General features: G+C 41.8%; 1 protein-coding gene and 2 pseudogenes across 1 annotated transcript; all 3 read left to right on the top strand.

Annotated features, from left to right (window-relative positions):
• The first annotated feature begins 14020 nt into the window (after positions 1–14020).
• On the top strand, positions 14021–16621 carry LOC147424812 (3-dehydrosphinganine reductase TSC10A-like). The gene is made up of 4 exons (XM_086500156.1): positions 14021–14567; positions 15449–15712; positions 15876–16023; positions 16191–16621. The coding sequence occupies exons 1-4, from the start codon at positions 14283–14285 to the stop codon at positions 16499–16501; spliced, it is 1008 nt and encodes a 335-aa protein (XP_086356282.1). The 5' UTR covers positions 14021–14282; the 3' UTR covers positions 16502–16621.
• A 21992-nt stretch (positions 16622–38613) lies between these two features.
• On the top strand, positions 38614–39546 carry LOC147424811 (ATP-dependent Clp protease ATP-binding subunit ClpA homolog CD4A, chloroplastic-like; annotated as a pseudogene).
• A 683-nt stretch (positions 39547–40229) lies between these two features.
• LOC147424810 (syntaxin-52-like) lies at positions 40230–41158 on the top strand (annotated as a pseudogene).
• The last annotated feature ends 30931 nt before the right edge of the window (positions 41159–72089 follow it).

Below are 72089 nucleotides of genomic sequence, written 5' to 3'. Positions count from 1 at the left end.
CTAGGTCTTTATCTCTTTTGTTGGGCTCATCTACACGGTTGGTGCATCGGAAATTGAATGACCTACATGGATAACGCGTCGGGGATTTTGCCTTGGCTTTGCCTAAACACCTGGTGATGGGCATCAAAGAGGTGTGTCGCATAAACTGGCATGGTTGGTATTGATACTCTACCACCTATTGGTACTTGGGATCCTTTCAAAGCTCAGGTTCATGGAGGGAGGTGAAGCGTCCTCAGCTTATCTCTGGCTCAGGTAGGTTGGAGGTATTCTGGCTCGCTCTCGGCAAAGTGAAATTCTCTATGTCCGTAGTAGAGTGGATGTTGATGGGTGGACCTATCGATCCCTACATAGGTTCCTATGCTTTGCTAGTTATTTTGTCATAAACTTTTTGAGGTTATGGTATACCCAGATTTTGTCATTGTATTAATACATGGTATCTTGTTTCATTTAGACGGGGCATTTAAAGATTCTTTGTTGTCATTTTCTCATCTCTCTATGTACTTTATTTCACCCTCCACTAAATTCTCTCTCTTTCCCTTCTCGAAATGCAATGTACACATATACTCACCCTCCACAATGTTATATTTTTCTTGAGTACGCTTTTATTCATAACACCCATTCAGAGGTAGCACTAGTCGTTAGGTGCCTCCGGATGCAGTCCGGCTCATGGCCTAAACTCCATGCTTGGTCGAGTGCTGAGAGCGCCTCGCCTATGCAAATACTTTTGCAACTCTTATGTATATTGAAAATTCTATAAAGGTGTAAATTACATATTTTGTATATAGACCCCCGGGGGGGTATCTCTCACCTTGTATCAGAGCCTATGCTTAACACTAGGTTGGTAATGGGACACTTTTATGTCCTGTTAAGTGACCATTTTCCTTGAATTATGTCAATAGTTTCAAAATGGATTTTGAGGTGCTATCTGTCTGGAAAGTTGTCTCATGAGCTGAAAAAAGCTCGACATTTTTTTGGAATATCAATTCCATCTTTAACCTTGTCCTTGCACAGCATTTCACAACCTAAACTGTGTGAAAAAATGGGTCCTGTTTTTGGCTTTTTTCAACTTTTTGCAACTATACCACTCTAGAATTCATGTTTGTGAGGTCTATAATGATAGAGAACTATCTTTAGTAGTCCTCAACATGTCCTGATGCTTCTAGGGAGAAATAAATGTTAAAGTTGTAAGTTATGACCAAATTACAAAAATTGTCAAATCCTGTTTTTTAGCCAATTTTAGCTCTTCTATGATTTTTTTGGTGGCTTTCATGATATCCAAATGCAGTTTTGATTTTCTATGTCGCATATGGTAACATAAAGCTAATATTCCTTGAGTTTTGGGGCACCTAATACCCTATTTTGTATAGTAGACAACGATGGTTGATTTTTTCAATTATAGAAGAAAACAAAACATTTTAGTATATCAAGTATAGCTTTTTCAATATTGTTAGTTTCTTGTGACAACTACATGGATTGTAGGTAGTAACCATATCTAGTCATAAGGATCAAATTTGGCTAGATATTGAATAGTTTATATGGGATTCTACAACTCATAATGTTGAACCCAGTTTTTTCATGTTTGCTGCATTTAGCACTTCATCTTTGTCCCCAAGATTCCCCTTGGTAAGAGATGTATTATTCTTTTGACATGCTCCATGGCTCCTTATGAACCTAAAGGACAATAGGGAACTAAGAAAACATGCATATATTATTTGTATTGAGTGTGGCTATAGAAACTTTGATGATAGGTTTGCAGAAGGTAAAAATTCAACTTTTTTGTACCTATTTCTTTTGGAAAAACAAAAAATAGTGAGTGAGAAGCAATCATATGTTCTAATCACCAACCCATTGAAGTTAACTAGGGAATTTATCTCAAGTCCTACAAAAATCCCTAATCTTATTTTTATGCAACAAAACGTAAGAAATGACTATTTTGATGAAAATGTACTGGTCCATCAACTTTGGAGGCTTTGTGTGACCAAAAGATGAGAAATTTTACAAGTTTCTTATTTTTTCCATGTGTAGTAGGCCTTGAACTATAACCTCATGAAAGGATTTTACAAAATGAGTGGATCTACTATGGTTTTGGAGGTTTTTTTCAAAACCCTGAAAGGACACTTTTATGTCCTGTTAGGTTACCAACCTAGTGTTAAGGTTTTGGAGATAGCTTAAAGCCTAATACTAGTCAAGTTATTTATGGAGATAGCCTAAATCCTAATACTAGTCGGGTTAGTTATAGGGATAGCCTAAAGCCTAATACTAGTCGGTTAGTTATGCATCGTGCACGCATTCATGCATGCTGTTTGAGGAAGGATATTGTATTCATGATGCATCTATAAGTGACATTGGTTGGATGTACTTGTTTGACTTATCTTCTTGAGTGGAAGTGTTTGATTTGAGTTATGGTGAAGTGGTTGAAGTATTCAACAATGGTGTTGTAATTTCTTTGAATGTTTGTTTTGTAGTAACAAATGGCTCCCAGAGTGACGTCTGGATGCTTTGTATTTACCCAATAAAGCTTAACCCTAAGGAGAAGAAGATAAATTCACCTGAACTCGAATGGAGAACAGAATGTGATGATGTATTTCTCGAAGAACTTTCATATTAACACCTAACCGTGATGTTGATCATGCAATAGAGCTTACTCCAGGAGCTCAACCAAGTTGCCGGTAGACCCTACAAAATGTCATTACCTAAATCTGTGGAATTCAAAGAGCAACTAACTCAAATCCTTCAAGAAGGCTTCATTTGACCCACCATTTCTCCATGGAGTAATCCTATTTTTTTTAACCGGAAGAAGGATGGTAGCTCTACGTCTTTGTGTTTATTATCATGGATTGAACCAGGTAACAGTCAAGAATAATTATGTAGTGCCAGGGATTGATGAACTACTTGACCGATTACATGGAGATTCTATCTTCACAAAGATTGATCTTAAGTCAAGGTATTACCAAATCTAAATCAAGGAGGATGACATACCAAAGATAGGATTTAATACTTGTTTTGGACATTATGAATTTACAGTTATGTCTTTTGGACTTACCAATGATCCTGCAACTTTTAATCACCTTATGATCGACGTGTTTCAAGAGCATCTTGATGATTTTGTTCTTATCGTCTTTGATGATATCTTGGTTTACTCAAGAAACAGCGAAGAACGCGAACAACATGTGCGACGAGTACTTGAACTTCTCCGCAAAATCAACTTTATGCCAAACATAGCAAATGCACCGTCTTCACTAACAAGGTGAAATATTTGGGATTTATTGTATCCAAGGATGGTGTTTCTATTGATCCAAGTACAATTGAATCTCTTATATCTTGGCCTACATCAAAATCAATACGAGAAGTACGTGGATTTCTTGGTTTAACATGATGGTATCGTACTTGTATTCAAAGCTATACTAAGGTTGCATCTCAGTTGACTAATACGTTTAAGAAGGTTAGAATATTTACTTGGAATGAATGTGATCAAGCTAGTTTTGAGAAACTCAAAGAAGCTTTGGTGAATGCTCCAATGCTACACCTTCCAAACTTCTCAAAGACATTCAGTGTGCTCACTGATGCAAGTGGACAAGCAATCAGTGGCGTTCTGTCTCAAGAAGGAAAACCAGTAGCTTATGAATTTTGTAAGTTAGTATACATGAGTTAAGTTTTCCTTTACATGACTTGGAATCATTGGCCGTTGTGCATGCTCTTAAATTATGGCGACATTATCTTCTTGGAAGGAGATTTGAACTACATACCGACCATAAAAGCCTGAAGTGAATCTACACCCAACCTGACCTTAGTATGCAGCAACAAAGATGGATGGAGTTGTTATCCGAATATGATTTTGGAATTGAATATGAACCTGAGATGGAAAATCTTGTGGCCGATGCCTTAAGCAGGAAGAGTACTGTAGCACCTGTGACAACCTCTACTACTTCTTTATTTCACCTTATTCGAGAAGTTACGACTCGGGACCTGTATTACATAAAACTCCAGTACTTGATGAACTTAAATAATCACACAGAGAAGCAAGACAGGCAAATCAAAGGCTTCCATGTTGAAGAAGATAACCTTTACTTCACTAACCGTCTTTGTGTTCCAAATCAAGGTGGAATCAAGCTTCAGATATTATAGAAATCTCATGATATACATATAGTAGGACATCCAGGATACATTAAGACTTACTCTACTGTAAGAAAGAGTTTATTTTGGCCAAGACTAAAGTGTGATGTGTTGAACTCTATTACAAGATGCTTAACATGTCAATGTATTAAAGCTGAACGAATTCGATACCCTGGTAAGCTTCAACCTATTGATGCTCCACAAATGAAATGGGAATGCATATCCATGGATTTTATTACAGGATTTCCTACATCTCTGGGATATAAATTTCATTTTGTGGTTAACGTTGTTGATATGCTTACAAAAATGACCCATTTATTTCCAGTCAAGACAACATTTACGGCTAAGGATGTAGATCAAGTCTTCATGAAAGGTGTTTTATATCGCGGTTTATCTCGACGGATAATTTATGATCATGATGCGAAGTTCACCTCTAATTTTTGGAAAGCCTTATCCTCAGCTACAGGAACCCAGTTACTTTTTAGTAATGCTTATCAACCTCAAACTGATGGACATACAGAAAGAAAAAATAAAATCATTGAAGACATGTTAAGGTCTTACTATATGCATGAGCAGAGTAAATGGTCTAGATATTTGTATTTGGTTGAATTTGAGTATGATTCCTCATTCCAACGCTCAAATGGAATGTCTCCTTTTCAAGCATTGTATGGACAATAGTGTCTTACTCCACTCAAATGGACAGACCCTCTAATACAAGTTTAAGCTCCAAAGAAATATTGAAGGAAATACAACTACAAACCGATCTTATATGGCAGGATATTAAGACTGCTCAAGATAGACAAAAGAGTTATGCTGATCCAAAACGATCTGTCAGACTTTCTGAAGAGGGCGATATGGTATTTCTGAGAGTAAGGCCCAAACGTAGTTCTTTATCAATGGGTAAGTGTAAGAAGCTAAGTGTCAGCTATTGTGGACCTTTTGTAATCACAGAGCAGATTAATAATCAAGCTTACAGACTCTTGTTATCACCACACATAAAAGTACATGATGTTTTTCACGTCAGCTTACTCAAGAAGTATGTACCTGATCCGCAACATATTCTTGATGATTCTCTATTATCTATCTCTACTGATGGAACTTTTGAAGTATACCCCGAAGTGATACTTCAGAGAAGAAGTAAGCCTCTATGTAATCGGACCATTATTGAACACCTTGTTAAATGGTCAACATATCCTCAGGAAGATGTCACTTGGGAACGTGATGATGTAATGAGACTAAATTATCCAGATTTCATGTCGAGATGAGGACACCTTGAATTTTTCAAGTGTGGGAGGATGTAAGATCCCCAATTTTTGGGTCTCTTTTAAAAATAAGAAAAATAGCTTCTAATATCTATTTTGTCAAATTTTGATTTAAGATGCTTGATTGACAGTATTGAAAGATTTTAAAGTAAAAAGCAAAGTTGTTTCCATGTTCCAGTAGATTAGATGGACATTTGGTTCAGTTTACGTGCTTTTTTGAAAAAAGAAAGGTCGGTTCCTTAATCTACGTGTTCCGTGGAAGCTATCGTTCAATTTTGTAAAAATCTGTTCTTTGAGTGCTTTTCATACTATTTTTAAATTTTCAATGCTTTTTAGTAAAAAGCGAGTCCGCTTTCTTATTCCAATGGACTAGTGGAAACCGTGGTCAATTTTAGAAAATTTTACTTTTTTTTTGCTTTTTAAGCTATTTTTAGCTTTTCGTGCTTTTTGGCATTTTTGAAAAGCAATGTGCTTTTTAGGATGACCTAAACACAAGAGTATTAATTTTAGTCTCCGTCGAATTTAAAAATAATCACCTAGAGCAAAAATGGGACCAAACGAGATTTTTATTTTTATAAAAAGCGGTACCGTAAATATGTAGGGGCAATATGGGAAAGTCAAAATTATGTCGGGACATTACGGTGCCATATAGTCTACTTAAGGTTCCATTAGTTGGCCGGATACTGTTCAATTGGCCAATTTTAGTGTAAAAATTAAATGGTAAGTGGGAAAGTTAACCACCGAAAGCAAAGGCACGTTTTTAGCGAAGTTTCTGAAAGCAGGAAGCTATTCCTAGCTCAAATTCTAGTGCTACCTTCCGGCTTGGGCATCACTCTGACCTGCTGCACTTGCTTATAAATTACCAGTTAGTGCTCAGTTTTTAATGCCGTCTTTTGCGTCTACTATCGCAAGGCTATACGTATCCATTATACGGAGTGGTGCAAGCTCTTCATAAGCTCTTTGATCTTGGGAAGAAGAAGAAGAAGAAGAAGAAGAAGAAGAAGAAGAAGGATATACTCTCTCTACCTACTTACTATCTCCTCTCTCATTTCACGGTGTACACGCTCTCCGGTAGGTTTCGTGGCGGATACCTGTACGTATCTCTAATCACCGTTCTTTTGCGGCAAAGTAAGAAGCCTTTTGACAGCCCCAAATCGATTCTAAAGCACGGTGAGAAGCTCTAAACTCCATAGCTATCATCATCTCTCTCTCTCTCTCTATGTCATTTTTATGAGTAGTCATCCTGTTTGTTGATTTTTTTTTCGTATACGAGTGCATGTGTGGATTAACCGAGTATGTATGAAGTTTCCCCATGATTATTTAATCATGTTAAATACACTAATTTATGCACTTGATGTGTTTATGCTCATGTGCGTACATAAAAAGCGCTTTTTGTTTCACGTCATAGAGACAGTAGGAACACTGTTTTGATCATAACTCACAAACCGTTATGAATTAGTTTGAACCCTCTATACCAGAGATAAAACACATCATTTAGAACATTTTCTCTACCGGGTGTCATGTGAAAATCATGTATGAGCTAAGAGATGCGGTCAAAAGACAGCTTGCTGCCCATTGCACAACCAAATTTTTTGACTCTAGGCTCCTTGGAGAACCACTATATAGATTCACCCGATGGGGCAAACCCACTTAACTAATTGAAACACTTGATGAAACTTGATCATAAATGTATTTAGGTCTCCGTTATTACCTTGGGAATGCAAGTTATTAATCGTTCCATAACCAATTTTACTTACACGTGTAGGGGGGGTTTCTAATCACCGAGCAAAAAAGTTCAAGCAAAGAAAAATCCGAGCAAATTGATACAATAGCAACAATGGTGAAAGAAAATAATTATGCCATGCACATTACTTTTGCTACGACAAATTTGACACTCAATTGACAGAAAATGAGATTTTACAACCATTATGAAAATACGAGACACAAGCAATCTCTTCATACCTGAAACAAATATAATTCAATTCCATGTGGCATGCCTCCTCTCAAAATTTTGGCACTAGATTTTGCAAAAAAATCAAACACAACCTCCTAAGCCTATGATGCTATCCGAGAAAATCCTAAAGCTTGAAAAAACTCCTCTTTTGTAAGCAAAAACAAGCCCACTCTCTGTCTCCTCTCAGCTTCATAGTGCAACACCCTTGAGCTTCCCTCCCTTTCCTCTTGCTAGCTCAGCACTGGGTGGATGGTGGAGGAAATGAGAGCAACAAGCTGTGGATCTACCAGCTATAACTACATTGATGTCGTATACATTGGCGATAATGACTTAATGTGCCCAATGCATGATCAGATGAAGCATACCCAACTGCTTCATGGCCATCTCAACAATATTCTTGAGGTACAAATTTTCTATTACTTTTTACTATACTTGACTAACAGTTAATCCATGTTAAGTTTTGCTAAGAACACAAACAAAGGGCCCGTTTCTATGAGACTCATATGAAATAAATAGATTTTTATTAGTTGTTGCTTTTCTTAGTTGTTAAAAACGTTGATTCCTGAAGTCTCCTTAACTCAAATAGATTTACAGATAGCGACATTCTTTAATTTGGCCTTGTATGGATGGACAAGACCATGAAAGGAGTTGAATGGACAACTCTAGCCTACAAAATCAAAAAAATTAATGAAGGAAGCATAAAAGGTTGTCATTTCCTTTCAAAATGGTTGCATCACAATGAGAGTGGTCCTTTGGAAGTTAATACTTCTACTGAAGATAATTGGATATCTATGGAAAATCTAAGTAAAACGGAGTTGTTTCAAAGAATTTAGAGAAGCGAAGTCAGAGGATTTCACGGCAGCGGAAGGCTTGCAAGGCAGGCCGTTGATCTTGAGGGTGAGCTGGAGCTGCTGCAGCTCATCGAGGCTAAGGGCCACGTAGAAATCTTCCAAGGGATCCTCGTCAGCAGCACAAACAGTTGGAGGTAGGACTATTACTACTCCCCAAAGCCACCAATCATTGCGGACCACGAGACTACATCTTGATTATCAAGCTTGTCAAAGACAGATTGTGCTTTGGCTAGCCGACCACAGTTGGGCATACAAGCCTACCAAGGTGTTTCCAATTACTGGTTCCAACTCGAATAGGCCTTCTATCTCCATCTGTTCATGTATCTCTTCAACCTTATCTATGGCTCCTATGCTAGCATATGCCTTCAAACTGCGCACATATGGGGGCAGCATTTGGAGTAACACCCTCAAGTTGCATTTTTTCAAAGTAGTGATAGCTGCCTCTTCTTGGTCGTCTTCCACGTATCTTGCAATTAACATTGTCCCCATGAAATCACATCCTTGACACAAAGGCTATCAAAATCTTGGCGTGCTCGATCAAGGGACCCACACTTTGCGTACATATGAATTACCATGCTGCAAATGATAGGATTGGTCTACATCTTCTGCTTTCGTTTCAATTCAGCATGTATTTCTTGTCCCCTATCTACAGCTCCTAGCATTCAACAATCCTTCAGTATACAGATGTATGTGATTGCATTTGGAGAGACATTGCCCAATTGAATCCTTCAAAACTGTCCAATGCCTTGTCGCATTGACCATGCTCAACGTACCCAGCAATTAATGTTGTCCATGAGACCACGTCTTGAAATGAAGCTTGTCAAATACTATGATGTGCCAAATCAAGCATACCACACTTGGAATACATATCAACCACAACATTGCCAGCAGCAAGGTTATTTGCCAGCAAACCCTTTCTTTCAACCTCAGGGTGCATATGCTGAGCTTCCTCTCTGAGACTTACGATGCCACAAGCCTTCAAGCTACATATATAGGTAGCAGCATTCGGGGGGATGCCCATTGCCCTCATTTGTTCTAAACACTCCAATGCTTCCTCTCTATGACCATGATCAGCGCAGCCTCCAATCATTGAATTCCATGATACCACGTCTCGATATGGAAGTGTCACAAACATCTCCTTTGCTAAATCTAAGAGTCCGCACCTAGCATAAAAAACAATCAAGGAGTTCCCAAGAGAGAGATCACTTTGCAGTCCTCTTATTTCAATTTCGGCATGTATTTTCCTACCTAGCTCTATTGCAGGCCTGTGGCGCCACATGCTCTAGTAGCTCCCTGGTTTGCTGCTGCAACCAGTCCGCGCCGGCACGGACTAGTTGCAGTAGCAAACCAGTGGGGATGGAGTCATTTAAAAAAAATAAAATTTGCCCATATAGGCCCACGTAGTGGGGATGGAGTCATTTAAAAGAAATAAATTTGCCCTTCCCAATGCTTATCTCTCTCTCTCTCTCTCTCTCTCTCTCTCTCTCTCTCTCTCTCTCTCTCTCTCTCTCTCTCTCTCTCTCTTTGCAAGATGGCAATTTTACAACACATAACTGGACGTCAATGCCAAGTATAGTGAATGCTTTCACATTTAGTACAAAAATGATACACCCTTCCATAGCTTAATCACATCAATAAGGGGCCTTGATGTTTTCCACTCATAATTCAAAGAAGGGATCTGGCCAAATAGCTTTTATGCATAAACGGTGCAACAGAGTGGTCCAGAATCCGGAGTACACGGATCTCTCTCTCTCTCTCTCTCTCTCTCTCTCTCTCTCTCTCTCTCTCTCTCTCTGTGTGTGTGTGTGTGTGTGTGTGTGTGTGTGTGTGTGTGTGTGTGTGTGTGTGTGTGTGTGTGTGTTGGGGGGGGGGGGGGGGGGGGGGGGGGGGGGGGGGGGGGGGCTAAAGGCGAGAAGGTAGTGTGGTGGGAAGGGAGGAAAAGCATCACCAGAAAGAGGGTTTGGGGGGAGGGCGAGCATGGAAAGACGGGGAATGACCTAGCTAGTCCAAGGGGAAATCAATCTTTGAAGGCTTCTTTGAATAAATTGTTTTGTTTCATGAAGAGTATATAGTAGGTGGGTCAAGTTTTGAAAGCGTGGGATTAATAGGAATCTTGGGGTGAAGGACGAAAAGGTAGGGCAAACATGGGCCGTCGCATCGTGCAAGGTAGAAATGCAATCTAGAGACGATAGCTATCGGGCAAGGACGCACAGTAGTAGTCTTCGAGAAAAAATGTGTATTATCTTAATATAGTGTCATTTTCCAGTTTCAAAAATGCCAGCTGAGAGCAAGGGAAAAAGGAGAAATTCCACCTCAAAATAAAGAAAAATAGTGTAAAAACATGAAAAATAAATCTAATTTTTGAAAATTTCCTCTTATGCTAAATTCAAGAAAAGGAATTTTATATGTTTGGAAAAATAATTTTTCTCAAACAACGCAGGGTAGGGAGCCTAATAGAGGGGAGCTCACAAGAAAAATAGCAATGATGAGGACAATGAATTTTACTATGATGATGGCATCATGAGAACAATGCTCTGGGCTGCTCGAGGAGTTTCTTTCCATGGCTATGAGGTTGCAAAAGTGTCTTCCAAGATTTCAAAAAATGAGAGTGTAAAAACACCCATTAGGATAGATTGCCTTTAAGATATGCAGCATTGCCACGTGTCATGAATTTGGCCAGATCACTTCAGTTTTCAAGCTGAAGAAATCATATAACTTAAACTTCTTTAATCCAACTTGTCCGACAAGGAAAGCTGAATGCTAGGTACTCTTGCTAGTGCATGAACTCTCTCTCTCTCTCTCTCTCTCTCTCTCTCTCTCTCTCTCTCTCATGGAGAAGAGGGCTCAACAATTAGGCCCATGTCGTATAAATATTTGCTTAGATATTGGTTCGCTCGAAAAATGTCGCTCGGTGTATGGTAAGACTCCGTGTAGGGGTGCTACCTAGGGAGAGTACTATATGACTCGTGAGTTAACCGAGCTGTTTATGTATGATTTATGGTTTGTTTTGGTGAGTTTATTTCAGTTATTAGATGCCCATAAATTTATGTGTGGGTTTATGGTTAGGCAACCCGAACCGCATAGGGAGATATGATTAAAGTGGCTTTCTTTTTGGGTTACTGTTTGTCGTGTAAGTATCATATGGGTAAAGTGATGTGATGGAGTGCTAGTCTATATTATAGAGCTGAACTTCATTGCATTGGTTGAGATCAAATACTTTCATTTGCATGTTATGCATGCTCCCAAAAATGTCGAAGAGTTTTTTTTTGCATATGTGTGAAGTTATGGTTTATGGTTGACCTAAAGGTCGGAGCTCTTTTGCATCATGTTTATAGTGATGGATTGTTATCATATGATGCATGGGAACTTATGGATTGATATGGATGCCTCATATGCATGGTTATGATTTCTTTCCACCTTTCTAGGTCAAAACTAGCTCTATGTGCTAGGGAGATTGAGTGCAGATGTGATGCATCAACTTTGCATGGTTGAATGTTGTCAAAATTTTATTTTTATATCATGATTAATTGCTGGTCGGATACATTTTATGCATAAAAGAATCATGTCGTAAGAGTCATATGCATATGGACTCCGATTGACTGCAAGGGATATGTCAAACTCCAAGTGCAGGAGTTGGTTCAGTGTGATTATGATTTATGGTTAAGGGCTAAGATTCCCTCATGGATTATGGTTATGATTTTATGGTGGAAGCCGGTGTGGCTCATGGTTTTTTTTCTAGATATGGTTATGCTATAGAAATTTGTGCAGCCATGTTATGTTCTAAAGTGGTTATGTTGGATGGTCGTGCCTCACCCAAGTTGGGTGGAGTGCTCACCCATGTGATATGATTGGATTACGGTTTATGGTTTTGGGATTGGATCATGAAGTGATCTAGATGGTTTATGGTAGACGTGTAAGGGTAGCGACCCTGTCTAACTGCTTGGAAAAGATTGTTTGTGCATATGGAAAGTGTTATTGTGATTGGACTCACGTGTTATGTTTCTCATGGCAATATCGCTACAATACTAGGATCACTTACATTGCTTAGCCTTAGATTAAAGGGTCCTTGACCTGGGACTTTGTTGGATCGGGGGCGTTGCCTAGGTCTTCTTCTTTTTTGTTAGGCTCATCAACACAGTTAGTGCATCAGGGATTGAATGACCTACTCAGCTAACACGTTGGGGATTTTTCCTTGGCTTTGCTTATACACCCGGTGTTGGGCATCGAAGAGGCACCACTGGTATGGTTGGTATTGATACCCTACCACCTACTGGTACTTGAGATCCTTTCAGAGCTCGTGTTCATGGAGGGAGGCGAAGCGGTCTCAGCTTATGTCTGGCTCAGGTAGGTTGGAGGTGTTCTGGCTCGCTCTCGATGATGTGAAATTCTCTATGTCCGTAGTAGAGCGCATGTGGATGGGTGGACCAGTCGATCCCTACACAGGATCCGGTGCTCTGCTAGTTATTCTTTAATAAACATTTTGATGTTATGGTATACCTAGATTTTGTCATTGCATTAATACATAGTTGCCTATTTCATTTAGACGGAGCATTTAAAGATTCTCTATTCTCATTTTCTCATGTCTCTGTGCACTCTATTTCACACTCCACTATATTCTCTCTCTCTCTCCCTTCCCACAACGCGATGTACACATATAAACCCTCCACAATATTATATTTTTCTTGAGTACGCTTTCATTCAAAACACCCATTCAGAGGTAGCACTAATCGTTAGGTGCTTCTGGATGCAGTCTGACTCATGGCCTAAACTCCATGCTTGGTCGGGCGCTGAGAGCCCCTCCCCTATGCAAATGCTTCTGCAACTTGATGTATGTTGAAAATTGTATAAAGGTGTAAATTGTATATTTTGTGCATAGACCCGAGGGGGGGGGATATCTTCTCCCCTCTCCCCTTCTTAGGGCCTCTCTCTCTCTCTCTCTCTCTCTCTATATATATAATATATATATATATATAGAGAGAGAGAGAGAGAGAGAGAGAGAGAGAGAGAGAGAGAGAGGAATGCTTATGGACAGGTCTCGTGATTTTATCACTTGTTGTTTCTTTGGAGTCTTTCCATATCTCTCTATCCACCTCTTTGTTTTTTCAACACGCCCTCTATCTGTATATTTCTATTAACCTCTTACATTCTCCTTGTCTCTATCTCTTTATTAGTAACTTGAGCTCATTTTCCTTTTGAAAATTCGATTGATAGAAAATTTGGATAGTTGTGAAAATGATTTTTCCCCAACACTTGTGGACATAAATGTATGTATGCTTTTGGGTGAGTACGTGGATAGCGACTAGAATTTGACAATATTTAAGTAACATCGCCCTGCTAACTAAGCTACCTCCCTGTTTGTTTGTATCGAGTCTGATAGTTCTAGAGGGTTAGTTTATTACATCTCAGAGTCCAAAGAACAAAAAGAGGGAAAGTGACATCCCATCTCTTTTTTTAGTTTGTGAAGGGCAAAAATATTTTTACCCTAGAAGGAAGGATAGAATATTGAAAAACTCAATCGAGCTGTTATTGAAAAAGAAGACATAAAAGTTATTATGTGCTTCTAACTAGAAAAAGAGAAGTTTTTAGCTTGTGGTACTAATTGTAAAGATGATGACATTAGTTAAAAGTTCACCTTGAGGCACAACAAGATTGTGAAGAGGAGTCGTCAAAGGCCATCAACATTGAAGGAGAGGACGGTGGGTTGATGAACTACTTTGAAGTGATGGGTGATCAAAGGGAGGGCCTAGGCCTATTTAAGGCAAGGCCAAGGGTTCGCATACGGCTTAAGAGAAGCAATCTCTCTCTCTCTCTCTCTCTCTCTCTCTCTGTGTTTTAGGAGTCCGGAATTGGTACATACCGCCCCCCGCCCCCCTTCTCTCTCTCTCTCTCTCTCTCTCTCTCTCTCTCTGTCTGTGTAGTTTCCTACGTCCTTAAAATACTATTCTTCTTCTCTCTTCTCTCTGGGCATCCCCGTAAGGCATAGAATTGGGTCACATCTGATCTCTTTCCCTCTCTCTCTCTCACACACACACATACATACACAGCTTGATCATCTCTTTCCCCTAAGCGCTCTCTCTCTCTCTCTCTCTCTCTCTCTCAGAAATGGGACTAATGTACGCGGCGTTGATTGCTTGCGGGGGGTTGTGGGTGGCGGTGAAGGTGTGCAGCAAGTACATGAGGATGTCACGGCCGCACTTGGCTGGCCTGAAGGGCAAGCACGTGGTGATAACAGGTGGCTCCAGCGGCATCGGGTTGGCCATTGCACAGCGATGCGCGGCGGAGGGCGCCTTCCTCACCCTCATCTCCCGCTCTTCCTCCAAGCTCGCCGCTGCGCGCCACCACATCGCCTCCTCCCTCTCTTGCAATCCTGACCGCATCCAAACCAAGGTCCGCTGCCTTACCCGCGTGTGTGTGTGTGTGTGTGTGTGAGAGAGAGAGAGAGAGAGAGAGAGAGATTTTGCAAAAAAAGAAAATTTTAAAATTTGAGCTAATTTAACATTTTTCCACTCTCCTATAGAAATATGAGCTAATTTTAACATTTTTTCACTCTCTCTCAAACTGGTAGCGGGTCCTTAGTTTTACTGGTGGAATCTTTACAGATTCCTAATTCCTATTGCTCGAAAAGGACCTCTAAAACCCCAACAGCACTCCAAAACTGGTGACCGATCGCGGGCGCGCAAGTCGGGAATCTTGAGTGCAGCTTGCATAGCCACTACACTCCTCTTGAATGCTGCTAACAAAATCCTATTTTATGAATTAAAAAGAATTGGAAGACCCTCATATATAAAATCGTGGAGCATTTTCTTGCCTTGTTTTTTTTTTCGTTTTTTCTGATGAGTCTATGCAATCTGTCCTATTGTTAAAAATCATAAGATCGTTTTACTCTTTTTCCAATGCCTTTCAATAATTTTTAAAATAGATAAAATGACATCTTTTAGTTAAGGTACCTTCTTCAAGATGCAATTCCTAAACCATGACAAAGCTTGCACATACATCTATGAAGTGCGCACACACACACACAAACACATTCTCTCTCTCTCTCTCTCTCTCTCTCTCTCTCTCTCTCTCTCTCTCTGTATTGCTACAATTGGACTAATTTACGTATGAGATGATGCATAAAAATGTATATAGTTTTATTCCTTTTCGCTCCAATAAATTTAGGGAAGCTAATTCAATTTATCCATCCCTTTAAAGAAAAGCATAAAGTGCTAGATTTGGTAGAGTAAAGTTTGCACAATTTGCCTTTGATTCTTGAATTTGAATGCTAGATTGCAGATACTAGCAATGCAACCACGATAATATCAGCAATTGAAGAAAGCTTTGAGTGGAAGCCCATAGATGTGTTGATATGTAATGCAGGCTTAGCAATGGCAGGGATGATGGGTGACGTAAAAGAAAAGGACCTAGACCTAGTCACAAAAACAAATTTTTTGGGTTGTGTTTATCCAATCCATGCTGCAATACCACTCATGAAGCAACGAAGTCTGCAAAACCCATCATCAATAGTCATTATGAGCTCTCTTGCAGGATTGGTAAGTGACATCTTTACAAGCAAGCAAAGGAGATATAACATAAAAGATCTTCTATGGACTTTTCAACCAAATCAGGACAGCTAACGCCCATGAAGATCATTTATATCTATTTCAACTGGATCTAATTTTTAAAGATCATACTAAACGTTATTGGGTTTTCTAGGTACCTCTTTATGGAATAAATGTGTACTCCCCAACAAAGTATGCTCTCAAAGGTCTTGCTGAATTGTTGCTTCTTGAGTTGCTACCATGGAATATCCGTGTAAATTTAGTTTGTCCAAGCTTCACAAAGACCAATTTGCTTGAAGAAGGTAAAGCTCATCTTACTCTTTGTCCCAATTAAATGAACATGATCATCTTTAAGAAAGAATTTGTGCATTATTTTTTTTTATTACTTCCAACAAGGTGACACATTATTTTGTATCCATGTTCCCTATGTATATTTGGTGTCTCCATAAAAGTGTCCCTCTCAATGCAGAGTATTTTGGTGGTAATGAGATTATACGAACAATCGGGAGAAAGTTGTACTCCTACAATCATAAAGCCTTAGAATCGTCTGATGATGTTGCAATGAAGACCATAGAAGGAGTGAAAACAGGTGAATTCTTGATATTCACCAATGCACAAGGTGCCTCACTTGGTCCTCTTACCAGAGGTCTTATACCAAGTGAATCTGTGGGTACTTTCATAATCGAGCTACTATTGATGGTTCCTTACAGATTTGTAAGCCTACTTTGGTTTCTAAATGCGAAGAAACTTGTACATAAAATGAATTCCAAAACTATGTAAAAGATCAACCCTCCATGCTTCAACAAATAATTCCTTTGTGGACCAAAGAAATCTTTCAGTTGGCTTGGCGCTAGAGATCTCTTGCTTTATCTTCAATGTGAGCATCTTGTTATAAGCTCAGAGCAGTGTTCAGGAAAATGTGTCTCAGCTTAATATCCTGTCGTTTTCAATTTCAAAAATGCCAGTTGAGGGCAAGGGGAAAAGGAGAAATTCGGCCTCAAAATAGAGAAAAATAGTGTAAATAGCTCTGGTACATTATTGTAAGCTACCAAAATGCAAGATAATTAAATAAATGGAGTCCAATAAAGCAATTCAGACAATAATGGCAATTTTTTTAATGTTTCAGTTAGTCTCCAAGTTTTCTTGAGCAAGTAAAAAGCTTTGTCAAGCTAATCAAAAGAATAGGCATTTGAGTGCAAATGAGAATGCAGCCTCTTTGCACTACATAACTATTAAAATTTGTAGGTGGGATTACACTAAACCTAGTGACCCGCATGTTGCTGTGACCAAGAAAAGCATGGTAATTGCAACTCTCTCTCTCTCTCTCTCTCTCTCTCTCACACACACACACACACACACACACACAATAGTGTCCTCTGGATTGTTCCTATGTTGTTAAAAATTATGTTCCCTCTCTCTCTCTTCTCTCTCTCTCTTCTCTCTCTCTCTCTCTCTCCACACACACACAAAGTCTATCCAAGTCATGGCTAGAGTTGCTCCCACCTAATCCATTAGCTCTTTACCCTCTCGCTACCAGCCCCAACACTTAGTGACTCAAGAAAGCGCATGCTTACTTATTGCCTTGAGCACCTATCTTCTACTATGAAGCACTCCTCACCATTGGGGAATGCTTGTCTCCTATTCACCTCCATTCATAGCCGAGTTACTGTTGCTGACATTCGCGGTGCCATCGTTTGGCCTACCGTACCTATACATGATCATTAGTAGCTATCTTGGTTAAGGTCTTGGCCTGGTCCCGATGACCCACCTCACTCTGTCTCTTTCTCTGTCTACTCTCTCTCTCTCTCTCTCTCTCACACACACACACACACACGATTTCGATTACTGTAGTCTACACCTTGTTGGAGAAGACTGGATTTGCGCTGTCTATGGGCTCTCTCTCTCTCTCTCTCTCTCTCTCTCTCTCTCTCTCTCTCTCACACACACACACACACACACACACACACACACACACAAGTTGACAACAAGTTGTTAGGCATACAATTTTGACTATTCCAGATCATTGGAAAAGGATGAATTTGCGAACTACATCACTCGATTTTCAAAAGCTCTTTAATGCGTCAATGGTGAAAGAGGACAACCCAATAGGGACTCAACAGCTCAATTTTGGCAACGATCCAACAGGCCATGCAAATCAACAAGAAAATGACGTGTGGAGACCCTCTCCTTCGTCTAATTTTTCAAAGTCCATTGTAAAGAGTATAGATAATGTACTATTGAATAATAACAAAAATCTATTTACCCAAGTGCTCAAGGAAAACCTAGGTTTATTTTAATCCCACCTACAAATTTTCTCAACTGTATCTAATGCACCTTGGAGGCCCCTCTCACGTGACATGAAGAAAGGGCTTGGAAGAGAGGGGGGGCGGGGGGGGGGGCTAAGGCAAAGAAAAAAAGAGAGTGGGTTGGGCGCTAAGAAAAGGAAGAAAATGCTCTCTCTCTCTCTCTCTCTCTCTCTCTCTCTATCTCTCTCTCTCTCTCTCTCCCGACACCCCATATGGGCCACACACTCTTAAGATTTAATTTGAAGGTTAGGACACTCACAATAATTGGAGAAAAAAACCTAGGTTTAGTATAATCCCACCTACAAATTTTGAGATTCATCTCTAAATTTTTTTAAAAAGAAATTTACCGGCACTTACTCACCACAGTAAGTCAAGAAGGTAGTACCAACGTTTGAATTAGACGGAATCTAGAGAGATCTCTTTGCTTAGGGCTCACCAGGAAAAGGGAAAGGTGATGCAAGGGGCAGCTATCTCTCTCCAAAAAGGCAGTTCTCTCTCTCTCTCTCTCTGTCTCTCTCTCTCTCTCTCTAACTGGTAGACATCACTCTTGTATGGAGAATGGCGTGGTGGGCACGTGGGCAAGTTCCAAAGGGCCATCCGGTTGATGGAGGGTGAAAGATTAGTGGGCGATGGTTGTGGATTTCTAATGATGAGAACATGAGTAGAGATCAACAGGTGTACTCGTGCGTCTCACCTACTAGCCTTCCTTGTGATCAGCGAGCCGTTGTTAGCCATGGTGAAAGGATCTGTAGCGTGTGCATGTCTTTCTCTGTGCCATGCAGGAATCATGTCTCTCTCTTTGCCTTGCTTCACTGCATGCTATGCAACACGCAGGCATGTGCCTCATTTGAGTGTCCCTACCTGGTATACAGCAAAGGACGGACGTGGGAGGGAGGATGCGAGCGATGCACATGAAGCGCAGGGAGGTCAGATACAGTGGGCCACTGACACAGGAGGGACTGAGCGATTTGAATTCTGGATCCAAACAAGATTCTTGCTAAAGATGTGGAATAGATCAAGGGGTGTGACAATGAGACAGGGAAATTTGAGTCTTTTGTATTTGTGTGATTAGGAGCTACTGCAGGCGATTTGCAGGTGCGCAGCTGCATGCATGTATCTTCTGTTAGTGTGTGTGTGTGTGTGTGAGTGTTTTACGACAGTAAGGGTAGCAGCCTCCCTTGCTCTGTAAAATAGCCACAGCCATTGGGTGGGGAGTCGTCTAGGAAACAACCAAGAGACACAAGAGGTTGTCGACTTGGAAAGGTAGATGGATGTAGTTAGGCAAGCATTGCACGTGCAGGGTGCAGGTCAGCAAGCGTCGTGTAGGTGGGGCTATTGAGTGTGAGTGATAGAGGCTATGCCAAAGGCTGAAGGGCGTGGAACTGAGAGAAGCAACCGGGCGTCGTGCGGTGGATGAACGCAGCGAGCAACAGCTGGAGTTGAGGGGCGGCCGAGAGTTTGGGGCCAAGGCGTGTCAACTAAGCTGTGGCAAGTAGGGGTAGGCAAAGGTCAAAAGCGTCGAGCCAAGAGTAGAATCTGTGTAGATTCCACCTAATTCAGGGAAGAGGAGCGAAAGAAGTCATAAGAAATTGAAAACATAAAAAATACAACATCCCCATGCTCCAAAAGAGCAGTGGATGCAAAAAAATAACAACTTAACATTACAACCTTAAACTTTTAATTGAAGGTGACAATTTCTCCAAAGTACTAAGAAATTAGAAAGGTTATTAGGCTCTGAGTAGCGATGCCGATGGCTCTGAGTAGATATAGGGTGAGTTAAGTCTTGCTTGAGGATCCAGCAAGGCGGTGCCCCCCCCCCCCCCCCCCCCCCCCCCCCCCAAAACACACACACACACTGCTGCTTTGGCAATTATTAACTATTGCTTGCAATTATTATCTTTGTGATAAGACGATTATTAACACTACCCACACTGTCCGCATTGCAATTATTTGCCTTATAAGAGCCTACGTAATAAGAGATTGTGCATGTGGAGATAAGTTTTGTGCGAGACCGTGAGCTAAGCAACACGCACAGATCGTAAACAGCAAGGCAGTGCATCCCCCCCTCCCCCCCCCCCCCCCCCCCCCCCCCCACCATACTGCAGCGAATATTATCTTTGGTGATTTTTATCAGAGATTATTGTCTTTGTGTAACCCTGTGTGTAACTTGGTGTCGGTGAGGACTGTCACCGCGCCATGGCGAGCTCCTCTAAGCCGTCCTACGCAAAAGTAGTGTCAGGCAACCGACACTCACAAGGCTATCGAGCCGATCGGTGACCTTGTGAAACCGGGTGCCGATGATAGCGGTCAAAGCTCCCTTATTAATCTGAGTAAGGAGGAACTGAAACAAAGAAAGACGAAGGTGGAAAAAGACCTAGCGGCAATCTTGTGTGCACTGTCATTGAACAAAAGGTCGCGCGAAGATTCGACGTTGCAGGAGGATGGTGCTGAAGTGTCCACAGGGGACAGAGCTTTCCAAGCACTTAAGAAGGCGCTCCCGCAGTGTGTGGAGGTGGAAGATGCCGTTATCGTGGTTGTTCCCCCTGTCATAGTGAGAAAACAATTGGCGGAGGTAGCAAATTCCACTCTGGTTTTTGTGTTTATGGGGATAGTTCCCAATAGAATTGAGCTCTGTAATTGACCTAGCAGTCCACTAGTGTTGAATCAACACGGCTCGGTAATATTCACCCAATATATAGCAAAAGTATTCATGTCAGTGCAGTTCAACGACAATCAATGGTTGAGAAGGTTTTGGAGAAAATCCCGTTGTTCTTCAATCGTGCGTCGGTGTGCGTGCTCCCTTGGGACCCTCTGTTTGAATCTAACGAGGCATTCAAGGATCTCTACCCAATATGGGTGGAGTTTGGCAACCTCCTTGTATGGCTTAGGAAGAACTTGAAGGACCTCGTAGCCTCGCTTGGTGATCCATTGTTTGTCCCATCTGCCAGAGCCTCGGAGGTAGTAGCAAACAAGGTCTGTATCTGGTGGGATCTGAGGAAGCCACAACCAAAGAACTTGGAGGTGAATGTTGGGGCAGGCTAAAGATCATTCCTCTTAACTTTAACACCTTCTTCGGGGCGTGCTTCAAATGCAACAAATTTGGACATTATGCGAGGGCGTGTCCCGCTGAGGTGCTAAAGCCTACAGAGGAGAGAAGCGAATCATAGGCTACCCCACAAGGTGGCACGAATACAGTAGATCCAACAAAGAAGCCTATTGAATATCTTGGGCAGAGGGTGGGCAAAATAAAGTCAACTCGAATAAAGATGTGGAGAAACAAGATCATGGCAACCAGGGTAAGGGCAAGACCACCCAAAGCTACCGCTTTTCATCCACCACTCAGCAAAGAACGGCCACCCCAGTAATGCAAAAGATCGTGATGTTTCCAACTATTAGGTCAAAATATGAGGGCTGGCAACAAGTATCTCATATTTCGTGAAAAGGTTCAAAGCAAAGGCTAGGGCCTTGGGACAAATCATAGGTCTCCCGCCGGATTTCCCAAAGCCTCTTGTCCTGTATGACAATATATTCGAAGTTTTGGGGAAGACGAATCAAGAGGACCTTTTCACTTCCAAGCTAGATACCATGAAGGTTCCAACAGAAAAGGAGCCAATGGAAGAGGACAACTTGAATGGGAACTCTAGTGAAGAGTTCCTAAGGTAGAAGAATTTGTCCCCCTCTCCCAATGATGGATACTCTATCTATTCAATCTTGGAATGTGAAGGGACTAAAAACCCGGAAGAAGGCCACTCTCTTTTGGGAGCAAGTGAACAAAGAGAAGGCAGTCAATTGCTGGGCCATCCAAGAACACCATTTGGATGCCCGGTGCAAGAGAAAACAGGCTGTAGGAAAAAAATTTATCTTTTATGGGGAAGGAAGCGACGATTTCAGTGGTGTCTTGTTCATTGTTGACAGAGATTTGGAGTGGCAAAGGTGATTCTTAACCACCCCTCCGAAAGAGTCCTTGGTGTTAGAATCAAATGGGACAATCAACCTATCACCATAGTAAATGTTTACGGCCCCTGCAACGCAAAGGATAGAGCTAAATTGTGGATGCAGCTCAGGGATACGATCAAAGGGGAGTGGCTGATGGTTGGAGATTTCAATATGGTCGAGAAAAACAAGGACAGAATAGGCTCCGCCAGTCTACTGGCTAGCTCAGAAAAGTCTAAATGGCTAAGCTTATGTGAGAAGTGGGTTATGATTGACTTGTGGGAATTAGGCCCATGGAACAACATGCCTGGATTCACCTACGCCATCCTTCACTATGCTCGCATTGCCTCCCGGCTGGATAGATGCTACTGCTCTCATCAAGCAGTAGATGCTCTCCCGGCTGGATAGATGCTACTGCTCTCATCAAGCAGACTGGATCTCATCGACAATAGATATGAAGGTAATCTCAACAAAAAGCCTCTCCGATCACATGCCATTACACTTACAACTCAAGAAATAAAAAAGGGGGGGGGGGGGGGGGGGCAATCCCTGAGAGGGGAGAAAAAGATTCTTGTTATAGGGACACACCTGTTCAAAGACCCTCTCTTTAGAAGCATCACCAAGAAAGCGTTGGGAAAGCTCAAGAAAGATGTGGGAATGAATAAACTTAGTGCTTGGAATGTATTTGTTCGAAGTATACAAAAAGCTATCAAAACTTCGGGTCCTCAGGTAAAAAAAGCCAATGAGGCACATATCAAACATCTCACAGAGGAGGTAGCGCAATTAGCCTCTAGGAAGGCTGTCAGACTGGCTACCGAAGATGAGCACAAACGATGGCTTGAAGCTAAATCTCACTTGGCCAACGAACAGCTGGAGGAAATCAAGAAGGTGAGATTGCAATCTATGAAAACTTTCCTACAACCAGAGCCTTCTAACCAAGCACATTTTTTTAGGGCTCTGAAAGTGAGGAAAGGTCGAGGCCGCATGCAAGTGCTCAATGATGAGAAAGGGAATACAATTAAAAACGAAGATGAGATGGCTGCACTTATGCTCAAGTATCTCAGCCAGATTATCAGCCAACCAGAGACCCAATCTCAGGAAGTGGAAGAAGCTTGGGTGTCTTTACTTGGAAGTGTTGAAAAGAAGGTTCCCTAGGAGGAAGCCAACCGCATGGAAAAGGCCTTCTCTGAAGAAGAATTCTCAGCGGCACTAAAAGCTCTTGGCAATGAAAAGTCCCTCGGCTGGGATGGACTGACGACTGACTTCTTCAGGGAATTTTGGGAAGATCTCACGGCTAGTCACACGGATGACCAATCTAGTTGTTTCCCAAGAGTCATTGGATGCAAGTGTTAAGAGAGGGCTTATCAAACCCATCCCCAAGTAGATTTGTTGCTCTCAACTTAAACATTGGCGTCCATTACAATGATGTCAGTAGCATACAAAATTATTGCCAGGGCAATAGCTCTTAGACTTGCCCCCCTCCTAATTCGGATCATCTCTCCCCATCAACACGGGTTCATTAAAGGGAGATCTATATATGACAATATCTTGGCAGCAATGGTAGGAATAGAGTATGCATCCTTCTCTAGGCAAGAGTGCATCTTGTTGCAGCTGGACCTCGATAGAGCCTATGATAGGATAGAATGTTCCTATATAGAAGAATTCATGGGAGCTCTGGGCTTTGGGCCTTGCCTTTGTCGCCTCATATGCACACTAGGCGGTGGCAGCCAATCAGAGCTCTTGTTTAATGACAGAATTGTGGGATCTTTTGAGGTTAAAAGGTGTATTAAGCAAGGATGCCCCCTGGCCCCCTTGATGTTCGCCATCAGGTCACATCCTCTCATTACAAGAACCCAGTGCTGCACGGGGAGAGATTCAAGGTCTGGCATTTCCAGGCAACAACCAGCTACTGGCCAAAATGTTCACAGATGATTCGCTCCTATTCTTGAAGGCATGCCCTCAAGTTGTCAAGAGAGCTCTGGAGATTGTCCAAACATTTGCCGTGGCCTCGAGATCCAAGTGCAATACAAAGAAGTCAAGACTAATCTCCCTATTGGAGAACGATTCTTTTGACCCTGCAGTCTGGACAGGAGAGATATCTCAAAAGGGAGTATATTTAGATACCTGGGAGCCCCCGTACAGGTGGACGTAACCCATAGTCAAAGATTTCAATGGGTCATTGAAAACATAAGTGCCAAAATGAGAAGGTGGGATTTTGTTCTCCTACCCTTCCAAAGCCAGATTAGAGTGATCAATGCTTTTATGATCCCGTATATTGCTTTCCTCAGCCACGTGCTCAAGATGGCTAAGTGTAGCTGGAAAGAATTCTTAAAACCAGTGAAAAGGTTTCTTTGGAAGAACAACACGAAAACCTCTCGGCCATGGCAGTGGGCTAGATGGGAGGTAGTTGCTCGCCCGGAGGGCTCGGCATTTTTAACCCTGTATCTCATGCTAAGGCCCTTTGTGCCAAATTTAAGGTCTCATTGGCTAAACAGGACCAAGCTTCGGCTATCATGACCAAGGAAATGCTTGATGCAGCAAAACTGGGATCGAAAGGGGGAAAGTGGAAGGGGGTTGTGATGCACGACAAACTTCTCGCCCCCAAGTGGTCTTATCTTAGATCTGGTGGACTCTCAGGGGAGCTGATGAGGAAGTGCAAAAGTGCTACTGAGGTTTTGGAATGGGGGGAAGTAACGAGATCCTTTAAGAACTCCATATTGCACTGGTCCCCTTGGCTCTCTAAAATATTGGGGCCACCGCAAAGCCCTTACTGGATAGAAATGGCCAAGAAGGTGAATAATAAGGGGCTCGTTTGACTAGAGCAATTCTGGGATGGCAACAGGAAGTGTTGGAAAACTGATGACTCTTAAGCCATCCAATTTCAACTGGATGACTTTGACATCTTCCTAGTCTGTAGGGTGATTAAAGAGCTTGGTAAGGTGGTGATGCCAATTTGTGAATCCAACTTTGAATGGGATGCTTGGAGATGGCCTGGGAGTAGCCTCTTTTGAAAACCACACTCTAAAGGCATTTACCATGCAATAATGCACGAGGCTAATTGGGGTAGCCCCCTCAACAAATTATGGAAGAGGCACTGGATGGAAAAACGGTGGGAGGGAGTCATGGAGAACATTTGGAAGCCAAGATGGCCTTAGTATATGAAGATATTTCTGTGGAAAGTGATGTGGGGTGCTCTGCCGACGGGCGTAAAGATACAAGAAAGAGGCATCGGGTCCGATCGTTGCTCAGGGTGCAAAATAGCCAGTGAAGACCTAGCCCACCTTTTCATGGGATGCCAGGCAATCAAGGGCATGGTTGGGAAAATATGCAAGTGGATTCAAAGGACATGGAAAATTAAGTTCTTCAAGAATGATCTGTTCTTTGGTAGTAACAGGATGGGAAGTCCTGCTCTTCTTGTTTGCACTCAAATAATCAGGTACTACTTCTTGCACCATATTTGCCAAGCAAGGAACCACCGTGTGTTTGAGGGGGATCTAGCTGTGGCAAGCTTTTGTGAAATCACGCAAGAGAGCAGATTGATGATCCACATGATCGGATGCAAACAAACCTCAGAGGATTGTTTTAGAACAATACATAACATCTTGTAATAAGTAAAGCCGAGGAGTAGGAGTGATTTCTCTACCAAGCAGATAACTTGTAACCCTTTGACCCTCAAGGCTCAGTTCGAGCTCGAGGATTGGTGTATATTTCTATTCTTAATACTGTCCACTCACAATTGTGAGTTTTGCAAAAATAAAATAAAAAATAGAAACGTTGGAGAACCTAAAGTGAAGTTTAGAGAATCTATAAAGTGCAGAAAAGTTTACTGCAAAAACCTTCAAATATAGTAAATTTGCCTCTAAAATTTTGAAAAAAAGCATGGTTTAGCCGAATGCTCGAGAAACCCTCACTTTAGTGTAATCCCATCTACATATTTTGAAATTTATCTCTAAATTTAGATTTGAAGGTGAGCAAACGTATAAAGTATAGAGAAATTGGATGTAAAAGCTTTCAGATATAATAAAATTGCTCGTAAAATTTCTCATACGTAAGTTTCCAAGCTTTTCGTCCAAAGGAGCTAGCTTGGTTGTTTGACCATTCATCCTTGATGACTACGGTCATCGGTTCAAATGTGGCCAAGTGACCCATTGGTGCTCATGGATGTTGTTCATCACCTCGCACAAGAGTCGTGCGATCTGCAAAAGAAAGTAAAAGTTTTGAAGCTTTTAGGAGAAAGCACTATGCTTGTAACCTCCCTTACAAAGTTTTGAAATTTGCCTCAAAAATTCTAATTTGTCTTTAAGCGCTCAAAAAAATCTAGGTTTAGTGCAATTCCACCTACAAATTTTGTGATTCACCTTTGGATTCCAAGTCAACTGGAAGGCGAGAGCACTAGAAAGCTCAAAGAAATTTGGCATAAGAACCTTAAAAAATAGAGAGAGAGTTGTCGGAGTTGCCTCCCATCATCCACCTTTTTTGCCGTTTGTTGAGGCCTACTCCTGCCTTGGGCTTGCACATCTTTTGCCTTGGATTTATCTAATCAAACTTTCCAAATTGTATCAATTTTCAATTTTGTCGATTTTCGCTTTTGTATATGTCAATGTTGATTTTAAACTTATGACTGTCGATTTCAGATTTCATTGATCGTCTCTTTGTCCGTTGCTAATTGTAAAAACAATTTTTATTCTCCCTCTCTCTCTCTCTCTCTCTCTCTCTCTCTCACACACACACACACACACACACACACACACACACACACACACACACACACACACACACACACACACAATGCGTGTAGGACATCCACAACAAATTGATGGACTCTCATCGCTAAATTGAAGAGCTCATTGTAATTCATTAATGCAATGCAAATGTGAAAGGCCTTCATGCAACGCTCCAACATGTCAGCAAATGGCATATTGTAGACAGCTGGATAGTTTCATTAAGTGGGAACGTTCTCTTATTAGACGGGCAGCGAATTACTTAGTAATTACTATGGTAATTACTACAGTAAACCCAAAGTGTATAAATAGGGCCCATTACATTGAAATCGGGTTGGCAATTGTTAGCATTTTGGCTACATTTGTACTTGAGTTGTCAATCATTGGCAGTTGTTGTCGGCTGTACTCTCTCTGTAAATCATATCATACTCACTGTAATCTTTTATCTATAATCCCAATCATGGAAGATATTCCAGTTACACTTACTTTGTGTCCAGTCTCTGAATCTGAATCTGAATATTATTCTCAGTACATAAGTGTGATTCTTATTCCAGTATCCAAATCCAGTCCAGTTTCTGATTTCTGTCCAGTCTACTGTCTGAAACCTTCTAGCACTAGTAGCACTAGCACTAATTAGCTGTCTTAAGAGATCAGCTCCAATTCCATTTTGGCGATCATGGTGGCTCAAGCTGAAGCTCGTTGACTGAAAGACTCTTCTCCCAGTTGGAAGTTTTCAGCCATGGCACCTAAATCCAGTCGTGGCCGAAAATCCACCATTCGTGTTGATCCTATTCCTGAGGAGTCAGGAAGAGAGTCTGACCCTAAGAAAGAGAAGATGACTGACACTGAGGCTCAGGAGGAGCATAGCCAAGCTGATGAGGCGCAGGACTCACAGCAGACCAGTCATTGTCGACGCCGACGGGCGGAACGGGAAGCACGGAAAGCCAAGAGTTCCAAGAGTTCTCGATCCCGGCAGGGGGATGAGGGTACCAAGGGAAGTAAAGGTAGTCACCGTACTTCTAGCAGATAGGCCAAAGAAGACATTGACACCGAGACAGAGACAAAGATTGATTGTGATGTTGACACTGAGAATTGCAATAAGCCTTCCAAGCGCCATTCTGAATCCAAGAAGAGAAGCGACAGGATCAATGGTAATCGAAATGATTACACAGCTTCCTTGAAAATTTCTTTTCCAATATTCAAGGGAGGTAAGAAGGATGATCCAGATGTTCACATACAGGCTTTTGAGCAGTATGCTGCACTGAAAAATATTGATGAAGATAATTGGGGGGAATATTTCCCACAAACCTTGAAGGAGGCAGCGAGGAAATGGTATTACCATTACCCCGCCTGTTAGCTCAGATTCTACAACAAGTTGCTTAAAGCCTTCAGATTGGAATATTCCGACAACTTAGGGGATGAAGATATCCTCTATGAACTAGATAAGATCAAACAGCGGAATCTATCAGTCCGAAGTTATATGTAAAAGATCAAGGAGCTAACCAGGCAGTTACAGGAACCGCCATCTGAGAAGAGGTTGAGGGCATGGTTTTTGAATGGTTTCAAAAGCAAAAAGCTGAGAGAGCAGGAGGTACCAGCTCCTACCAAGAAATTCAATGATCTGGTCCAAAGGGCACTGAAGCTGGAACAATAGGCCAACAAGGAAAAGAGTCACAAAAAGAGAAGGTTCAATAGCAGTAGCTCTGCTACTGAGAGTTGTGACTCCAGTGAGGTGTCCAATAGCTCTGAAAGCAGCTCTAATGAGCGATCCAAGGAGAAGTCAAAGAAGGGATCTTGGACCAAGAAAATTGAAGAAATATCTAGACAAATTGCCGAAATTAGCCACACTAGACAGCTAGTTCGGAAGATGGAGACTTGGTGTTCGAAATGCAAATCCAAGGACCATATCTCCAATGAATGTCCACAATGTACCTACTGTAAGGCTTTTGGGCATTTATGGAACAATTGTGGCATCAAGATTTATCACTTTAAGAAGGGCAAAGACCTGTCAGTGTTTGCCTATACTGAACCAGTGAAGGTAGAACCCGCCAAAGTAGCTCAAGAGGAGAGGCCAGGTACCAGTGGTACTGGTCAAGGACGTGGCCGATTCCAAACGGTTATGGGCTGAGGCAGAGGGCGTGGAAACTTCCAGAATAGGAGTATGAATTGCTACACTTGTGGGAAGTATGGCCATTTTGTAGCCCAATGCCCAAACGCACCTGCAACTACTACTACTGAGGCTAAGGCACCAGAGCGAGTCCCAGTATGGGTAGTCACAAGAAGCAAGGGTGTAGCGATTGAAGAAATTCTGGATACTTCAGAAACACCAGTCACTACTAACAGCAGCAAGTGGGCTCAACAACAAGAAATTTGGAAGGCCAAAGGTAAAGAGAAGGTGGTAGATGAATGGCAAGAGCAGAGGGAACTAGCAGCCAAAAGCACGGAGGATTTGGCCAAGAAGCAGCCAGAGCAGCCAGAAAGTTCTCAAGCTCAATTCATTCAGAGGATACTAGCCCAATCAACTGATAAAGATTAGTCAATACCGGCCATAAATGAGACCATGATGGCTGCGGTACAAGGAATGGCTGATGAACTGAGAGTTGATGGAAGGATTGGAAGCACTGTAAAAGAGGAATGGCAGGTGAAGATACCAGTTCTTCAAGCTTTGAAAATTAGTCTGACCAAGAGAGAGAAGAAAATCATTTTAAAATTTGTGATAGAATTCAGAAGTTAACTGTAGAGCTGGAGGATATCAAAAAAACCTTGCCTGAAGTGGCAAATTTCATCAGACAATGCAGGAAAGCTGAGGCGGAGGCCAGAACAGTGGACCTGACGGCTGTCCGAGATGATGAAGTTCCACTCATTTAGGTGGACTACAAGGTCAGGAAGCAATGGGAACCTCTCTCAAGTGTTATCTTGGATGGAGGAGCAGGAGTCAACATAATGGGAGTTCATCTCCAGCAGAGAATGGGTATCATGAATCTGAAGCCAGCACCATTTAAAGTGCGAATGGCAGATCACGGAGTTGTACAAGCGATGGGTATGACTGAAAATATGCAGATAAGAGTTGGGAGGGAAACATTTAAAACTAGTTTCTTAGTCCTTGGATGTGCAAGGGGCATATGGGATGCTACTAGGGCGCCCATGGTTGAGAACAGCACATGCTGTTCATGACTATGCAAACCAAACATTAACCATAGAAGGAGCCAGCCCGGCAGAATTCAAATCCAGACAAACAATACTAGGAGCTGGAGAAAAGAACTGAAGCAGTTATGTCAGAAGTATAGAGCCAAGAAGATCGAGCGAATGTTAGCGGCCATGAACATATTCCCTTTAGCAGAGATTGATTTGAATGCAGTCTTACTGAATAAAGAGCAGGCTGACAAGCAAAAAAAGCAATTCCTTGATCAGTTTACTGAAATCAACACAGGGGAAAGACCAGTTCAGCTAACTGGAAGGTTGGTGGAATTAGCTAATACTTGTATGGTAGAGGAGCCAGTACGTTCTGAAGAACGCCTAGGGGATCATAATGATGATTCAAAAATAAATGGACCATCCTAGGATTATGCTGAAGAGTCGACCAAACAAAAAGGAGGCGGGCCTAATTGGTTGCTTCCAAACGACCAAGAAGTGGAAGAATGGAACCTAGGATCAGAGGATAGTCCTATGATGATCAAGCATCTCAACCCAGCAATGAAGGAAAAGGCACGCAGGATGTTCCATAATTACAAAGACGTGTTTGCCTGGGAACACACAGACCTGATGGGAGTGGATCTTGAAGTATGTCAGCACCGAATACCATTGAAGCCAGATGCTAGGCCAGTATGACTGCAAAGATACTGAATGAACCCCAACTATGCAAAGAAGGTCAAAGAGGAGATTGATAATCTTCTCAAGGCTGGGTTCATCACAGAGGTGGTGAGTAGCGATTGGCTATTTCCCATCGTCGTCATTCTCAAGAAGAACGGGAAATTGAGAGTTTGTGTCCACTATAGGAAACTCAACGCTCAAACTATCAAAGATCCATTTCCATTGCCTTTTACTGACATGTTGCTTGATGAGATTGCAGGATATTAAATGTATAGCTTTATGGATGGTTACAGTGGCTATAACTAGTTATAGATCGCTCGTGAAGATAGAGAGAAGACCACTTTCATCACCGAGTGGGGAGCTTTCATGTATCTGGTGATGCCTTTCAGCCTATGCAATGCACCATCTACCTTTCAGTGGTGTATGATGGAGATGTTTAATGAATTCCTTCATCGGTTCCTCGCCATTTTTATGGATGACTTTACTATCTATTCAGATGAGGAACAACACCTACTATTTCTAGAAATGGTTTTTAAACGCTGTCAGGAGAAGCGGATTTGTTTGAATACATTCAAATATGTTTTCCTAGTCTGGAAGGGACAACTACTAGGACATGTGGTTTCCCGAAATGGAATAGAAATGGCCAATGACAAAATCCAGTGTGTTCAGCAAGCTAAAGCACCCAGAAATGCTTCAGAGTTGAGCTCCTTCTTGGGTTATGTTAACTTCTATAGAAGGTTGGTACATAAGTTTGCTTCTCAAGCAGTACCATTATATGAGCTTACAAAGAAGACCAGTAAGTTCAACTGGACTGCTGAATGTGAGGAGAGCTTCCAGAATCTGAAAAAGGCCATTATCAGTAAACCAGTCCTTAGACAGCCAAACTGGGATGTTATTTTCCACGTACATGTGGATGCTTCGGGATTGGCAATGGGGGTGAGATTGGCTCAGCCAGACGGAAGGACTGATTATCCGGTTTATTTTTCCAGTCGTCGCAGATTCAGTCAGGCTGAACAAGGATATACAACTACTGAGAGAGAAGCCCTTCAAGGGCTACAAAGTTCAGGCATTACCTGTTGGGTAAGTTGTTCCATTTTTATGTGGACCATCAGGCTCTTCTAACTTTTATTAATAAAGTCATTATTCAAGGCAGGCTGATAAGATGGATGATGTTCCTAATGGATTTTGAATTCAGAATTTTCCATAAGCCCGGCAAGAATCATTGTGGAGCTGATTTTCTCTCAAGAAGTACGGAAGGTTATTCAGAATCACCCTTGAGGGATGAACCAGTGGACGCTGACTTATTTTAGCTAAAGGCAGGAGAATCAGTTGATCCTGAATGGTACGATGTTTATCAATTTCTTTCCCAAGGTGCTTTTCTAGAGGATTGGAAGCAGAACCAGAAGAAACCTCTGGTCATAAAAAGCTTGAAATTTACTATCATCGGAGGATCACTCTATCGACTGGGTGTTGATGGTATACTTCGGCGTTGTGTGCCTAGGGAAGGAAGAATGCAAGTGATTTCAGAAGCACATAATGGAGAATCTAGTGGAAATTTTTCCAATGAAGTAACCTTCAAGAAGATTTTGCAAGCTAGTCTGTGGTGGCAAACACTGATTGCTGATGTTAGAAGTTTTTGTAAAACTTGTGACATATGCCAAAGAATGGGTCGACCAACAGCTGCAGATATGACTCCTTTGACGCCAGTACAACCACTGGGCGTGTTCATGAAATGGGGATTAGATTTTATGGGACCTTTTAAGAAGGTTACCCCCAGGAAGAACAAGTACATAGTAATGGCTACTTGTTATGTAACTAAGTGGGTTGAAGCTAAGGCTCTTCCTAACAACACAGCCAAGTCAACTGCAAGGTTTCTATTTGAGAATATTGTCTGCCGATATGGATGTCCAGTAGAGATTGTGTCAGATCAAGGAACACATTTTATCAATGACACCATGGAAATTCTATTGGATATGCTTTCAGTCAAGCATCGGAAATCTACTCCTTACTATCCCAGATGCAATGGACAGGCTCCTAGTAGCAACAAGACAATTAGTAGCAACAAGACAATCAAGACTATTCTCACTAAGGTGGTGCAAAAGAAACCAGACCAGTGGGATTTGAAACTCCAGACTGCTCTATGGGCGTATAGGATAGCTTATAAGGTCACTACTGGGATGACACCAAACAAAATGGTGTATGTCAGTGAAGCTGTGGTTCCTATGGAGTTTGTTATCCCAAGTCGGATAATGGCTATGAAGTATGGCTTAGAATTCAACCACAATCTGAAAAAGCGCCTAGATGAACTGATGCAGTTAGATGAACTCAGGCAACAGGCTATGCTGGAACAAGAAATTGTTCAACAACGAAGGAAGCACTCGCATGATCGCCGAATTAAGGTTTGGGAATTTCAGAAGGGAGATTTGGTGCTTCTCTATTAGTCTAGACTGGGTCCGAAGAAGCCAAACCTGAAGATTGCCTGGGCAGGACCATTTGAGGTAGATTGGGTCTTCTCCAATGGTACAGTCAGACTGAAAGATTTATCTGGATTATTGTTGTCAGGAGTATATAATGGTGCCAAGATCAAGCTTTACTATTCAGAAGCTAGAGAGAATGGGCAAGAACAAGGTACTAGGGAATTGGGAACTGCAGATCAAGCGATACCAGAATCCGATATTTTTGGGCTTTTTCATGTGCAACCAGTTCCAATTTCAGAACCAGTACCAATAGAACTAGACCAGACTGATCTTAGAATCAGTACCAGTATGATCAAACCAGACTGGAAACCAGTCCAGTATCAATGGGAACACACTTTTCAATTTTTAAGCGCCCAACGATCAGATGGCATGCCAATAGTAATCATTTCAAGGATGGGTAGCAGTCTTGTCCAATGTATGTCTGCCATAATAGCAGCGACGCACACAAGTCTAGGAGCGGCGAGTGGTGGAGCTTTTATGGCACGAACACGTATAACAGTCAGGAGAGTCGGCATTTTTCCTCACAAATCCCCTGTGCGACGCTTTCCTCTCGTTATTCGTTCGCCATCGCCAAGCTCCGAGGTTTCTTTGCTACAGCCGGCAAACCTCATCCTCTGAAGAGACATTTGACTGTCAACTAGCTTTGCCAGCGACACCAGGGTACGGCTTTTACGCATCAAGTAAGTCTTCTTCTCCTTCGCCTGTTTCATCGTCTTCACAATGTATGGGTAGAAGGAAACGCTCAAACAAGATGTAGGAGTCTCTTGAGGAAACCCAAGCCATAGTAGTTGCTGCAAAGGCAAGCCTTCCCATCATTTCGTATAGTAAGATTCAGCGATATGTATTCATCGACCAAGCAATGGCTTTGCTGCGACTATGGGATCTCCGAGTTGTTCTGCAAGCCACAAGAATCGCTTTCAACGCAGACATCATAAAGCAGGTTCTTGATTCGTTCGACGTTGAAGATGGCAGTGCCATGGTGAATGGTAAAAAGGTGTCAGTTACACCAGAGGCCATAGCTTTTGCATTCCAGATGCCCAATGAGCCTAAACCATCGGTGGCAACCCCACAGCAAATAAGTATAGTCCTGAAGGAGGATGAAGTGGCTAAGCGTAAGCGCAAGGCCAGTGGTCAAGGTATTCCAGTAGCAGGACTGGAAGCTTCTATTGCTTACAGGTTTGTGACTGAAAAATCCAACGTATGTATCTGAGAAGGTCTTTGCTATGCTGTTGGCCAAGACATTCGATCCAAAGGTTTCTATTAACCTTTGTCAAATCCTGTCACACAATGTGCTCCAGCAAACTGCCAAGTTAAAATCCCAGAATGTTTTTAAAGCTTGGTATGTTTGCCAATTTTTGTATTGGGCCACTGCTGCAGATGCTCATGAGCAAGTAAAAAAGGCTTGGAGTGAGAAGCCGGTTTCAGAGCCCAAGAACATTGATATGTCCTCAGATGACGAAGCAACGGACAGTCAAACCACTTCAACAGATCTGAAAAGGAAAACCATTGAAGAACAGGCTGGCACTTCGAAGAAGCCAAAGACTACACTGACGAAGAGCAGTGCGTTTTTGAGGCAAATAGAGAGCCAGGTCAAGATTGTGAATACTGAAAAAGCTATAGTGAGCCAAACTGAGAAGAAACATGCTCAGAATACTGTGCCTAACCAGTCAGTAGAACATAGTGCAGTCGCTACTGGTTCTGACAAAGATCAGGCCAAGGAAACAACTTCTGAGAAGGTAGCAGAGCAGTCGGCGGTGGACAAAGGAAAAGGCCAAGTGGACAAAGGCAAAGGCCCAGCTTCTTCAACTCTATCGGGTGGTGTCTCTATTCCAAATACTGAATAAATTTTGCACCTGGTAAAACAGGACAGGTTGCAGCAAATGCAGACCCATCCACTAAAAGGGCATTTTCTTCTACGAAAAGCTGATTATGCAGCTTTACCTTATATGGCTCCAATGACAGTATATGAGCCTACTGATTCTGACCCAGCTATTGTAAAGGACAAATTTTCAGTCCTCATCGAGTCTTCTTGGAATACTATTGTGAACTCTATGGGACAAATGATGGATGCTGCAGGGTCGGATGATGAAGTGAAAAAGGCTAAAGCTAACTTGAAGGAAGCTGAAGACCAGATTCAGAAGCTTAAGGTAGCACGAGATGAGCAGAATATACAACATAGGGTACTGGAAGCTCATTCAGAGAGGGTTATTGAGCTATTAAAAAAGAAGTTAGCTAAGGTTAAATCTGAAATAATGATTATCAAGAATCAAAGGAATGAAGCATTGAGAGCTGCAGAACGGGCTGAAACAATGCTGAAAATGAAGCGAGTTGAATTCAACTCCTTGTTTATTCGCCATACAGCTCTGAAGGATTCCCTCACTAACAGATACATTTATAACACCCTGGCTGAAATTTTAAATCCAACAGGCAATGCTGTCTTTGATTTAGAAAATTTGACGTCTTTGATGGAAAATATGCAGAGTGATTTGCAGGACAAAGTGACTGAGTATAATAATGCTTTGATGAATCAAGCAATACTGGATTATATTGAGCAGCAGAATTTCTTGGAGGAAGCAAAAGAAGACAGGGAAGACAAAGATAAGAACGACGAAGCTGATAAGGAGGAGGATGACCAAGGAGAAGGGCATACAAATGATGATGATGATGCCCCACCGCCATCTCCACCTCCAGGACCTGGTACTGGTGGTACATGGCCAACTGAAGGAGGCTAGTCACAGCCAGACCAGCCAAGCCAGAATGAGGGCCAGCAGGAAGGCCAGAATGAAGGGCACCAGTCGGGTAATCAGCAGTCTGAAGAACAGTAGCCCAGTCACATTGGGAATCAGCCAGCTGATCAGTCCCATTTCAGAAGGGAGGCTAAAGGGAAAAGCAAAGTGTAGGATGAGGGATCAGCTGGTCATTAGCAATCCTTACAGCTTATTCCAAGTCATGTAAAGGAAAACTTAACTCATGTATACTAACTTACAAAATTCATAAGCTACTGGTTTTCCTTCTTGAGACAGAACGCCACTGATTGCTTGTCCACTTGCATCAGTGAGCACACTGAATGTCTTTGAGAAGTTTGGAAGGTGTAGCATTGGAGCATTCACCAAAGCTTCTTTGAGTTTCTCAAAACTAGCTTGATCACATTCATTCCAAGTAAATATTCTAACCTTCTTAAACGTATTAGTCAACTGAGATGCAACCTTAGTATAGCTTTGAATACAAGTACGATACCATCATGTTAAACCAAGAAATGCACGTACTTCTCGTATTGATTTTGATGTAGGCCAAGATATAAGAGATTCAATTGTACTTGGATCAATAGAAACACCATCCTTGGATACAATAAATCCCAAATATTTCACCTTGTTAGTGAAGAAGGTGCATTTGCTATGTTTGGCATAAAGTTGATTTTGCGGAGAAGTTCAAGTACTCGTCGCACATGTTGTTCGCGTTCTTCGCTGTTTCTTGAGATAATATCTGGAGGATGATGATCTCTTGTTTGATCTGGAACGTTTTCAGAGATTGTATGTTGGGGCCAGGGAAATGGTGGAGCATTGGAAATCAGCGGCTTTTCATGACTAAGAAATTTGCCGTTTACCTGCGCATCCCAGCTTAGTCTAGTTGTTGGAAAGGGTTCCTAAATGGATAATCACTGCTGAAGAGAGAGTGACCAACCCACACTTGCAAAGGCAGTCTACTGCAGATTGTCGCTCTGTTGCCCTTGAATTAGAACTTCTGCTGGAAAACAAACCAACTTACAAATGTATGAAGGATGTTTCGGAACAGTTAAAGGAGGTTTCGGTGCAGATGCAAACGGCCAGAGGAGTCTTGGATCAGAGAGTAAGGGCCATTCTTGAAGATCAGACATCCACTAGTAAAGGACCTCATACTAGAATGTCAGTCGGAGCAGAGGAATTCCAAAGACTGAGCAAGATTTGTCGAGCGAACCAAAAATCGAGCAAAATAAGCCAATCAAAGAGGACAGCATACATATCATTGTCAACTCTTGATACATTATGACAATACTTAATTTCATGTGACATTTCATAAAGTTAGTAAACAATATAAAATTTTCTTATTAATATTTCTCTACATCTAGAGGCATCTGCATGTATGCAAGAAAAACCAAATTTTCTTATAGGTGTACACATTCCATGTATATCTCTCTCTCCCCCTCCCTCTCTCTCTCTCTTTCACAAGCATTGAGAGTCACAAATAATATGCACTGCACTCACATGATAATTTTTAAAATTTTGGTCCTAGAGGCTGTATTTGACCTTTGAGAACGAGAAAGGAATCTCTCTCTCTCTCTCTCTCTCTCTCTCTCTCTCTCTCTCTCTCTCTCTCTCACACACACACACACACACACACACACACACACACACACACACACACACACACATTCCCTTCGATGCGAGATAGGGTGTTGGGGCAATGGAGAAGAGTCAAATCAATTGTGCAAAAATTATCCTCATTGCAAGTTCGAGAGTCTGATTACCAGAGTGCTCAGCTTTTGGTCACATCCGAACTTTATTCTCTCACATTTGCAGCAATGACTTAGACCTACACACTTTCCTCTTGTAGCCACAGTGTGGGCTCTCCATTGCGATTCTCATCACCACAATTTTGGAGCATCGAGAGTCACTCATCACTCAAACACATACTACATCACATGTAACTTTGGTCCCATAGGTCATATTTGACCTCCGAGGACGATAATAAAATCTATCTATCAGAAGTAGACTCACTCTGATGTTAGAACTCTCTTCTTCTTCTTCTTCTTCTTCTTCTTCTTCTTCTTCTTCTTCTTCTTCTTCTTCTCTATCTCTCTCTCTCTCTCTCAACAATAAAAACTTAAAAGTCCATCCACATCTCTCTCTCTCTCTCTCTCTCTCTCTCTCTCTCTCTCTCTCTCTCTCTCTCTCTCTCTCTCTCTCTCTCTCTCTCTCTCTCTCTCTCTCTCTCTCTCTCTCACACACACACACACACACACACACACACACACACACACACACACACACAACAATCAAAACTTAAAGCTCCATCCAGGTAAACCAAAATTTTGAGAAATGGTACCGTTTGGTCGACAAAATAATTTTCCATCTCCGCATATTCAAGCACTACTTTGTAGCTAATCAATTTTTTATAAACTCCATTGAATCTTTCCAAATGAAGTTTTGAGGGATGGCATCTGCAAGGAATTTGAGGACCTGAAGGACATCCATAATATTTGCGTAGGTCATTTGACGGTAGAGGATTGGCGACATTTGGATTCAGCTAGTAGGCATGGAGGCCCCAATTCTTCGGCTCAAGCACGCTTACACCCTTGCGTTTGGTTGTGTCCAATGACCCTCCGGAATGGGCAAGGGGTTGAGCCACCGACGTAGCCATGGATGTCACAACTTTGAATCAAAAATTTCCATCTCAGTGTGTGTGGTGGGGGCCTTATATTATATTCATTTAAGCAAAAACCCCTTCAATCATTTGGGGCATTCTTAGATCCCACATTTTGCAATAAACTGGGTAGTGTAGATTTGGTAAAAAGCGGATGAGAATGGGGACCAATAGAGAATTTTAAGGCTTACTAATGACGTTGTGTAAGCAGCTGGTGGTGGACGAGCACACAATGAAGTAGGTGCATGGGCTCCCACCATCTCTTGATCGCTCTCTTGCACGATGCCTCCTCTATCCCCGCCATCACTCTCACCTCCAATTCCGTTCACTTGCAAGCCCTGTGCGCCATCACCAAGGACTGCATTACCTACACTAGCACAGCACAAGCGCCGATCGACGATCCTGCCAGATGCAGCTCCATCAATAGTGCAGACGAAGAGTTATGTCCTCAGATCAAGCTAAGTCTGGAAGCACAACACGTCGTGGAGAAGCTTTCTTGCTTTGAAGCAAGGTGTTTGGGTTATCGGTTTGTTGGCCCCGAGCACTTGCTGCTGGGACTACTTAGAGAAAGGGAATGTAGCGTTGTCGTCTCTGTGCTAGACACACTTGGAGTTGATTATATTCGTGTCAGAAGTGAAGTGATCCAAATGATGGCCCTATACGAAGATATTGAAGAGACATGCTCAATCGCGGTACCACTGCAAACACTCGCAATCGATATTTTAGGCGGAAGAAAGGCATCGCTATATTCCCGCCTGAGGGTATCACCATCACTCCCGCCAGCATCGATGCAGCAATAACAGACGCAATTTTCATGTCTTATTTGCATGCTTTTGCTACTGTCCTCACAAAGCTCGCAAGACAAGGTATGCTCGACCCTGTCATTGGTAGACAATCTCAAATTGAGCGCGCAATCCAAATTCTCGGCCGGCGGACTAAGAACAATCCATGCCTTGTGGGCGAGGCTGGCGTGGGAAAGACTGCCATTGTGGAGGGCATTGCACAGATGATCGCTTGCGGTGCAGATGTCTCCCAGGCTATAGCAGGAAAGAGGATTTTCAGCCTGGACATTCGATCACTGTCCGAGGTAGCCCTTGCTCCATTTCTACACCCCCTCAGTACACAACAACAATGATAACCCCCTCACACAGTAGAAACGCCTCGCTCTCAGTTGCTAGCTCTCGCACAATGACTCTCTCTCTCTCTCTCTCTCTCTCTCTCTCTCTCTCTCTCTCTCTCTCTCTCTCTCTCTCTCTCTCTCTCTCTCTCTCTCTCTCACACACACACACACACACACACACAGTTTTAACAAAAAAACTCTCTAAAAGAGCGCGCGCCGGCGTGCGCTCTTTCAGAGAGTTTTTTTTAAAAAACTGAGAGACCAAACCCCCATATTCTCTTCGACCCTCTCTGCTGTAAAACTCTCTCTCTCTCTTCGTTTAATTATCCTAAGCAGGACCGAGTCGCGGAGCCAGAGTTAGCCGAGCAGGGGCTGCCTACAGAGGTTGCCTAGATGGGGCGGGTCTTCAGAACTGAGAGGGCCGAGCCTCGCATGGAAAGGTGAAAAGGGATGCCTGAAGGAGGCCGCTAGAGGTGGCGGGCTGCAGAGGAAGGAGAGAGAGAGAGAGAGAGAGAGAGAGAGAGAGAGAGAGAGAGAGAGAGAGAGAGAGAGAGAGAGAGAGAGAGAGAGAGAGAGAGAGAGAGAGAGAGAGAGAGAGTGAGAGCGCGCATATTGTTTTTTGTGCTTGACATTGGCGTGATGTGAGGGACTGTGAACGTGTTTTGAAGGTGCCCCCGCCCTTCGTTCCCGCATGAACTTGGGACCGCTCTTCCTTTGCACGTCATTGTAGGGTCATATATGATGGCACAGAATGATTCATGGATCCAAGAGTTTGAAGATGCAGTCTGGCTTGCAGAGGATATAGTAGCCTACATTGCAGAGAGCAACTCCGAAGCCCCCATTGGCAGTGGGTCCCGTGCTGCTAACAATTCCCACCTCGTTTTTGCCACAAGCTAGTAATACATTGCTCTCTCTTTGACCTCCTATGCTCACTCAGTCATCTCTTAGTGATATTGCATTTTTGTTCTTTTGAAACTTTGTGTTGTGGTTGTCTTTGAATCCAAAATTGCCTCACTTACTAATGGATCCCTTAAAGTTGTCCATGTGCTCAATGGCACTCTGATCGTATATGATTGCTTGTTGTGTCTTGACTGCAGACGGAATATCACCATGCTTGGTACCCACCTTGACAGCCTTCAATCCCTCTTGAGCAATCCTTCCCTCACCAAATCTTTAAATGAAAAGGACTTAAGGAAACAACAAGACAGATTTATGAGTCTTCATTCTAGGATGAATCAGATGTCAAACAGCCTAAATTCCTCCCAAGCTTCTAACAGGATTAATCTATTGGGTCAGGATGGGAGAGGTGAACCTAAAGAGAACAATAGAACAACAGGCTTAGATAACTATGGAATTGCTCTGCTTCAATGACAGACTGACTGATCATGCGGGAGCAAGATGATGACCTTTTGAATCATGAAGAGACAGTGACAAGCACAAAAAACATTACCTTGGCTATAAATAAAACGCTGGAATTGCACTCAAAGCTTTTGGATAATTTAGATGACGACACAGACAGAACAAATACATGACTGAACGCTATGCAGAGGAGGCTAGGCGTACTAGGCCAGAAGACAAGCAGTGGGTGTTCAGTGATGTCCCTCATCTTGATGGTTCTTCTGATTGTGATACTAGCCCTTGTCATAATTGCGTTGATCCGATATTTGTGAGGTATGCTAGCCCTCGTCATAATTGTGTTGATCGGGTACTGTGTGAGGTGTCTTTGTGTGAGCAAAGGATTGATGGTGAGGTTTCAGTATGTGGCCCTTTGGAATTCACAAGCTGTTGCTAACTTCTAAAGTGACTGCTGGCAAAAAAAAAAAAAGGTTTGACAAATAAGTAATGCATGTAATCATCATGTCTCATGATTCTATTAAAGCCGCCTCAACATTGACCATGGTCCGTGATTCAAAAGGAAGCTGTAACATAGCGTGTGTGTATGCTATGTGTAATTTCTTTTTTGGAGGACCACCTTTTATCAAGGCTGAACTACTTTTTGCCTTCTGTGTAAGCAAAGATTGGTATCTGGTTTGTTAATACTGAATACCCAGCAAGACATGAGACGTCTTATTTTGTGATGTTTGTCTTGAATTAGAGTAATGGATTAGTTTTTTCTTTACCGAGAGAGAGAGAGAGAGAGAGAGAGAGAGAGAGAGAGAGAGAGAGAGAGAGAGAGAGAGAGAGAGAGAGAGAGAGTTATTTCATGCACCATGTGGGGTGCCTGGCATTTTCTAAAAATAAGAGGGAGAGGGAGAGTAAACGGGCATTTTTGAAATAAAAAAGGACATGATATTAAGCTGAGACACATTTTTCCCAAACACCTAGGACGATGCCTTTCTAGAAAATTCTAGGCATATAACTCTATAAATTTTTGTTGTTGTTTTTGTAAATTGATTAAAAAATTCCTATATTGGTCAATTGAGGAAAAACATGATTTTATTGTAACAAAAGAAGCCTTTCATAATTAGTTATGGTGTTTGTCAGTGATGTGTCGTGTAAGAAGGGTGTCTTTGTATGAAGATCACAGCCTTGTAGAGTATAGATAGGACAAGACGACATGGAAAAGATGATTGGTGTATAAATGAACTAATGAGGTGCAATAAATTGCTATCAAATTGATGCGTCTAAGATGAGGAAGGATGCACATGCTCTCAAGTATTAAAAATGACAATCAAGAACCAAAGTACTGGACATAGGAGCACTACAAATGACCTTACAAAAAGAAACTTACGATGACTTGAACATTAAGTACAGGGCTAGACCTCTTATTATTCTATCAATCTTACTTTATGCTCAAACATGTGAAGCCCAAGCGAGCCTAAGAGAGAAGATAATATTTTCAAATATTGTGTTTATTTTCTTAAAAGTAAACTTTGAGGAGGTAGTCTATTCATCGATAACCCTTTTTGTTGTGGTGCATGAATATATAACAAATGATAAATAATCTATTGACGATAAAATTTACTATATCGTGTCCAAACACTTGCTCGGGTTTGTCCTTGCTCGGAAAAGATCGCTCGGTGCATGGTAACACTCATCGGAGCACAGGCAACTACTCTCCGCAAATTGTTCCAGCTAGTGAGAATCACCAGAAATATGATGCAGCAAGAGAACCAGGCTGTTCTCAATTTTTTAGAATTCATGCCTGATTCTCCAGTTCTCTTGTATGCCTTTCCAGCAAGAGAGACAGAGCTGCCAAGATTCTTCCCAGCACTTTATCCTCAACATCCAGAACCAGTTGATCGCCTTACATACTTCAAGATTATTGATGAGCTCCAGGATTGGTATGAGCAATCGACTGTGGAATGGAAAACTTGGCAAACGTTGTTCAATGATGCTCTCCAACTGAATGATATTCAGGCACTGAAAGAGGAGATGCATAGGATCCGGATGTGTATGGGTCAATGGAAGATCCTTATCAGGGGCATGACCAAGATCACTAATCAGCTGCAACTTATTGTTGAATCTTCTAAATTGCCTGAAAAGGATATTGCAGCTAAGGCGGGCGTGGCACCACAGTATAGGGAGATGGCTGAGATTCTTTTCGAAGCTCGGGTCAAAACTAATCAGCCTCTTCCAGAAGGATGGATCCATACTGCTTCGCATTGTCACAAGATGACCATAACCAGGATCACCAAGGGCAGGCGTACACTCTATGATCCTGACACCAAAACCTATCATTCCCTCACGCCTTATGAAGTAGAGATGACCAAAGAAAGGCGGGATCAGCTTGAACAGGAGGCCGTTTACCGACTGATTTAGAAGGAGAATGCTGGTACTGGGACATCTCAGGCACCATCTAGGTGAAAGGGAAAACGGAAGACGGTTCAATGGAAGGATACTAGGTAGTTCCATCTCAGAATTCAATGGCGACTTTTCTTCCTTAGCTGGAAGGTAGACGATGAGAGCTCTACCTTGGCCTTTTCAGCTGCCTCTCGCAATCTTTGTATGGCCACTCTGTCATTGGTCGAGTCCAATCCCCAACATCAGAACTAGACGGTGGATTTTTCAGTCTCACATCAGAATCAGACAGAGGATTTTTTCAAAAATTTTGGAATCTTGCCAACATTCAAGAAAGAAGGGAAGGATGTAGACGGTTGGATAGTTTCACTAAGTGGGAACGTTCTCTTATGAGCCGGGCAGCGAATTACTTGGTAATTACTATGGTAATTACTACAGTAAATCCAAAGTGTATAAATAGGGCCCATTACATTGAAATCAGGTTGGCAATTGTTAACATTTGGGTTAGCACTTTGGCTACATTTGTACTTGAGTTGTCAATCATTGGTAGTTGTTATCGGTTGTACTCTCTCTGTAAATCATATCATACTCACTGTAATCTTTTATTTGTAATCCCAATCATGGCAGATATTCCAGTTACACTTACTTTGTGTCCAGTACTTTGAATCTGAATCTGAATATTATTCTCAGTACATAAGTCTGATTCTTATTCCAGTATCCAAATTCCAATCCAGTTTCTGATTTCTATCCAGTGAAATCTTCTAGCACTAGTAGCTGAAATCTTCTAACACTGGAATTAGCTGTCTTAAGAGATCAGCTCCAATTCCACATATCAACTTTCTCTCTCATATACACACACATCAAGGCAATGAGGGTCTCTCTCTCTCTCTCTCTCTCTCTCTCTCTCTCTCTCTCTCTCTCTCTCGCGTGCGCATGCAAATGCGTACACACAGACAAAACACAAACACATGCGTACAACTACTAAACTTCATGTGTCGAAGTCAAAGATCATTTATAACATGAGAGGTCAGTGCAAACCTATGAAGGGAGGAGGTTCATTGAGTTATGGCCTTCAAAATGTAAAGGAAAGCCACCTTTCAAATAGTTTTCAAAAACAAAGGTAGTCCTTGGAATTTGAGATCTTGAGTGAAACTCCATGGCCTTCCCAAAAGCTATAAGTACTGTAAATTAAGATAGAACACTTTTCATTGCCAAGACTAAAGACTAAGAAGCCTTCATTTTGACTTTTCATTTGGAGGATTAAGAAGTATTTTCATTTTCTACCATCTTAGTAGTGTTAATTGAGTCAACGTCAGTTAACAGAAGCTGCTAAAGATTGAATACGTACGGATGCACATCAAAGATCAAGGTGAAGAAGTAGTAAAGATTGGAGCTACACACTTTTCACATTTTTCAAAAAATGGCCATGTATTATAATTTCCTGAATTACTTAGCCATTGTAATAATTGTAAAGTTTTACAGGCTCAATAAGAGTTCCAAGGTGTAAAGCATAGGTCAGTTAGTGTACCTACATTGCAGATACAATAAGTGAGGAGCCTCAAAGGTCTTGGGCGCCGTACATTACACATTTTAAACCTTGGCTAAGGTATAAAAGCCAACTTTGTAAAGATTTTATTAAGTTTTTGGATAAGAAATACACAGCGTGAGATAACGGTGCTCACTTCTCTCCTTCTTACGCTTCCTACTCCCTCTCCGGTTGTCACATTGCGAATGTGTTTGTTGCATTGCAACCCCAGGTAAGAGCTCTACGCATTGATGTAAGCCATTCAGAGTATTTTGTAGCTTTTGGCGTCGCCGACCTACGACCTAATGTCATCATAACTAGGAATTTACACTTTTAAAATGAAAACTAAGCATAGGCGGGGTATTGGGGCATCATTGCTAAGCATTTAGATGCATTGTGGGTCGAAAACGACTAGGTCAAAAATCCACTGCTGTTAATAATCGCGATTCTGGAACTTGACCTAAAGTGGTATTTGAGGACATAGGCATGTGTACTTAGGTCTTATAAACTTGTCCTCGAAGTTTCGTTACATTTGGATGTCATTTGATGCTGTAACAGATGTGATTTGCTTGCCGATGAGCGATTGGCTTTTGGTGATTTCGGTCACTTGAGTGTAGCTTGAGTTAGATACGAAGTGTTAGTTGTTTTCCAAGAGATTGAAAACCTCTTGTAGCCTCTATGCACTAGTTGATTGAGCTTCGTCCCACGGTTTGACAAATTAATCGTGGTTCTCGCTAATACTGCAATAAGATAGGATGGTGAGGTTAGACATGCGTCCCACATTTGGCGCCGCTGTCAGGGACGAAAGACCTAAACTAGGGAAAACACGAGCGTCTTGTGTACTTGTCCATTAACTTCCTCTAGGTTCACCTAGAGTAAAACTTTCTTTTTAGAAACCGCATAGCTTAAGATTGTCGTCTTTTGTTGTGTGGAGGTAGCTTGGAGGTAAGTTGTACTTGCCGAGTGCCTTTAGGATTGTAGGATTGTAAATTTAGATTAGGATTGAGCGAGTATGAGTGAAAGTGCGACGCAAGAGAGAGTACGAGAAGAAGAGCACGACGATATGGTGAACTCGCTCTACTGTAATGTGTAGAGCATAGTGAGTTCTTATTAGGTTTTTACAAAAGAATATGTGTACATACCTGGCAACCCGCCCACTTACCTGGGCAACCACATTGGGCTTTATACCCCAACAACCTCCCACTTAAAGTCCAATGTGGTACTTTAAGTGTGAGAGAAGCTACTATACAAGCTAATATACAAGAGATGTAGAGAAGTGATGTAATACCCTACACCTAACTACTTGCGAAAATGCGCAAATCTCTCTGAGGGAAGTCCTTTTGTAAGTAGATCAATAGGATTTTCTGTGGTGTGAACTTTGACAAGCTGAAGTTGCTTATCCTCGAGCATTTCCCTGATGAAATGATACTTCACATCCACATGCTTTGTCTTTGAGTGATAAACTGGATTGCGAGCCAATTGTATAGCACTTTGACTATCACAATATAACACATGCATCTCTTCTTTGAGTACCAAACCTATTACTAGTCGATTAAGCCAAATTGATTCTTTGCATGCCTCTGATGCTGCAACATATTCAGCCTCTGTAGTAGACTGAGTAACACAATCTTGTAATCTAGAACGCCATCATACTACTCCACCAGCCAATGTAAAGACATACCCTGACGTAGACCTTCGGTTGTCTAAGTCACCTGCATAATTTGAGTCTGTAAAACCCTTTACACTTAGCTCTTGACTCCAATAGCATATGCGCATACTCTTTGTAGCTTTCAGGTATCTCAATATTCCTTTCACTGCCTCCCAATGTTTCTTACCTGGGTTTGACATGTATCGACTTACTACTCCCACTACAAATGCAATGTCTGGGCAAGTAGCAATCATTGCATACATCAAACTACCCACTGCAGACGCATATGGAATCTTATCCATTTCAGCATGTTCTTCCTCAAACACAGGACAATCTTGTTTGCTAAGTTTCACATATGGTGGAAATGAAACACTCAATGCCTTTCCCTTCTCCATATTGAAACGTTGCAAAACCTTGTCAATATACTCCGTTTGAGATAACCAAATCAACTTCTTTGATCTGTCTCTCTCAATGTGCATACCAAGTATATGACTTGCCTCACCCATGTCTTTCATGTCAAACGATTTTGCCATCTTTGACTTCAAAGCTGAAATTTCTTCCAAGTGCTTGCCAGTAATCAACATGTCATCCACATACAAAATAAGGATCAGCCAACTACCATCCTTAGCCTTCTTTGTATATAGACAATGATCGAACTCACTACGTTTGTAGCCTTGAGAAAGCATAAACTTATGGAATTTATGGTACCATGCCCTCGGTGATTGTTTTAAGCCATAAAGACTCTTTAACAACTGGCATACCCAATCTTCCTTGCCTTTCTCAACAAACCCTTCTGGCTGCTGCATGTAAATTTCCACATCTAAATCACCATGAAAGAATGCTGTCTTGACATCCATTTGGTGCAACATCAAATCTAATATGGCAACCAATGCAAGAAAGCATCTCAATGTAGTCATCTTGACCACCGGAGAGAAGACTTCATCAAAGTCAATGCCTTGTTCTTGCTTAAAGCCCTTGGCAACAAGCCTTGCTTTGTACTTTGGCTGACTATCATGAGCGGTGATCTTATACCTGTAAACCCATTTACAAGGTAGAGCCTTTTTGCCCTGCGGTAATTTAACTAGCTTCCATGTCCTGTTTTTATGCAGAGCTATCATCTCTGATTGCATGGCCAACTGCCAATTCCCGGAGTCCTTCATTTGCACTGCTTCCTTGTAACATGAAGCCTCATTGCAATCAGTCAACATGACATAGCTCATATATGGAACAAACCTATCAGGAGGTCACGTGATATGTCCAGATCTACGCACAATAGGTGGCTCAAGCTCAGCCACAACCTGTGGTTCCACTCTATCCTGTCCTTGCTCCTCTTGAGCCCTGACATTTTGTCTTGCACGTGAAGGTCCATCTTCTTGGAAGACAACTCTTCTAATCTCCTCAACCCTCTCTAGTTTAGAATGATATTTGGCTTCATTAAAGTGAACATCATTGTTGTGGATAACCTTTCTGGATTCGGGATCCCAAAGTCTGTACCCCATCTCACCAGAATTACCATAGCCTAGAAAGATGCACTTTCTACTCTTTGGCTCAAGTTTGTTCCTAAATTCCTTTGGAACCTGAGTATATGCCTCACAGCCAAAGACTCTCAGATGCTTGTATGAGGCCATTTTGCCTGACCATACCATCTCTGCCACTGAATCCTTTTGCAAAACCTTGCTAGGAGATCTTTTATAAGATGAACAGCTGTTGATACAGCTTCAGCCCAAAACCCATTTGGCAGCTGTGCATTAGACAACATACTTCTGACCTTCTCTTGTATGGTCCTATTCATCCTCTCAGCAACACCATTTTGAGGAGGATTGTAAGGAGCAGTAAGTTCATGTTTTATACCTTTTGACTCACAACAGTCCTGAAAGGCCTTTGAAACATACTCTCCACCATTGTCAGTGCGTAAGCATTTAAGCTTCTTGCCACTCTGATTCTCCACAAGTGTCACAAACGTTTTCAAAACACTAAACGCTTCATCCTTGTGCTTGAGAAAGTAAATCCATTCTTTCCTCGAGTAATCATCTATAAATGTCATAAAGTAAGAATCTCCCCCTAGAGATAGGTTAGGCATAGGTCCACACAAATCACTATGAACAAGTGCCAACTGTGTATCTCTTCTACTACTTCTATGCTTATGTGGCTGCTGTGTTTGCTTACCATACAGACAATGTTCACAGAATTCAAAATCATTAAATGAAAAGCCAGGCAAATAACCAGAACGAGACAAGATTTCCATTCCCTTCTTGGACATATGTCCTAACCGGCTATGCCACAAAGAAACGTTCGGCTGCTCGGTTACATTGATTACATTTTTAGAGACATTTGATACATAAATCATGTAAAGTCCGCCAGACTTTACTCCATGTGCTACTGTCATAGAACCCTTGGATATCTTCCACATGTTCTGTCCAAAAGTGGTGACGTAGCCAGCATCATCAAGTAAACCTATGCTGATCAAGCTCTTTGTAATTGCGGGAACATATCTCACATTCTTCAGCGTGAAACAAGAGCCATTTTGAAACTTCAATTGAACATCTCCAACACCTAACATCTCACATGTCTGCCCATTGCCTAGCCGAACATGATCTTTAGTGGTCACATAAGAAGTAAACCACTCCTTGTTTGGAGACACATGAAGTGATGCCCCTGAATCTATAATCCAGTCACTCAGTGCATTTCCATCAGATGTTGTAAGAAGAGCTGAGTCCATTGTATTCTTCAAGAAGTAGATGTCTACTGACACTAGACTGTCATCCTCTGCAACAGTGTTTGTCACATTTATTTCTTGAATCTTCACTGAGTACTTGTTCTTCTCACCATGGTCTTCAGCTTTCTGTTTGCCTTTTTCTGCTTTCCATTCTCTGCAGTCTCTTTTCATGTGACCCTTCTTGCCACAATGGTAGCATTCTATGTCACTCTTGCCTTTAGCACTGCGGGACTTGCTACGAGATTGATTCCTCTTTTCACCTTTGTACTTTTTTTTGGTCCTTCCCCTGACAACTAAGGTTGTTCCTTTGCCTTTGTCCATTGTCTTTCTGTTGGTTTCTTCAGTAAGCAGACTGCCTTCTACACCTGCTATGGTCAAACCATCTGGAGGTGCAGAATTACTCAAAGTTGTGCGAAAAGTGTCCCAACTTTCCGGCAATGTGATCAACAGGAACATAGCTCTAACAGGTTCATCAAACTTGACACCTTGAGCTGACAACTGACTGTAGATAGTGTTGAATTCATTCAGATGATTGGACATAGGTGTCCCTTCTTTCATCTTCAAGTCAACAAGCTTCTTAAGCCAGTATACTTGTGAAGCTGCACTCTGCTTCTCATAAAGATCACTCAGATTTGTCCATGCTTCATAAGCCGACATCTCGTCTGCTACATTGAAGTAAACGCTTTCTGCCAAAGTCAGCATAATGGTAGAAAGTGCCAATTCATCCATTTCGCTCCATTCATCTTCGTCCATATCTTCTGGTTTTATCCCCTTGAGCTGTATAGGTTTTATCTGCTTCTTTTGTACCAATATGTGCCAAATCCGCTTCTTCCACAATGGGAAATTGGTTCCATCCAGCTTCTTGATATTGTAAAGAGTAGTGTCCTATGATCCAGCCATAGCTATGCTTCACAGTAGTTTACTTTCATGGGAAAAATTCGGCAGAGTTTCCCCTGTAAACTGACCTCTGAACCAATATCAACCTGTCAAATGAACCAAGAAAGCTTCAGATTCTACAGAAATTTCGACAGAGTCTCCTTTGTAAAATGGCTCTGGTGTACTCAAAAAACCACTATCTCTCTAACACTGTAAGCTGTGGGTAAACCTGTCCTGCACCTGTACTGTCTCTCACTGTCCTGTAAGCATAGATTGTGACAATGCCTCAAAGGCAGTAAAGCAAAGATGCAATCCCAACTGTCTAACTCACAGTCAATACATCCTAGCTGCCTATCTAAGGGTGCTCGAGGGATTGCTCCAAGACCTATATCACCAAAAGGATCTTAGCATTCGAGAATCCCCCAGCTCAATAAAACCTCACTCAACCCTCAACAAAGGCTGAAGTAAATCTGACAGTACATAGAATTCCCACAAAGTCATACATCCACAAATTTCCCATTGTATGTTGTAACCGCTACGGCGGTTGTTTGCTGCGTGACTCACTGCCAGCAAACCCTCAACAGACATACATCATCCCTGACAATACATCCCATGTGGAAGTACCTGCAATGTCAGGACGAAATCTGGAATATCAAGCAACAAACACAAGCTACCTGATGAACTAGTGGATGTCGCCTACAGTCTGTGTGTAGGTGCGCCCCTGTCATATGTGACACGCCTCCAAGAACTGTGAACCGTCCTTTGTTGTGTAGACAGCCACAAATCAGCACTCTGGAAGTGTAGATATCCTCAGCACTTGCAGTCGTAGGCCGAAACCCCAAATTTGCAGAGTCGGATCTGCACCCGTCGAGACCACGTAGTCGAAAATGGCCTGCGCAGAACTTTGTCGAAGCCGAACGGTGGTCGAGATGACCTCAGAATCAAATTCTGAGAAAACCAAGCCCTTCGGGCTTACCCACAGGATTTGGGACCGTGTCTTCGCTTGTCGAATCTCACTGCAATCTGAGCAGGTGACTGGCTACCTGCAAATGCTGCCCTGAGCCTCGATCTGAGCTCTGATACCAGTTGAAGGAGTACGAGCGGAAGTGTGATGCGCGAGAGAGTGCGAGAAGAAGAGCACGACAATATGGTGAACTCACTCTACTGTAATGTGTAGAGCATAGTGAGTTCTTATTAGGTTTTTACAAAAGAATATGTGTACATACCTGGCAGCCTGCCCACTTACCTGGGCGACCACATTGGGCTTTATACCCCAACAAGGATTTGGAGAATGATTGGTAGACGAGACAAGTCTTAAGATCAAGGCTCTGAAAAAACATAAAAAACACAAGAAAACGAGTGTTTGTGGACACTTTCCACAACCCCATTGCATAAGAACGTAGGAGTAGGGTAAGTAGGATCCAAGGTGGATATCAGAACATTGCTCACTCCAAACGAATCATCTGTGAGTTGTTTATGTAAAGTTGCAGAGTTTCAGATCTACGGCTAGAAATCGCATGAAAAGACTCCGAACCACTCAATGCATCTGGAGAGTAAGCCTAAAAGTTGTATGAACCAGTGGGTAAGCTCAAGGACACTTTGAGGTAAAATTTTCAAAAGTTTGCCAAAACTCGGATTATTTACTTTTTCTTGACATTTTAAGCGAAATTAAGTTTTGACTTGATTTATAGGCTCAAAATAGATCATGAAAAGACTATCCAGTGAAAAAGTTCAAAAAAGTGTTCATTTTGGGCCAAAAGTTAATAATTGTGATTATTAACTTTCAGCTCAGATTTGACCAAGATTCATACCATTGACTCCTTGCATGTATACAAACAACTTTTGTAAAGGCCCTAAAGATTTGGATCACCAAACTGGCAAAAAACTGGGTAAAAACTAAAGTTTTTACTGACTTTTTGAGTCTTGAGTGTAAATTGGAGAAAAAATCGTCCAAACTTGATGAAACTTGATTCATAGGCTTATATTGATGTGATAAACATGTGTATATGCTCAGTTGATCAAAAAGATGAAAAAAGTTGCCAGTTGTAAATAATCATGATTATTTACATCTACCCCATTTTTCAACTTTTTTGACCAAGTCGGCATACCGCTAGTTTTACCATGTTGTAATAAGCCCACAAATCAAATTTGGTAAGATTTGGATCATTGGATTGAAAATTATGACCAAATTTGCAAAGTCAGTCTGCGGACAGAAAACTGATGACCATTCGACCAAAAATAGTCCAAACTTGATGAAACTTGGCTAGAGACCTTAACTTCAGGTCCTTAATAGATCTGTGTCAAGACTGGAACAAAAACTTGCAAAAATTTAGCAGAAGTAAATAATCACGATTATTTACATCTGCTCCAAAATTTGACAATCTTGCATATTTGGGCATACCACAAGGTCAAGCATAGCAAGTAGACCCCACAAATCAAATTTGGTGAAATTTGGATCACAAAAGTGAGACTTAAGCCAGATTCTTGAAATCAGAGTCTGCGGACCCGCAACAGTTGATAAACTTGATGAATCTTGTCCAAATAAAGTTTTAACTTGATTCATAGGCTCAAAAGAGATCATAAAAAGACTGTTTAGGGAGAAAGTTGAAAAAAGTTGTCATTTTAGGTCAAAAGTTAATAATCGCGATTATGAACTTTTGGCTCAAAATTGATCAAGGTTGATACCAGTGATTCATTACATGAGTACCAACAACTTTTGTAAAGGCACAAAAGATTTGGATCACAAAACACACCAAAGCCTTGATAAAAACTAAAATCTGTACTGAATGTCGAGAACTTGAGTGTGACTTGGTAAATCTTGTTCAAATTCAGTGAAACTTGACTCATAGGCTTATCTTGATGTGTTAAACAACTGTACATGCTCAGATGCACATCAAGTTGACTCCACAAATCAAATTTGGATCACAAAATTGAGAATTAAGCCAGATTCTTGGAATCAGAGTTTGCGGACACTAAACAGTTGATAACTTGGACAAATCTTGATCAAACTCAACCAAACTTGTCCAGAGACCACCAGAAGGTAAATACTTGGTAAAACAAGCCTAAAAAGTGTACAAACTGAGAAAAGTAAATAATCCGGATTAATTACTTTTGAACCCTAGAAACAAGATTTTGGACTTTGAGCTTGTACAGTGCTAGAACAACATAATACAAGGCCACTGGTCAATTTTGGGTTCCATCGGATCCAAATTGGTACCTCTTAACTTAGTTTCAAGTTGTAGATTAGTCCTTTAGCTCCTTGCAAGGGTAGAATTTGGAAATCTCAATTGCTGACTCACTTAGCTCAGATTGAAGAACAAGGTTGCAGGCAAAGAATTGGGAGCTTGACAAGAGCTGAATTCAAGTCAAGTGGAAAAAATGAATAACAATCTAATCTGCAGGTTAGGTTATTCAAGGCCTAGATTTTCATCATTTCAAAGGCTATAATCAATTTTGACACTTTCGAGTTAGAGTTAATCAACTCTTGTGAGTTGAAGAGAAATTGACTGCCAAAAGTACTTTGGCAAAGGCAGTCTTATCAAACTTGAGCAGAAATGTTTTTTGCTAATCAATACCAAAGTTTGCTAGGAGACAGTTTTTACAAAACCAGTCGACGTGGACTCATCTCGAGCTGAGAGTTCAAGTACAGTAGAGCAAGCCAGTAGCAGTGGTAACACAGTGATCCGAGCCTATCACAAATTTTTGTTTATCATATTTTGTTGGTTTTCCTTGCTTCTAGAGGTTTACAATAAAAGAAAGAGTGAGAACAACCTCTTGGAAAAATTTTTAAAAAAATGATTTTTTCTTGACTAGTTCACCGGAGGTGAAAGGTAGAGGGAGAACCTAGTGGTAAAGGGAAGGAAAAATATGTAAATGTGAAAAGAAAAGATATGATGTGGTTGTGGAGCCATGCACCCATGATTCAAGGGTCATGAGTGGCTCATATCATCATGGCTTTGGAGCCATATGATGATTCAAACAAATGGGACCCAAGTGGAAGACTTGGTAAAGGAAGAAACCAGACACATGATTTTGCTGAATTTTTAAAAAATACTTCCACTCCAATCCAAGAAAAGTTGTTTTCATCAAAGTTGTAGCTGATGAGCTGGAGATTCTGGCCATATTTTTTTTATAATTTTTGCATCTACGGTCTAGGAGATATGGCCAAAATGGTGGACCCCAGTTTTTTCAACTATGGTGGAGACCACCCCCTCTACCTTTGCACACACACACCCTTCCTTTTCCACATTGAGACCTTCTCTAAAATCAGCCATTAGTCTTCTCACCCTCCTCTCCTTCCTCCTCTCTCTCAAACTCAAAAACCCATCAAAGTTCCTCTTCTAATCACCTCTCTAGTCATGCTTAATCTTGTTGTAATTCATAAGTTCTCATTCAACCCCTTCCTATTATTACTAGATATGTATTGATTTTATATAGATTCTTTACATTTTAAAATAAGGAAGCTCTTGGACTCAAGCTATGGAGGAAGGAGTGAAGACAACACAAGTGATGATGGAGCTAATTGGTCAACAAATCACTTGGAAGGAGCTTCTTCATTGGTTGAATGTCCCTAATCAAGCTTCATTTGTACAAATTACACTTGGATCTTAACCTCACTCCTAATCACTCTCTTTCCTATATAAAGAGGCCTTCCCCTTTGTAATTTCAAGCCTCCCTCAGCCCCATTGAGCCTTTGTATCACTCACCATGAGCCCATAAGCTCATTCATTCACCCTATTCTTGCACATCCTAGAGTGCAAATTGTTTCATGCTAGTAACCTCTCCTCCTCTTACTTATGTTAATTAAGAGAAATGTTTTATATGTGTGTGAGAGTGCTTGATGTGATCTTGGCTAATCCTTGAGTGATTGTTTGGTAATCTATATGCTATTTGTGTTGGGAGTGTTTGAAGTCATCCATTCCTTGTACACACACTACGGTTAATGCTTCATTCATAGTGACCTCTCTCTCTCTCTCTCTCTCTCTCTCTCTCTCTCTCTCTCTCTCTCTCTCTCTCTCTCTCTCTCTCTCTCTCTCTCTCTCTCTTGTGTAGCGGTCCTAGTCCACGCTTCCAAGACTAGGTGGTGCCCTCATCTCATTTCCCTTGTGGCGCAATGGAGTTTGTTTTGGTGTAGAGGCCGCCATTCCAAATTTCCTTCGTCATAAATTGGTGCCCCCACTGAGGAGTTCTCAAGCAGCGCTCTATCAATCCTATGAAGGAAGATCCATCAAATTCTCCGAGACTTCCACTATGGTCTCCCCAAGAAGCTCGAGAAAAGAAGCGTCTTTATCGACAAACGGCACGTATGCGGGTAAAGAGAGTTAACTACACACACCCTTCTTTGCTTCAAGGAAAATCTTGTAGTCATCAAGTCCCTAGGTCAAAAAATTGTGTTGAGTGCTTTGTGGCTAGTGTGAAGACACTTCCTTTGAAGCCTCGACTTCAGGTGGTGAAAGCACTCTCAAACTCGGGTATTAACAAGTTTTTGGAGGGGGAGCTACACATCAATGGGGTGCGGTATTGGCAAGAGGCTACATATGGTGATGCACTCCAACTACTACTAGCAAGAAGGCTCAAGGTGGTTGAGAGGGTAGCCATCGAACCCTATGAACTCTACAAAGCTGAAGATGGTCACACCAAAGCTAGGATAATCACTGGTGAGCAAATTCTTCGCATCTCTCAAATGGTGGGATCCAAGAGAGCTCAACTTCAATGAAGTGCTTCATGGAAGTTTGTAATTAATGCACCAATGAATAATCCCATTTTCTACAACTTTCAATCAGTTCAGAATATTAGGGTGAATGTGCGCATTGATAGAAAGATTTTTTTCCAACAAAGATTGGTCTTCTATTTTGGAGCTGAGAGGTTGAGAGAGATATTGCTGTCCCCTGACCCTATAATATTTCCTATTTTGGAGTATAATGTATCTTTTGATGTTCACATCTTCATCTTGCTTTAAGCATACTCCATGAATCATAGGGATTTATATGGACCTTTCCAACCTCTTGCTAGACAAACTGTGCATATAATATCTAGCACAAAGCTTAGGTTCCAAAACATCATAAGGGACTTACTAGGCCCTCGTCGTCTAGCTGAGATTAATGCATCTATCAATCCATTTATTCTACCCTTAATAAGATATGATTTGGGCCTAGACGTTTTCATCTTTGTGCTGTATTGAGAGGAAGGCAACCCACTTTTATGATGGCTTTCCCAAATTTTTTTGGGCGTAGTGGGGAAAATGCTGGGGATTTTTTGGATAACTTGGAGATGGCTTTCCTTGTCTCCGAGAGGGATGACGAAGCATTGAAATTGAGAGCTTTTCCTTTGGTGCTCAAAGAAGAAGCTAGGGTATGGTTCCAGGCTCTAGATCCAACCCAAAGAATTGATTGGGAGGGATTGATGGTGGCTTTCCTACGAAGATTTCAACAAGCCAATTCGGCAGAAGAACTATGGCAACGGCTTCTGTCCCTTCATCAAGTTGACCCTCATGGTTACGCAACCTATGAGGAAGGTTTTTTGAAACTTTGGGGGCAATGGTCAGACTCACTAAACCCTGGTGAGCGAGCTCCCAATTGCCTCCAAAAGGATCGATTTATCTCAGGTTTGTACCCCTTGCTAAGGGAGAAGGTAAAGAGCAAATTTCCAAATGCTTTTGAAGATGCCTTAAGAATTGCTAGGGAAAAGAATAGAAAGATTCTCTATCAAGCCCAATCTGGCCAGCTAGCTTTGGGAGGCAATATCACAACTATGGAAGCTTCTCACATACCTCCAAATGTGCCTAATGCACCAGACCTCAATAGAGGTCAACAAGAAGATATGCTCCAACAAATAAACAATCTCACAAACCAGCTAGAGGGGTTGAGAGTAAATCTTGTGCAGGGTGCAAGAAGGCCTATTGAGGGAAATGGTGGGAATCGGCCACCAATGCGACGTCAAGCAAGGGAAATGTTGTGTTACAATTGTGGGCAAATTGGCCACGGCATGTATAATTGCCCTCATCCCAGAAGATATGACTACCCTGTCAGAGGTCCTCGACAACAAGTAAGTCCACCCCGTGCTAGAGCTCAAGCACAAGAGCAACCGCAACCTCAAATTTTGCAGCCACCTCGTGCTCAAGCTCAAGCCCCTGCTACTCAACCAAATGTGAGCATCATAAGGATGGAGGAGGTCCTCAAGGGCAGAAGCAACCAGGAAGAAATAGCTAAAGGGAAGATGAAGATAGATGAAGTGGCTACAATGCCTATCAAACGTGTGCGTGTCCAAGATGAAGTAGGTAAAGAAACAAGCAAGGATGCAAGCAATGAAGCAAGTACATCTCGGGCAACTAAAGATGAAGCCAAGAAGAGAAAGACCCGTACTAGGTCTCAAATTGACATCTCTAATTTCCCTATGGGATCTCGGACACAACCTTATGACTTGACAGCTGATGTGAGTTCTCAAGGACCAAAGATTACTTGGCCACAACTACTTCATATCTCCCCAAAGCTTCGACGACAATGGTCAAAAATGGTGAGCACGAGGGCAAAGCGAAGTAAGCTAGTAAGTGTAATCAAAGCATATGGTCTCAAGGATATAGTGCCTTTGGTGGAGGCTCAAATCAAGGGACAACGGATTCCAAAAACTTACATTGACAGTGGAGCAAAGGTTTGTGTCATGACAGAAAAGCTAATGCATCAATTGGGTTTAGAGGTAATGGAATCATCAAACTTTAGGGCAAAAATGGCCAATAATGTCTCTGTCACTTGTGTGGGTGTAGTGAAAGCTTTGAGAGTTTCTGTTTTTGGAATCACTACAGAGGTTGATGCTTATGTGATGCCAGTAAAGGGAAAAGGATACCCCCTTATTTTAGGACGACCTTGGCTCATGGGTATAGGAGCTAGGCAAGATTGGGCAACAGGAGACTTGGAGTTGAGGCCTCGCATGGGTGGCCATAGTCGGAAGGTGGTTTATAACCTAAAGAATGGGCGACAAGAGAACCTTGAACTAGAGACGTCAGCTGATGAGTGGAGCTCAAGTGGATGCTCCTCATCCATGGACGAGGAAGAGAGTTCAAGTGAAGAGAGTGATAGCACTCTCGAAGTCATGGGCGTCACCATAAAGGAAACTACCTCATCAGAAGACAACCCAAGGATCCAAATGGAGAATGTGTGGGATGCCAGCCTAGAGGAGATGTTATCCAAGGATATAAAGGAAGAAGAAAAGGAGGGTTATGTAAATGTTCTCAAGAAGCATGCATCATTGTTTATTTCTGATTACACTCACATTACAGGTGTCACTGCAATGAAGCATCATATCCATCTAAAAGAAGGGAGCAAGCCAGTAGTACAAAAACTAAGAAGATTAGGAGTTGTGCAACAAAATGCACTGTTGTCTGAGGTGAAGAGACTCTTAGAAGCAGGATTCATATACCCAGTAGAAGATTCAGAATGGGTCTCCCCAGTAGTGGTGAGGCCAAAGAAGAATGGTAAATGGCGAGTGTGCGTGGATTACAAGCCATTAAATGCTGCAACAAAGAGGGACCACTTCCCTCTCCCATTTCAAGATGAGATTCTAAATGAAGTAGCAGGCCATGAGAGATACACAGTGTGTGATGGCTACTCTGGCTACTTTCAAATACGCATTGCAGAGGAGGACCAGAAAAAGACTACTTTCATCACACCATGGGGATGTTTTGCATTTCGAGTCATGCCTTTTGGTCTCACCAACGCTCCAGCCACCTTTCAACGATTCATGAACATGGTCTTCCAACCTTACTTTGGTAAGTCCATAAGGGTTTTCATAGATGACTTTTGTATTTACAGCTCCAAAAGTATGCATCTCGGCAAGATTGATGAAGGATTTACTCGTTTAGCTAAGCTAGGTGGACAACTAAACAAGGACAAATGTCACATTGGGGAAAGCAAGGTTACACTATTAGGGCATGTAGTGTCCATTGATGGAATCGAGGTAGATCCTGAAAAGATAGAAACATTGCTAAATCTACCTTCCCCAACTTCCATCAAACAATTAATCTCCTTCTTGCAAAAGCTAAGATATTTGAGTAGATTCATACACTTACTCTCCCAAGTGATATTTCCTCTACAACAGCTGACTCGTCAAGAGACGCTTGTTTGGAGTGAAGAAAGTGAAGGGCATTTTAGAGAGATTAAAAAAATGTTAGGGTCACTCCCTGTAATCCTCCAACCTTGTTGGGAAGAAACATTCTTTGTAAACCCTAGTGTGGGAGAAGAAGCCATTGGTGCTGCCCTCCTAAAAAAAGATCCAAAAACCTCCTTTATGAGGCATGTGTATTTTGCTAGCCGCCTCATGGAAAACACAGAGAAGGCCTACACCTTGATGGAACAGCTAGTGTTAGCTCTCATGTTTGCGGTAACCAAATTTCGGCCATACTTGCTGCCGAAGAGGTTTGTAATTATCACTGTGGAGGATATGTTTCCCTATGCACTACAACATATGGAAATCTCTGACAAAATAGCAAAGTGGGTGGTGCGACTTCAAGAGTTTGATTATACAATACAGGTTGAAAGAACAACTCGAGCATGCTTAGCCGACATTTTAACAAACAAGTGCTATGAAAAAGTTTTCCATTTGAAGAGAAAGGAACTTCCACCACCTCCAGCTCTAGAGGTTTTGGTCAATGCTTATAGCCTCTACTTTGATGGAGCATACAAGAGAACCAAGGATAAGGCAACTGCAGGCATCGTGGTCTTATCCCCATTGGGAGAGAGGATCCATGGTGAAGGGATCACTCTAGAAGATGTCCACTCCAACAATGAAGCAGAATATCATGCTCTAATTCATGGCCTTTGTTGGTGCCTCGATAATTCAATTAAGAGATTAAACGCTTTTGGTGACTCCATGCTTTTGGTAAGGCAAATGCAAGGTACATGGGCTTGCAAAAATGCCCGTCTCTCTACTAAAATGAGAGAAGCAAAAGCTCTTATGAGGAGATTTAGGGAGGCACAAGTACATCATGTGCCAAGAGACCAGAACAAGGATGCAGACCACCTAGCATCATCAAAGTTAAATGAGTCAATAGTGGGAGCAGTGGCCATCAAACTTCCACTTCAGCAAGGCAAGGAGGACTTGGAAGATATTATGCACATTCTGGAGCAAGGAGAGGCTCCTAAACACTTGAATGCAGGGGAAAGGCGATGGTTAGCTAGGAAGGCTACCAGGTATCGCATAGTAAATGATGACTTGTATTGTCTTGGTAAGGATGGTGTGCTTAGGAGAGTTCCTTTGAAGAGTGAAATTGAAGAGATTTTAAAAGCTTGTCACGATGATATGTGCGGAGGACACTTTGCACACGACGTCACTAGTAGAAAGGTTCTACAAGCTGGGTTTACTTCGCCAAGTCTCCATCGTGATGTCAAATACTGGTGTCAAACATGTGATGAATGTCAGAAAGCAGGACCACGACGGCTCATAGCTGTACCTCAGAACCCAATAAAGGTATATGGGCCCTTTGAGAAGTGGGGAATTGATGCCATAGGGCCTCTACCACGCACTCAGTCAGGTAAAGAGTACATCATCATGGGAGTAGACTACATGACTAGATGGGCTGAGGCTATGCCGACCAATAGAATTACTGCTAAGGATGTGAGTCAGTTCATCTTTGACCACATCTGTTGCCGGTTTGGCACCCCTCTTGAAATACTATCTGATAGAGGACCAGGGTTTAGAGCAGACTTGGTAGGAGAACTCATGAAGAAGCTAAATATTCAGCATCAACACTCTACTCCTTACTACCCTGAGTGCAATGGTTTGGTGGAAAAAGTAAAAGGAATCATTTGCAAAATTCTCACCAAACAGGTACATGCCAGGCGCCAAGATTGGGACAAACACTTGAATGGAGCTCTATGGGCCTATAGAACCTCCTTCAAAACCACATTAGGGTACACACCCTTTCATTTGGTTTATGGAAAGGAGGCGCTTTTGCCCATTGAAGTGAAGTTAACAAGTCTTCGAATATTGGGTAGCCAGGTAGGCTCTCAAAAGGAGAAAGTACATCAAAGGATCATGGATCTAGAGAGGCTGCAATTGGATCGTGAAGAAGCCATCAACCACTATTCTCAAGAAGCAGAGAAGCGCAGAGAAAAGTTCAACAAAAAGCTAGCATCCAAAGACATCAAAAAGGGATCTCTGGTGCTTCGATATGACAATCGCTTCGACACTCGTAAGGATGGAAAGTTTCTTTTCCGATGGGAAGGCCCGTTCTTGGTCACCAAAAAGTTCAAAAATGGCTCTTACAGACTTCAAGACATTGATGGTAAAGTGCACAAGACCAGGACAAATGGATGGCGTCTAAAGCCTTATCACATCAGGATAAGGTCAGCTCAAGATCAAAGAAAGTAGGCTAGAGGCATAAATACCCCTAGCCAGGTTTGGGGGGGCTATGATCCGAGCCTATCACAAATTTTTGTTTATCATATTTTGTTGGTTTTCCTTGCTTCTAGAGGTTTACAATAAAAGAAAGAGTGAGAACAACCTCTTGGAAAAATTTTTAAAAAAATGATTTTTTCTTGACTAGTTCACCGGAGGTGAAAGGTAGAGGGAGAACCTAGTGGTAAAGGGAAGGAAAAATATGTAAATGTGAAAAGAAAAGATATGATGTGGTTGTGGAGCCATGCACCCATGATTCAAGGGTCATGAGTGGCTCATATCATCATGGCTTTGGAGCCATATGATGATTCAAACAAATGGGACCCAAGTGGAAGACTTGGTAAAGGAAGAAACCAGACACATGATTTTGCTGAATTTTTAAAAAATACTTCCACTCCGATCCAAGAAAAGTTGTCTTCATCAAAGTTGTAGCTGATGAGCTGGAGATTCTGGCCATATTTTTTTTATAATTTTTGCATCTACGGTCTAGGCGATATGGCCAAAATGGTGGACGCCCTTTTTTTTAACTGTGGTGGAGACCACCCCCTCTACCTTTGCACACACACACCCTTCCTTTTCCACATTGAGACCTTCTCTAAAATAAGCCATTAGTCTTCTCACCCTCCTCTCCTTCCTCCTCTCTCTCAAGCTCAAAAACCCATCAAAGTTCCTCTTCTAATCACCTCTCTAGTCATGCTTAATCTTGTTGTAATTCATAAGTTCTCATTCAACCCCTTCCTATTATTACTAGATATGTATTGATTTTATGTAGATTCTTTACATTTTAAAATAAGGAAGCTCTTGGACTCAAGCTATGGAGGAAGGAGTGAAGACAACACAAGTGATGATGGAGCTAATTGGTCAACAAATCACTTGGAAGGAGCTTCTTCATTGGTTGAATGTCCCTAATCAAGCTTCATTTGTACAAATTACACTTGGATCTTAACCTCACTCCTAATCACTCTCTTTCCTATATAAAGAGTCCTTCCCCTTTGTAATTTCAAGCCTCCCTCAGCCCCATTGAGCCTTTGTATCACTCACCATGAGCCCATAAGCTCATTCATTCACTCTATTCTTGCACATCCTAGAGTGCAAATTGTTTCATGCTAGTAACCTCTCCTCCTCTTACTTATGTTAATTAAGAGAAATGTTTTATATGTGTGTGAGAGTGCTTGATGTGATCTTGGCTAATCCTTGAGTGATTGTTTGGTAATCTATATGCTATTTGTGTTGGGAGTGTTTGAAGTCATCCATTCCTTGTACACACACTACGGTTAATGCTTCATTCATAGTGACCTCTCTCTCTCTCTCTCTCTCTCTCTCTCTCTCTCTCTCTCTCTCTCTCTCTCTCTCTCTCTTTGTGTAGCGGTCCTAGTCCACGCTTCCAAGACTAGGTGGTGCCCTCATCTCATTTCCCTTGTGGCGCAATGGAGTTTGTTTTGGTGTAGAGGCCGCCATTCCAAATTTCCTTCGTCAACAGGTACAAGTGTAACAGAGCAGATTTTATAGCTTTATGGCTACAATGGACATAAAGTCTTGTATACAGATTCAAAAGGCCATAGATAATAGCAGAAGCAGCACAGGAGCGAAGATCCTACTGTTCAAAGTAAAATCAGATTCAAAGAACTCCCAGATGTTCACACAGACTTTAGTGGAGCCAGGTATTGCAAGCTCAAAGATGAAGTGCAGATAGAAGTTCAAAAAGTCAACCCAAATGGCTATCCAATAATATGCACAAACCCGCAAAGAATCCAATTAGTGCATATGCAATCAGGGTCATTGTACATGGATTACAGTGGTCATATCTACAATCAAGAGTCAGTAATGGAAGATCCAATAGATCAACTAATAGAAGCCAATCTAATTGGAGAACCGAGCCAAAGACGGTACAAAGGTCAAGATGGAGCAATCTATAGCTTGATGCTTAGTGTTTTAAAAGAAGATGCCAATAACTTGGCAAGAATAAAAGCAGAAACTTTTCTTCAAGAGCTTGACATAAAAGAGCCAATTGAAATACCACCAGTGATGGCATATTGCTCAGATTGTGGAAGAAAAGGTGGAAATTTTGTTGAAGATTGTCCAAGAAATCCTGAGAACAGGGATACATCACTGCCAATCAAAGATACAAAGAAAATTGGAAATGCGAATCTCGATGTAAGTGCATTTAACTCGTCACTTTTTATGCAATCGGATGATTCTACACTACCATTAGAAGCACCAATAAAAACACTTCAAGTTCAAAGTCAGCATAAAGATGCACAGACACCTGAAACGCTTAGAATTGATTCTTTGAACAATAAATGCTTGCATGAATTTAGTCAAGGTGTCGAGATATCACCAAAGTTGAAAAGAATGTTAGATTTGCAAATGATTTTGCATCCACTGACACAAGTGTGCAATCATTCACGAGTCTACGAGACACATCAAACAGAATAATGTTAGCTTTGTATGGTACCCATAATTCATATGCACACTATGTGGACCAAAAAGGACACTTGTACAAAAGGGATCAACTAGTGTTTGAACCGCCCACATACCAATTCATAGAAGTACGTCCAATGATAGATCAGAAAGGATGGTTCATTTCAGAAGAAAGAATCTATTATAGCCCATCCTCTCTAGAGCTAAAGGATATTACTCAAGTGAACCCAGAGATCTGTTCAGAGCCAAACTCTCCTCTGTCAAAAATAAAACTTTGATGTTGTGACCCAACGAGCATATACTTTGACCAAAACAGTCGTAGATATAGACGAGTGTCTAGCATCTATGATGCATTGGATCCTGAAATCACAGAAGCTCAAATCATAGGAGACCCATGGGATAGACAATATCAGGGAAAAGATAATGCTATCTACAGATTGACTTGGGAAATAATTTGTCATGTTTCTCAAAGATACATAGGAAACTATGTAGAAGGTTTACAGATACCAAATGTCAACAGTGCTAGCCAAAGTGTACCTTCACAATCCCAAAAGGTTAGACTCAACCGGAGCCAGATAGTTTTGAGCTCTCACAATGAAGCAGGCTATAGTGATCACCCTAGGAAGGGAGGAGCTGCACATTCATCAAGCTCAGCTCTAGTACCAGAAAATGCTACACCAGTTAGAAGCCCAAGAACTTCTAGCCAGCAGACCCCTTTAAAGCTAAAACCATTGAAAGATCATATGGTTGTTGGAAGTTTTCCATTGACCCAGAAACCATCAAAATATGCAGAAAAATTCTTCTATGAAGATCATCAGGGACAAAAGTTTCAGTTGATCTCCACAAGTCAAAGTCAGAAACCGACAAATCCCATAGTGCTCAAGCAATTGGATGAGACCAAGCTCGCATATGCATATCGAGATGCAAATGGCAAAGATTCTCAGCAGGTTCAAGACATTGTACAAACTCATTTGGATGGTACGACTGAATTCAAAGACTATCTGAAGATGATGCAAACCCTCAAGCTGCCAGAACAGGTGACAAAAAAGTCAAAATCTATGAAAGATAAAGTCCAAAAGGCTACAAAAAGGTCACCACCAAAATCTCCTCTGAAGAAACAGATTCTGTCAGAAAGTACAGTGGATCTTCTAAGATCGAAAGTTACTCAAATGCGGGCACACAATGCTCAACAGTTGCAAGAAAAAGATACAGTATTACAACAAAATGAGCCAACATCAATTGAAGCAGGTGATCAAAGCAAAGAAGATGCAGATAAAGCTCAACCAAAGGACACTGCCACAACAAAAGCAGTCAATAAAGAAAGAAATCCTGAGATGATCAAGTGCAACATTGTTGGAGAGAATGAAGAAAAGCTGTCAAAAGAAGTAAAGCTAGATTTTTTAGCTAGATAAGAACCTCATGTCCTTTTGCACTTGGAAAAGATGTGGTCAACCACAACTGAAAGATGCTCCTGAATTTGTGAGCATATCAAGAAACAAACGAGCAGAATGCTGGGGAATCATCTCCACTACCATTGAAGTAGGTTCACAGATCATCATAGCTCAATTCCACGTGATCACAAAAAAGGATATGCTAGACGGCGTCATAATGGGAATGCCAATGGCTCAGAAGATGTTAGAGATACAAAATGAAAACAGGATGCAGTCATCAAAGACAACAAAGAATGAAGACCAAGACTGGTCACCCGCGCACGACAGCACAAGGTCCTCAAGCACAGTTAAACTGGAGACTTATATCAAAGAAGATCTTATTGAAGATGATTCATCTCCATCAATTAGAACTTCAAAAGATCTTAAAGAAAATCAGACAATAGTAACTGCAGATCAAACAGAGCAAAAAGCAACCACGAAAGCTATTGAGCAAAGAATGCCACCAAGACCAGAGGTAAAGAAGAAAAATCTTGCAGACAAAGGTAAAGCTAAAGTGAAACTTCCACCGATTAGCACAAAAGGTGTGACAGCATATGCCTCTACATCAAAGAACCCTCATGGATCGCTTCTTCAAGCAAGTCAGGCTTTCAAGACTTAAGTCAATTGCTGACCCAACTAAAACCTCTAAGGAGACACCCAGAAAAGCAAAGGTACATCAGCCAAAGTACTCAAGAAAGCAAAGGAAAGTCAAGCAAGTGTTTGTTCCGAGAAATTTAGTCAAAGTCAATGATCCGGTTTGGATTAAGGACGAGAAATCAACACAGAAAGACAAACACATGGGATGGATAGCATCACAATGGAGCTTAAAGGCACAGGAGTACTATGGAGGTAATAGATAGATATGGGTGCCAAAATCATAGGTTAGAGCATATGAAGTAACTTCAAGTCCCTCCCAAGAAAGAAGGTCCACAAGATATCAACCTCGACAATATTCTAGGATACCTAAGAAGCAGGTAATACAACAAAACAACATTGGATGATGCTGAAGTTTACCACGGCTTACAAAAGGATACAGAACAAAGATGGATCTCAAAGAATGTTCTTCCTGGACAAGGATTCTACACAGGGTATACAAAGATTTGGCTACCAGTCAACCACAATCCAACTGCAACTACACCAGACTTGCATGAAGATCTCAAAATCTTAGGAGGACCTAAAGCTCAACAACGTCAACAAAGGAGTTACAAAGGTCATCAAGAGGTTTGGATTCCTAAGTCTTCCAATGCTCCTAGTCAAAAGCCAGATGCCAAAAGTGAACAAATGCCTCCAGCAACAATAAAGACTTCTATCAACAGGCTTAATTGGAGAATCAAACAACCAATGGAGTCTTCACAGTCAAAGAAGGACAACCCAACCAATGTGAATGCAGATTCAAAGATGATAAAACAGGTAAGAAACGTTCAATGCCAACTTGATCCTTCACTAATCCTCTTTTTGAGGATTCAAGCTTACTTTTACCTGAAGAAATGTTTGTAGTAAGCACAAGAATGTAAAAACTCAAGTCCCCAGGGTGCAAAAAACACTCTTTGGCATAGTCAGAGTTGGGCTGCTGAGCCATAAAATGAGCAAAGCATTAGTCCCAAAGCTTCAAGTCATATTTGTTGGGGTATAAAGCCCAATGTGGTCGCCTAGGTAAGTGGGCGGGCCACCAGGTATGTACACATATTCTTTTGTAAAAACCTAATAAGAACTCACTATGCTCTACACATTACAGTAGAGCGAGTTCACCATATCTTCGTGCTCTTCTTCTCACACTCTCTCTCGCGTCGCACTTCCGCTCATACTCCTTCAACTGGTATCAGAGCTCAGATCAAGGCTCGGGGCAGCACTGCAGGAGGCTAGAGTCACCAGCTCAGATTGGAGTGAAATTCGACAGGCAAAGACACGGCCCCGAATCTTGTGGGACATCACGTAGGGCTTGGTGTGCTCAGAATTTCATTCTGAGGTCATCTCGGTCACCGTTCGGCTTCGACAAAGTTCTGCGCAGGCCATTTTCGACTACGTGGTCTCAGCGGGTGCAGATCCGACTCTGCAAATTTGGGGTTTTCAGCCTACGACTGCAGGTGCTGAGGATATCGACACTCCCAGAGTGTTGATTTGTGGCTGTCTACACATCGAAGGATGGCTCACAGTTCTTGGAGGCGTGTCACATATGACACGGGCGCATCTACACACAGACTGTAGGCGACATCCACTAGTTCATTAGGTACCTTGTGTTTGCTGCTTGATATTCCAGATTTCATCCTGACATTGCAAGTACTTACACATGGGATGTATTGTCAGAGATGATGTATGTCTGTTGAGGGTTTGCTGGCTGTGAGTCACGCAGCAAACAACCGCCGCAGCGGTTAAAGCATATAGTGGGAAATTTGTGGATGTATGACTTTGTGGGAAGTCTATGTACTGTCAGATTTACTGCAGCCTTTGTTGAGGGTCGAGTGAGGTTTTATTGAGCTGGGGGATTCTCGAATGTTGAGATCCTTTCGGTGATACAGGTCTTGGAGCGATCCCTCGAGCACCCTTAGATAGGCAGCTAGGATGTATTCACTATGAGTTAGACAATCATCTCTTGCATCTTTGCTTTATTGCCGTTGAGGCATTGTCACAGTCTATGCTTACAGGACAGTGACAGGACAGTGAGAGACAGTACAGGTGAAGAACAGGTTTACCCACAGCTTACAGTGTCAGAGAGACAATGTTTTTTGAGCTGTTTTTTGGTCTGTTTTTTGAGTACACCAGAGACATTTTACAAAGGAGACTCTGCCGAAATTTATGCAGAATCTGCAGCTTTCTTGGTTTATTTGACAGGTTGATATTGGTTCAGAGGTTAGTTTACAGGGGAAACTCTGCCGAATTTTTCCCAGGAAAGTAAACCACTGTGAAGCATAGCTATGGTTGGATCACAGGACACTGCTCTTTACAATATCAAGAAGCTGGATGGAACCAATTTCCCATTGTGGAAGAAGCAGATTTGGCACGTGTTGGTACAAAAGAAGCGGATAAAACCTATAAAGCTCAAGGGGATAAAACCAGAAGATATGGACGAAGATGAATGGAGCGAAATGGATGAATTGGCACTTTCTACCATTATGCTGACTTTGGCAGAAAGCGTTTACTTCAATGTAGCAAACGAGATGTTGGCTTATCAAGCATGGTTAAAGCTGAGTAATCTTTATGAGAAGCAGAGTGCAGCTTCACAGGTATACTGGCTTAAGAAGCTTGTTGACTTGAAGATGAAAGAAGGGACACCTATGTCCAATCATCTGAATGAATTCAACACAATCTACAGTCAGTTGTCCGCTCAAGGAGTCAAGTTTGATGAACCTGTTAGAGCTACGTTCCTGTTGATCACATTTCCGGAAAGTTGGGACACGTTTCGCACAGCTTTGAGTAATTCTGCACCTCCAGATGGTTTGAACATAGCAGGTGTAGAAGGAAGTCTGCTTACTGAAGAAACCAATAGAAAGACAATGGACAAAGGCAAAGGAACAGCCTTAGTTGTCAGGGGAAGGACCAAAGAAAAGTACAAAGGTGGAAAGAGGAATCAGTCTCGTAGCAAGTCTCGCAGTGCTAAAGGCAAGAGTGACATAGAATGCTACAATTTTGGCAAGAAGGGTAACATGAAAAGAGACTGCAGAGAATGGAAAGCAGAAAAAGGCAAAGAGAAAGTTGAAGACCATGGTGAGAAGAACAAGTACTCAGTGAAGATTCAAGAAATAAATGTGACAAACACTGTTGCAGAGGATGACAGTCTAGTGTCAGGAGACATCTACTTCTTGAAGAATACAATGGACTCAGCTCTTCTTACAGCATCTGATGGAAATGCACTGAGCGGCTGGATTATAGACTCAGGGGCATCACTTCATGTGTCTCCAAAAAAGGAGTGGTTTACTTCTTATGTGACCACTAAAGATCATGTTCGGCTAGGCAATGGGCAGACATGTGAGATCTTAGGTGTTGGAGATGTTCAATTGAAGTTTCAGAATGGCTCTTCTTTCACGCTGAAGAATGTGAGACATGTTCCCGCAATTACAAAGAGCTTGATCAGCACAGGTTTACTTGATGATGCTGGCTACGTCACCACTTTTGGACAGAACATGTGGAAGATATCCAAGGGTTCTATGATAGTAGCACATGGAGTAAAGTCTGGAGGACTTTACATGATTTATGTATCAAATGTCTCTAAAAATGTAATCAATGTAACCGAGCAGCCGAACGTTTCTTTGTGGCATAGCCGATTAGGACATATGTCCAAGAAGGGAATGGAAATATTGTCTCGTTCTGGTTATTTGCCTGGCTTTTCATTTAATGATTTTGAATTCTGTGAACATTGTCTGTATGGTAAGCAAACACAGCAGCCACATAAGCATAGAAGCAGTAGAAGAGATACACAGTTGGCACTTGTTCATAGTGATTTGTGTGGACCTATGCCTAACCTATCTCTAGGGGGAGCTTCTTACTTTATGACATTTATAGATGATTTTTCGAGGAAAGTATGGGTTTACTTTCTCAAGCACAAGGATGAAGCGTTTAGTGTTTTCAAAACGTTTGTGACACTTGTGAAGAATCAGAGTGGCAAGAAGCTTAAATGCTTACGCACTGACAATGGTGGAGAGTATGTTTCAAAGGCCTTTCAGGACTTTTGTGAGTCAAAAGGTATAAAACGTGAACTTACTGCTCCTTACAATCCTCCTCAAAATGGTGTTGTTGAGAGGATGAATAGGACCATACAAGAGAAGGTCAGAAGTATGTTGTCTAATGCACAGCTGCCAAATGGGTTTTGGGCTGAAGCTGTATCAACAGTTGTTCATCTTGTAAATAGATCTCCTAGCAAGGTTTTGCAGAAGGATTCAGTGCCAGAGATGGTATGGTCAGGCAAAACTCCCTCATACAAGCATCTCAGAGTCTTTGGCTGTGAGGCATATACTCACGTTCCAAAGGAATTTAGGAACAAACTTGAGCCAAAGAGTAGAAATTACATCTTTCTAGGCTATGGTAATTCTGGTGAGATGGGGTACAGACTTTGGGATCCCGAATCCAGAAACGTTGTCCGCAGCAATGATGTTCACTTTAATGAATCCAAATATCATTCTAAACAAGAGAGGGTTGAGGAGATTAGAAGAGTTGTCTTCCAAGAAGATGGACCTGCATGTGCAAGACAAAATGTCAGGGCTCAAGAGGAGCAAGGACAGGATAGAGTGGAACCACAGGTTGTGGTTGAGCCTGAGCCACCTATTGTGCGTAGATCTGGACGTGTCACGCGACCTCCTGATAGGTTTGTTTCATCTATGAACTATGTCATGTTGACTGATTGCAATGAGCCTTCATGTTACAAGGAAGCAGTGCAAATGAAGGACTCCAGGAATTGGCAGTTGGCCATGCAGTCAGAGATGACAGCTCTACATAAAAACAAGACAAGGAAGCTAGTTAAATTACCACAGGGCAAAAGGCTCTACCTTGTAAATGGGTTTACAGGTATAAGATCACCGCTCATGATAGTCAGCCAAAGTACCAAGCAAGACTTGTTGCCAAGGGCTTTAAGCAAGAACAAGGCATTGACTTTGATGAAGTCTTCTCTCCGGTGGTCAAGATGACTACATTGAGATGCTTTCTTGCATTGGTTGCCATATTAGATTTGGTGTTGCACCAAATGGATGTCAAGACAGCGTTCTTGCATGGTGATTTAGATGTGGAAATTTACATGCAGCAGCCAGAAGGGTTTGTTGAGAAAGGCAAGGAAGATTGGGTATGCCAGTTGTTAAAGAGTCTTTATGGCTTAAAACAATCACCGAGGGCATGGTACCATAAATTCCACAAGTTTATGCTTTCTCAAGGCTACAAACGTAGTGAGTTCGATCACTGTCTATATACAAAGAAGGCTAAGGATGGTAGTTGGTTGATCCTTATTTTGTATGTGGATGACATGTTGATTGTTGGCAAGCACTTGGAAGAAATTTCAGCTTTGAAGTCAAAGATGGCAAAATCGTTTGACATGAAAGACATGGGTGAGGCAAGTCATATCCTTGGTATGCACATTGAGAGAGACAGATTAAAGAAGTTGATTTGGTTATCTCAAACAGAGGATATTGACAAGGTTTTGCAACGTTTCAATATGGAGAAGGGAAAGGCACTGAGTGTTCCATTGCCACCATATGTGAAACTTAGCAAACAAGATTGTCCCGTGTCTGAGGAAGAACAGGCTGAAATGGATAAGATTCCATATGCGTCTGCAGTGAGTAGTTTGATGTATGCAATGATTGCTACTCGCCCAGACATTGCATTTGTAGTGGGAGTAGTAAGTCGATACATGTCAAACCCAGGCAAGAAACATTGGGAGGCAGTGAAAGGAATATTGAGATACCTGAAAGCTACAAAGAGTATGCGTATATGCTATGGGAGTCAGGAGCTAAGTTTGACTTAGACAACCGAAGGTCTACGTTAGGGTATGTCTTTACATTGGCTGGTGGAGTAGTATCATGGCGTTCTAGATTACAAGATTGTGTTACTCAGTCTACTACAGAGGCTGAATATGTTGCAACATCAGAGGCATGCAAAGAATCAATTTGGCTTAATCGACTAGTAACAGATTTGGGAATCAAAGAAGAGATGCCTGTGTTATATTGTGATCGTCAAAGTGCTATACAATTGGCTCGCAATCCAGTTTATCACTCAAAGACAAAGCATGTGGATGTGAAGTATCATTTCATCAGGGAAATGCTCGAGGATAAGCAACTTCAGCTTGTCAAAGTTCACACCACAGAAAATCCTGCTGATCTACTTACAAAAGGACTTCCCTCAGAGAGCTTTGCGCATTTTCGCAAGCAGTTAGGTGTAG

The sequence above is a fragment of the Adiantum capillus-veneris genome, chromosome 25 (genome assembly GCF_014529385.1).
Source record: "Adiantum capillus-veneris isolate H3 chromosome 25, ASM1452938v2, whole genome shotgun sequence".
Classification (NCBI taxonomy): Eukaryota; Viridiplantae; Streptophyta; class Polypodiopsida; order Polypodiales; family Pteridaceae; genus Adiantum; species Adiantum capillus-veneris.
Note: the sequence above shows the minus strand (reverse complement) of the source record. Positions and strands in the feature narration are given on the sequence as shown.

What these genes read in the sequence shown, in the direction of transcription:
- LOC147424812 (XM_086500156.1), top strand. Translation starts at nt 14,283, where the DNA reads ATGGGACTAATGTACGCGGCGTTGATTGCTTGCGGGGGGTTGTGGGTG. An exon ending in TGAGCTCTCTTGCAGGATTG is followed by an intron (nt 15,713 to 15,875) that starts GTAAGTGACATC and finishes TGGGTTTTCTAG; the next exon opens with GTACCTCTTTATGGAATAAA. An exon ending in GACCAATTTGCTTGAAGAAG is followed by an intron (nt 16,024 to 16,190) that starts GTAAAGCTCATC and finishes CTCTCAATGCAG; the next exon opens with AGTATTTTGGTGGTAATGAG.